At 47.6% G+C, this 69,403-nt stretch overlaps 7 protein-coding genes across 11 annotated transcripts; 4 read left to right on the top strand and 3 right to left on the bottom strand.

Annotated features, from left to right (window-relative positions):
• The first annotated feature begins 16,285 nt into the window (after window positions 1-16,285).
• Window positions 16,286-19,999, top strand: LOC136539953 (uncharacterized). 2 transcript variants are annotated; one of them, XM_066531938.1, is made up of 7 exons: window positions 16,286-16,467; window positions 17,510-17,658; window positions 17,755-18,002; window positions 18,105-18,363; window positions 18,775-18,954; window positions 19,175-19,330; window positions 19,464-19,999. In XM_066531938.1, exons 2-7 carry the CDS (start codon window positions 17,638-17,640, stop codon window positions 19,638-19,640), a joined length of 1,041 nt encoding a protein of 346 aa, XP_066388035.1. In that variant the 5' UTR covers window positions 16,286-16,467; window positions 17,510-17,637; the 3' UTR covers window positions 19,641-19,999. The 2 variants fall into 2 exon arrangements, with proteins under 2 accessions (XP_066388035.1, XP_066388036.1); XM_066531939.1 differs by having other exon boundaries at window positions 17,480-17,658.
• A 6,845-nt stretch (window positions 20,000-26,844) lies between these two features.
• On the bottom strand, window positions 26,845-32,232 carry LOC136539952 (serine/arginine-rich SC35-like splicing factor SCL28). Of its 2 annotated transcripts, none has more exons than XM_066531937.1 (7): window positions 31,958-32,232; window positions 30,819-30,896; window positions 29,877-30,041; window positions 29,694-29,761; window positions 29,568-29,607; window positions 27,309-27,470; window positions 26,845-27,219 (listed from the first exon to the last, which is right to left on the bottom strand). In XM_066531937.1, exons 1-7 carry the CDS (start codon window positions 32,161-32,163, stop codon window positions 27,210-27,212), a joined length of 729 nt encoding a protein of 242 aa, XP_066388034.1. In that variant the 5' UTR covers window positions 32,164-32,232; the 3' UTR covers window positions 26,845-27,209. The 2 variants fall into 2 exon arrangements, 1 of the variants encoding a protein (XP_066388034.1); XR_010779788.1 differs by lacking the exon at window positions 26,845-27,219 and adding an exon at window positions 27,679-27,948 and having other exon boundaries at window positions 27,335-27,470.
• A 139-nt stretch (window positions 32,233-32,371) lies between these two features.
• On the top strand, window positions 32,372-34,293 carry LOC136539951 (pentatricopeptide repeat-containing protein At5g18950-like). The gene has a single exon (XM_066531936.1). It carries the CDS (start codon window positions 32,412-32,414, stop codon window positions 34,083-34,085), a length of 1,674 nt encoding a protein of 557 aa, XP_066388033.1. The 5' UTR covers window positions 32,372-32,411; the 3' UTR covers window positions 34,086-34,293.
• A 7,867-nt stretch (window positions 34,294-42,160) lies between these two features.
• On the top strand, window positions 42,161-44,324 carry LOC136539950 (sugar transporter ERD6-like 16). Of its 2 annotated transcripts, XR_010779787.1 has the most exons (8): window positions 42,161-42,496; window positions 43,026-43,088; window positions 43,287-43,376; window positions 43,468-43,527; window positions 43,631-43,696; window positions 43,827-43,892; window positions 43,999-44,049; window positions 44,134-44,324. XR_010779787.1 is itself a non-coding variant. In XM_066531935.1 (6 exons), the coding sequence occupies exons 1-6, from the start codon at window positions 42,368-42,370 to the stop codon at window positions 43,890-43,892; spliced, it is 474 nt and encodes a 157-aa protein (XP_066388032.1). In that variant the 5' UTR covers window positions 42,161-42,367; the 3' UTR covers window positions 43,893-44,125. The 2 variants fall into 2 exon arrangements, 1 of the variants encoding a protein (XP_066388032.1); XM_066531935.1 differs by lacking the exon at window positions 44,134-44,324 and having other exon boundaries at window positions 43,827-44,125.
• Window positions 44,325-45,297: 973 nt separating this feature from the next.
• LOC136531763 (dolabradiene monooxygenase-like) lies at window positions 45,298-48,360 on the top strand. Its single transcript, XM_066524414.1, has 2 exons — window positions 45,298-47,331; window positions 47,423-48,360. The coding sequence occupies exons 1-2, from the start codon at window positions 46,399-46,401 to the stop codon at window positions 48,065-48,067; spliced, it is 1,578 nt and encodes a 525-aa protein (XP_066380511.1). The 5' UTR covers window positions 45,298-46,398; the 3' UTR covers window positions 48,068-48,360.
• A 3,214-nt stretch (window positions 48,361-51,574) lies between these two features.
• Window positions 51,575-55,226, bottom strand: LOC136531773 (uncharacterized). The gene is made up of 2 exons (XM_066524419.1): window positions 53,597-55,226; window positions 51,575-52,422 (listed from the first exon to the last, which is right to left on the bottom strand). Exons 1-2 carry the CDS (start codon window positions 54,179-54,181, stop codon window positions 51,817-51,819), a joined length of 1,191 nt encoding a protein of 396 aa, XP_066380516.1. The 5' UTR covers window positions 54,182-55,226; the 3' UTR covers window positions 51,575-51,816.
• Window positions 55,227-55,369: 143 nt separating this feature from the next.
• On the bottom strand, window positions 55,370-58,648 carry LOC136531743 (uncharacterized). 2 transcript variants are annotated; one of them, XM_066524398.1, is made up of 2 exons: window positions 57,037-58,648; window positions 55,370-56,961 (listed from the first exon to the last, which is right to left on the bottom strand). In XM_066524398.1, exons 1-2 carry the CDS (start codon window positions 58,379-58,381, stop codon window positions 55,745-55,747), a joined length of 2,562 nt encoding a protein of 853 aa, XP_066380495.1. In that variant the 5' UTR covers window positions 58,382-58,648; the 3' UTR covers window positions 55,370-55,744. The 2 variants fall into 2 exon arrangements, with proteins under 2 accessions (XP_066380495.1, XP_066380490.1); XM_066524393.1 differs by having other exon boundaries at window positions 55,370-58,648.
• Between the last annotated feature and the right edge of the window lie 10,755 nt (window positions 58,649-69,403).

Genomic DNA, 69,403 nt, shown 5'->3' with positions numbered 1-69,403 from the left:
GTCATTAACTAAAAACATACCGTATACAACGTTAGGGGCAGCCTGTGCTTCCTCGGCGTCCAGATGGTTGAGACATCCATGGGTAGCAGATCCCTTGAACTGAGACTTCTGAGCAGCTGAGTTCTATGGGCACTCAGCGACTTTGTGACCTGGTTGGCCACAAGCGAAGCAGGTGAAAGGCGTACCGCCTGTAGGGGTTGGCGCAGGTGCCTTCCAGTTTCTAGTGCTTGGTGCAGAGCAGTTCTGTGCTGGGCGTTCATTCACAGAGCGGGAATGGTTGAAACGGTCCTGAGTGTTGCGGTCCTGAGCATAACGGTCCTGGGTGTAACGATCCTGAGCAGGGTGGGAGTATTTGGTGGTGTAGCCTCCACTACCCCTACTCGATCCAGGGTTGTCATCCCTGTTGTGGTGAGAGCGTTCCCTGGATGGTGCATCTCTATAGAATCTCTTGCGATCACGTCCACGGAAGGACTCCTCAGGCTTACGCTTCCTCTCCCTATACTCCTCTCTAGCTTCAGCACGATCTTTCTTGATCTGGATGCAGTGATCCACCAGAGCACGCAATGTGTTACTCTCAATACCACCAAACTTTAGCTTGATGTGCGGGTTAAGTCCCTTGTGGTAATAGTACAGCTTCTCCTTCTCAGAGTTCACAACATAGGAAGGTGCATAGCGCAGAAGGTTGGTGAAATGAGTAGTGTACTCAGTCACCCTGTCCTTTCCCATCTTGATGTTGCATAACTCCTTAGCTTTGGCCTCCATGATACCCTTAGGAATGTGATACTCAGTGAATGCTTCGGCGAACTCATCCCACGAGATGTTGGCAGGGTCCTCATGGGAATCACTGAAACTGTCCCACCAGGTGCATGCTGCACCTGTGAGCTAGTGTGTGGCTGCTCCAACACACTCATCGTCAGTGAAAGTAGTGAGGTCAAGCTTCTTCTCCATCTCCTTGAGCCAGTCATCGGCTACAAGTGGGTCAGGGTTGGTGCCATCATAGGTAGGTGTCCTTAGCTTCAGAAATCCTTCTAGCTTCCTTTGGAAGTCATTCTGGTGACCTCCCTAGTGACGATTTGCTCCATTAACAAGAGCTGCAAGAAGTTGAGTCTGTTGTGCCATCACTTCTGCTAGGTTCGGTGGTGGTGGTGGCGGAAGGTTCTCCTCAGGTGGTGGGGTATTCTCTAGGTTGAAAGGTATCCCTCCACGTCCACGGCCACGGTTGTTGCTGCCACGCCCCCCATTTGGTTTGACAGGTTCGGGGGTGGGCGCACATCCACGGTTCATTAGGCGATTAGATCGGCGGTTCGGCATCTGCAACATGAATCATAGGAATTTTAGTGTTTGTGCCATAAGTGCTTATAATTTAGTATGATTACATGATTTTTGTCGATTTAAAGAAAAACATTTATACTATCCAACATTCATGACAAAGAAGCATTAAAATCCACAAGATGCAATAAGATCCAAAACATTCATTACATGGGTTTTATTACATGGCATCATCTCTAGTAGCTACACTTGAAGACTTGCGAGAATCGTACTACGCATAGTGTCTCATTTTACATCTCATCAAGGGTACATCAAGGGGTACAACCTATGGAAGCCACTGACATGACTCATGACCACGCAGGGTCATCTACTCTAACTCGTACACCGCAGCTGGGATACGACTGTTCTCGATCTCGATCTCCACGTCAGACTTGTGAAGTCGGGACACGTACTTCAAGGCCTCGGCGAGCTCCTCAGTAGGCTTGGCTCTAGGTAGGGTAGGATAGGTGTCTAGGTTGAGGTGAGTCGAGGCTAACTTAAACTCCTCTATCCTAGGCTTTGTCTTGCTATGAATCTCCTTGGGTAGCTGATCCCACATACCCTTCATCTCCCTGAGGTGCTTCTTGTCAGACTTCTGCCAAGCCTGCCAAGTCCTCTCACACTTGTCCTGTAGGTACTCGTTCTACCTGAGTGCCTTGATCAGGTGACCCTGGTTGCGAATGGACTTCTTCTAGAACTCTTCTAGATCCTGAGCCATGGTCTTGTTCTGAGATTGGATTTTCAGCATATCAATCCCCTTGGACCTCTCTCTGTCTCCTCTGTGATTGAACTCGGCCTTCTTGTCGTCCAACTCTCTCTACAACTCCAAGACATTGCTGTCGAGGTAGCAGTTCATGTTGCCTAGGTCGGTGGCTTTGTCATGTAAGTCGGCGACCTCGGCTCTGTGGACTTCTACACGACAGTTGAGCTCATCCTGTAGCTTGGTGACTGTCTCGAGTAGACTAGCTCGTTCCTGTGCTCCCTGTGAGTCTCGCTCCTGGTACTCCCATAGAAGGGCCTAGTCCTGACATCTCCTCTGCTCCAGCTGGGTCACGTACCTGTCCTGCTCTAGTAGGTGGATAGCCGAGACGTGAAGACATCTGTCCTCCTCGGCAAGGATAACTCTGCCGGCTACGAAACTCTACTCACTGGGGGTAAGGCTGAGGTCGAGGGCCTAGAGAAGTAGATGGAACTCTGTCATCTTCAGGTGCTCATAGTGGTCCCTCATCACTCTATGAAGTGCCTTGTGTGAGATAGCTCGCAGTCCCTCCTCGACTGTGTCCTCTATAGTCAACTCGATGAAAGCTAGGATAGAAGGTAAGGTAGTGCTAGCTGGGAACTCGACTGAGGTGACAACCGGTCCTTCAATTTCTCCTTCCTGAGCTGGCTTCCCGGTGCAGGTGACCTTGACAAGCTCATCGGGGACTCCTAACATGACGAGAACTCGGCAGAGGGTTTGTGCAAAACCCCCGAGCTCACGTAGGTCGAAGGTAAGCTTGGCATGGTCCAGAGGTAGCGGTCCTAGAGGCGGCCAGTCGACGTTCGTTGCCATCTGCATGTTTAAGGAAACAGGTGTTAGTAGGTCAATAATAGATAAGCCTTGCATAAAAATAAATGCAGGGTCAGTATATAACCGATGAAGGGTTGTTCACGTCCTATCCTATCGTCCATTTCTAAGGGTTTCGTCCTATGGTCAAGTATGGCTCTGATACCAACTGAAGCGACCTGATTTCTGTGAAGGGAAATCCACAGCGTCGAAGTGTAATAAGACCGTTGTAGATCATATTACCCAAATTTCTAGTTGAATACCACATCCATACAATGATAATATCAGAGTACAAATAGTGCAGAATTACATAATTTATTACATCGCCGCATTGGCGGAATCAAAAGTAGCATTCATTCAAAACAGCTTGAAGATAAGATCGCCAAACTTGAGCGTAGGAGCAAACCCCTCAACCGTCAAACTCCTCGGAGCTATACTCCTCAGCAGAACCTGTGTGCCAAAATTTATCAATACGATTTGTACTGGCCACTCCCACCCTATGAGCATTGCTTTATGGAAATTGGATGCAAGTTGGATATATTCAAAAGGAACCTATAAGGCTGGGGTTTCCTATGTTTTAACATATCAAGTATATAATAATAGTTGGTCAAGTTTTAACACCATTCCCACACACATTCCTCCCCATTCCCTTTCTAGAGCCAGGTTTCGATCCTAGGATCGATATACCACCATCTCCACACCATCACCATACCATCGCTCAGTCGATAGGCCGACTCCCTCTCAGCACTGTCTCATGGCCCGTAGCCCCTGGCTACGACCGACACTCTCTCACAGGGGAAGAAGAGAAGGACTCATCTCACTATCTAGTTTAAGCGAAACCTAGGAAAGGTCCATAGCCGACAAGTCAGCACATGTATCGATCGATCAACCATACACTCTGCAGAGGTTTTACATAACCACAAGATCCGCCTTCCTCGCTGACCGTCGTCAACTTGGCTGATTCCGGCCGCTTGCTAGCCTAGGATAATGCCACTCTACCATTCAGCCCTGGTTCACCCCAAGTGTAGTCTAGGGTGGCTGAAACTGTGAGTCATGAGCCGGGTCCACAAGATCTCCATGAAGTCTCGAAAGGGTGTGGGGGAAATCCTCCGCGCCCCGTACCTCCTTACACTGTCCGCTATCAACCTAGCAGTAGTGGCAATATCCTACCAAGTAGTCTGGCCGTCCCGCACCATATAGGGCGAGTGGTATGTAAGGCTTCCCGGTGAATCTGAGTACTAGTAAGTCCTTAGGGATGACCAAGCCAGAATGTCTTCATCAGGGTTTCCATTTACCGTGCCACCACAGCACCTTGATCCCGGACTCCTCCCATCATAGGTTCACACCTAGGACCACCTCAAATACCATTTACCCACCAAAGGTATTCATTCCAGGGGTGCTCAGGTAGCACCCCATGGCAAGACTTGCCCCAGGCTCGTCGTATACTCCAACTTGGTCGACACAACCCTCACCCTCCCCACACCCAAGTCACACACACAGCACTCTCCCCATAGTCTAGATAACACCAGTTTCCACCACGCATTAATGTAGTAGAAGTGTAAGCAATGAAATATAGCAGTAAGCGTGTGTCTAGCCTAATAGCAGGGTATGCAGGGGTAAGGTTGCGTCAAGGTAAAGGCCATCAAGTAAGCATACTACCATGCAAGTCCTATCATTGTATGATTGTAACAGTAAGTAAAGCAATAACAGTTCTATATTAGCCATGCGTACTAGGTGCTACGAGATTTGGGTGGGATGTGGCACCTTTAGTGTAGTCGTCTCTGTTCTCCTCACGGTACTCACGATCCTTGTCCATCTAGTTCTCCTCCGATTCTGCAACGATCGTATTATAGTCGCGTTAGCGACGTCTATAGAATAGCACAAAGAAGCAATGAAAATTCAAAAGAGCCAAATGCACTCAAACATGGGTTCATTGCGTAAAGCTCGATTTTAGATGAATTTTGGTCCTGGTTTCGTATTTTTTTAGGTCGTATGAATTAGTTATGAATTTCTGAAGTTTAAATCATTGCTAAAAATGGAAAAAGGCTGAATTAATCCTAGGCTGACACGTGTCACGCTGTGACTGGTCCACATGACATGCTGACGTCAGCGTGACATCAGCATGACGTCACCAACTCGGCTCTGAGTTGACAAGTGGGGGGGTCCTACTGATGTCATCTTGATGTCAGCATGACATCATCAACGTCATCGTTCCAACAGGTGGGGCTAGGGTCTCTTAGGTCGCTGACCTGTGGGTCCGGTCAGAGTCAACGTCAAGTCAACGGGTGAGTCAACGGTCAACGGGTCAGGGTCACTGACATGTGGGGCCAGGGCTACTGACGTCAGTAGCTGACGTCATCATGACGTCAGCATGACGTCACCTTGGCTGTGTTGTTACTGACAGGTGGGTCCCGCATGATGTTGTTATGACGTCAGCATGACGTCACTCACTGACGAGTGGGTCCAAAGTCCCTGTGACGCTGACATGTGGGGCTAGGTCAACTGTCAATGTTGAACGGTCAACTATCAACGTTGATCGGTCAACCAGGTTGGGCCTCGACTGGGCTTTGGTGGGCCTGGACTGGGCTAGATTTGGGCCAGGCTCAGCTCACCATGTGGCATGCTGTGGCGCTGCCATGTCGTAGCCAAGGGCCCCCACTGGGCTTTGGTTCACAGGCATGGTCCACGGTGGACGCATGCGCTGGTCTATGGTGGACCGCGTCTCCTTCCGGTGAACCGTGTCCACCCTTCCTCTCTTCTCTCTGTGGTCTACGTGTACCGGGTGTACAAGTGGGCGGTCCAGGGGAGAAATTTCCCCCCTTCCTCCACGCAGTGGGTTCCTGCCGGTGGCGTACCTCGCCGGCGAGCCTCGCCGGAGGCGTAGGGGTGTGGTAGTATGGTGCTACGGCTTCTCCAAGGTGTGGTGACTTCAACGGTGGCGCTATTGCGGCAGCCAAGGTTTCCCAGGGGTCTAGCCACGGCGTCGGCTGCTCGAGCATGACGGTGTATGGGGATGGCGCGGTGGCAGCGGCAAAAGCCGGTCATGTGGTGTGCGTGAGCATCACGGTGCTCCAGCGGGCTCGTCGGGTAGGTCGAGGGGACTTCTAGAGCCCCCGGTGGGCTTGGCCACGGTGGCGGCTTGATTCGGCCATGGCAGCGGTCCGGTGGTGAACGGTGCAAGCTAGGTGGCGTAGCAGCGGTCCCCTTTTCTCACAAATGACCGCGTGGCATGTTTGTTCCTTGGCCAGTGTGTGCGTGTGTACCCAGAGGCCAGAGACGGCCTTTGCCTACGCGCTCCCAGTGTGGAGCGCCATGGCCGAAAAAGCGAGGTCTGGCGGTGAGCAGGGAAAGACCGAGGCTCACCGTTGGTGTCATGGGAGATAGGATGGTGACGTAGTGGCGGGTCATGGCCGTGTCGAGATGAAGCCGAGCAGCGCCGAGCAGCGTCGACGTGGTGGATCGAGGCATCGTCCTTCGCTGCGGCGGCACCGGCGACGTCGAGCGGTTTCGGCGCTCCTTCTTCTTTCTTTGATTCCCTCTCTCTCTTGGCTCGGGTGTGCGGTGGATGGCCACAAGGTGGCGGCGGGGCATGGGGACGCATTTTGGGCAACCGGGGCCGGGGCTTTTATAGCCGGAGCTCCATGCCTCCAATGGCGATCGGCATCGTGCGGTGGGAAGGCGCGCGACGCATCCGACAGTGGCGTGAGGTTGCGTGAGCATGGCGCAAGGGGGAACAAGGGCCATGCCCCAAGCGTGACCCCCTGGCCCGCTCCTACCAACGCTGTCGGCCTCCGGTCGCGCGGGCGGTTGAGGCGTGGGCGCGAAGAAGATGAATAGGAAGGCCGACAGGTGGGGCCCGGCAGGCAGTGAGAGCAGCTCAGCGTCGCACGCGCGTGGTGCAAGGCTGGGCCGACATGCTGGGCCTGCGCGAGCTGGCGTGCTGGTGCGTTGGGCTGGCATGGTCAGGCCAGGCCTGCTTCTGGCTGTGCGTGGGCCAGCGAAGCCGGGTGAGCGAGTTGGGCTAGCTGGGGAAAGAAGCAGGCTGGGCCGACCGGTCACTTGGGCTGCGAGGCTGGCTCCACCCTTTTCTCTTCTTTTTGTTTTTCTTTTCTTCTCCTTTGTTTGAATTTAAATTTGGTTTTGGAATTTGAATTCAAAATTGGTGTACCCTATTCATGGGAGTTTTAGATATGAGGCCCACAACATTCTTTTATATATGTATTAGGAATTTATTTAGCTATTTTGTATAACAAAAATAAGTGTAGTTTTGTTATACAAAAAATGGAAATAGTTTTCTCTTTATACATTTATTCTTTGGTTTGAGTAATAATTACTTTATGGTTTGTTTCTTTAAAGGAGTTGTTAGGCATTACATAAAACAAATGAAAATCCAAATCACCATTTGAGTTAACAATGTATGCTATGTTTCATTTGTCAGTATTTAAATAAACATGATAACAAATGACATGCCATGCTCATGAAATTGTCTAGTTGGGTTACTTCTAATGCAACACCTAGGGTTGGCTCCTACAGATGTCACTCAACATTGCATGGGGTTACAACAAAAAATTTGTAGTTGTGATTTTTGGTGTGTGGATTTTTGGGTTGTTACACCATCTTCGCTAAACCCTAGCTCCGTCGTGTCGTCTTCCCCGGACCCATCTTCTCGCTGAACCCTAGCGCCGTCGCTATCCACTGCCGGCGTGTGCTCCCTCCTACACCGAGAATCTCCGCTAGTTCTGTCTTCCCCAGCTTCTCCCCCAACTCCATCTTCCCAGGCTCTATCTTCCCTGGTACACTGGCTATGATGTTCTTGTCCCCGTGCCTATGATCTATGATGCCTATGATGCGTTTTTTGTTTCAATTTGCTAGTTTTGATTAAATACTACATGTGAAGTGTTTTTTGTCACAATGCAAATGCCACTGCCTATGATGCCTAATGTATTGGTTAACTGAGTATTTGCCACTGCCTATGATGCCAATTTGATGAACTCTTGCCTGTGATGCAAAAAAATTACTATGGCAATGCCACTGCCTATGATGTCAATTTCATATTCAATTGAGCACTTGCTGCTGTCTGAATGATTTATTGAGAGATTTCCACTTTCAGATGAATTTGAGATGAATTTGACTAAATTGGGGTCAATTTGAGATGAATTGGGATAAATTTGTGATGAATTTGAGGCAAATTGGGATAAATTTGAGATGAATTTGACGAAATATATGCTACTTGTCTACTTAATTCTCTCTTCTACGCCTACTAGCTACTGCTCTTATATACTGCTGGTGCTGGCTGCTACTCTCTGCTACTCCTACAACTATATACTACTACTACTCATCTACTCCTACAACTATATACTACTACTACTCCTATATACTACTACTGGTGGTTCTCTACTCCTACTAGTTACTACTCCTATACTCCTGCTACTTACTACTTACTACTCTATATACTACTACTGTTTTCTGGCTGCCTATGATGCTCACTGTTGGCTTATTATCTGAGCGCGCACATGCCTATTTTGAATTGAGTGCATGCTGCCTATTCTTGAATTGAGCACATGTTTACTTGGCTGGCCTATTTTGAATTGAGCACATGCTGCCTATTTTTGAATGAGCACATGCTGCCTATTTTTGTTGCTTATTGTTGGCTTATTATCTGAAGGGCGGGCCTGGTGCAAGTGGTAGAGTCTTACCGCTTGTGACTGGAAGGTCCCAAGTTCGAGTCATGGTCTCCTCACATTGCATAGGTGAGGGTAAGGCTTGCCACTAACACCCTTCCCTAGACTCCGCACAGAGTGGGAGCTCTCTACACTGGGTACACTCTTTTTTACTGTTGGCTTATTATCTGGTTGTGATGTCCTCACTAATGCCTTCCCCAAATTTTGCTACCCTCCTCTGGTTGTGATGCCCTCACTGAATTTGGCTGTCCTCCTCTACTCCTACAACTACTACCACTCCAACAACAACTACTACTACTCCTCTATACTCCTACAACAACTACTAATACTCTATACTACTTACTACAACTACTACATACTACTTACTATAACTCTACTACTCTTACTACTCTTACTACTCTACTGGTGTGTTGGCTGCTGCTCCTATTTTTGACTACTGCTCTACTACTCTGTATTACTCTATACTACTCCTACTCCTACTACTCCTACTCCTACTCCTAATACTTCTACTACTCAACTCCTCTACTCTACTACTCTACTCTTGTACTCTTACTACTTCCATACTATTGTCATACTACTACTCTGTACTCTACTCTACTACTCTTAAATACTATCCTCTACTCTCTACTCCTACTACTCTTACTACTATCCTCTCTACTCTATACTCCTACTACTCTTACTACTATCCTCTACTACTCTCTACTTGTCCATATCCGGCTGCTTCCTTCGGGGACAATTTGAGCAGCCCTGCCTCGAATAATCAAGGTGGGCAACCAGGCCAACCGCCTCAAAGCCCACTTGTGAAACGTTGTGTAAAAGAATTTGTGTAGTAGTGCCTTCGGGGTCGATTTGAATTTGAGCTTCTCTATGGCATACGCAATGATGAACTGTTTAAACTTTGAAAAATGTGCTAAGGCAGTGGCATTTGCAATGATGTGAACCCTTTTATGCTGAGACAGCGGCTATGATGATCAAATGCCCCCCTACTGGTACTAAGCTCCTAAACTAGGATGGCTTGTATACAAGCAACCAGTTTAGAAGAGATGTGATGACAATGGGGCGAATATGAGCCAACTATGTACATGATTTTTCTCCATATTCTTAAATTTTGTACTTTTCTTGTATAATTTTGTACTTTTCTTGTACAATTTTGTACTTTTCTTCACTTTTTGTATCCCTACACCCAATGTATATGAAAAAATGATGTAATCTTGTTTTCAAATGAATATATATAATTAATGATTCCTTTATATATGTTTTGAGATGAATATAGCATTGTGTTTATATAATTATGAAATGTTCCTATAACTCTCTCTTCATCATAGCTATCAATGTCGACCAAGGAGGCTCTTAAAAATTGGAGCGAGGCTACTCCTGATGCGAGCGATGATGAAGGCTCATCATCAGATGGGAGCACCTCGTATGAGAGCGAGGAACTAACACCGAGGCCGGTGAAGAGACCTCATGGTGAGGAAGAAGATGATCCGAACTTTGATCCAAAGGGCAAGGCATGAGGTCCTTGCGTGGAGCCACGACAGCCTCCAAAAGATGATACCCAAGCAACGAGGCATGAGGTACGTAGACGAAGCAGTGCACGTTAATTGACACAACATTCGTGGGCCTTGTGCAAGTATATGACTAATGTGAGTTCTTGTCCTCAACAGATACCGATGGTGCCTCCTTGTTTGGAGTACCCCGACAGTGAAGAAGGGAAGGAGGAGGAAGCACCCGGTCCCTCCTCAGGCACTTCTTCAACCGCAACGACAAGTAGTAAGAAGAAGTCAGACTTGAAGAGGGACCAACACGAGAGGCATCAGATTAGCAAGAAGAAAGTGCATGTGTTACACAAGATAGGGATGAAAGGAGAGCCCTTGGAGCCAACTATCATCATCGGCACCTTTAGCAACCAGTGTTCCTGTATAGTCAAGGAGAGGGTGCCTATAACATATGATGATTGGAGGAAAGTCCCCAAGGACATCAAGGGAAATGTGTGGGGAGAGGTGAAGAGGTAGTTCATGTATCCAGCAGAGGGCTATGATGAAGACAAGTGCATGGGGCATGCACTGTTTGTTGCAGGCAAAGCACTTCGCAACTTCAGGTCTATGCTCAATAGGGAGTACGTGCAGAAAGGGAGGACACCATTTGAAGACTACAACTTCATCAAGCTTGACGTCTAGGAAGAGTTCATCGCAAAACAATCGACCAAAGAAGCAAAGGCAAAGGGCGAGAAGTTCTCTAAGCTCTCAAAGAGGAACAAGCTCCACCACCACCTAGGCATGATAGGGTACGCCGCAAAGATGGAGAAGTGGCGGTAGGAAGAAAGGGAGGAAACTGAGGCCGGGTAGCTGAATCCATTACAGGGCATCGATGAGAGGTCACGTAACTACCTCTATGCCCGCAAGCCAAAAAAGCTGAAGGAGGGCAAGACCAAGTACAATGAGCCAGAGGTTGAGGAGGTGGAGAAGAGGATCTTGGAGGTCTCTGCGGCCAAGAAGAGTAGGTCCTTCGAATCTCGCCGAGAGAGGGATGTACAAACCGAGGCACTGGGAAACCCCGAGCACCGTGGCCACGTTCGTGGGGTTTCCTCGAGGTGGAGCTAGAAGGACATGGAGGTCTGGCAATCTGACACCAACTCTTACCACACGAGGCAGAGGTACAAGGAAGGGCTCCTCCAGAAAGGCCATGATGAGGCAATCAAGGACATGATCATGGGGAAGATACAAGATGTTTTCACGAGCATCGACCCCAAGATGGTGGAGCTGAGGATGTAGATGTTTCACTAGGCTGGCGTGCTGCTGCCACAGGGTCAAGCCGACGTACAAGGGCAGATGGTGCCACGGATCGGATAACTCCCTAGGTACCCAATCGACAACATCATTGAACCAACGAGTTGCATGCACCAGGTGCCCTTCAACAGGGCACAGAGGAAGAAGGACGTGGCCACAGGAGTGGCACTGTCGCCTGAAAGCGGCGCCATGTACGACGCCAAGCCGATCTTGCCCGACTATGCCCGAGTCGACATGATGTGGACCAACAAAGATTTTGACAAGGATTAAATTGACATTCCCACTGAAGAGGAGTACAAGTTCATCGGTGCTACTATCGGCATGTGCGTGCTATGGAACAAGAGCGACATTGTCTTGGACATGCCGACGCCGGTGTCACAACCCTCACACCCGTTGTCGTCTCCCCTGGGTGACCTAGGTGACAATGACGATGACGATAATGACAGCGTCAATGACAATGGTGGTGATGACAACAACAATGCTGGCAGCCTAGGTAGCAGTCCTCCAGGCAGTCCGCCTCCCGGCAACAGCAATCCACGGGGAAGCACAGGGGTAGCATCAGGCGATATGACACCACCACCTACAAGTGGTTCGAAGTTGGGCTCAAACCAATGTCCTCCCCCACTGAGGAAGCCTGCAGATAAAGAGGAGGCCATACCCCCTAACCACACCAAGTCGAGTTGGGTGGCCTATCAAATAGCCGACGAGCACCCATACTCAACTACGTTTGAAAGGTATGCTACTAGCAAGCATAGTCAATCTATAATTCATTTCAAGATGCTATCTGCTTTTTCCACTCGCTAACATCTCAAGCCTCGGCGTTGCAGACCGAAAACACTACCGTCGTTTTGGCCCTGGTCGGATGATTGCCCTGAAAACTACGTGCATGGGAAGTTCATGTTGACCTTGGGCGACCTCCTTGAAGAGAAGTGGGAGGTAAGGAGGTTCCATCTGTGGTACATGGAAGCAGTGAAAGTGGGCCTAGAAAACTTTGTCATCAACATTCCAATGGAGTACTTCCACATGTCCATGGATGGTGAAGTCATTGTAGATTTCCACGACATGCATAGACTACTGCGACAAAAGGACCTCGACGTCGCCCAAGTTACCTTATTTTCCCTGTAAGTTACTTATGACTTTGACACTACTACATCGCTATAGGTACTTTAGGAACAAACAAATAATGCCATGATGACTTTTTCTTGTAGGACGCAGGCCTATGTAAGCAAGGAATTGGACAAGGATATTATCTATCTCTCTCCGATGCTTATTACAGAGAGAACCATTGTAGGTTACAATATACCAGACACTTATGAAAAGCTGGTGAATTTGAACCTGGAGGAGAGAAAGAAATACAGGGAAGATCTGGTAATCAAATATAAGTATCGGGCGGGAATGTACATCTATGAGGCTATGAACAAGGTCCGGGGAAATGGGTGCGTCATGGCCGCCCACCAGTTCAGGTAAGTCCAAAAGATACTTGGAACATATATATAGGTATTGGGATCATGACATCTCATATTTGAATATCTCTAATCTGTATTGTGTGAATGGTGCAGCCAGGGAATCATGGGCCACTGGATTGCATTTACAATCTATCCTCAGGATGGAAGGGCCTATATATTTGACTCTTTGCCGGGTACAAACAAAGCAGGGTATAAGTAATTTGAAAGTTGTTTGAGATAGTAAGTGATGGAACTTATTCATTTACAGTTAACGTACTTGTTGAAAATGTCGTTGACACTAGTGGTTTTTCGTATAGTGCTTATAAGTACGTGAAAGATCCCGACTGCTATGATCGGAGATCTGAGAAGAAGAAGATCAAGAATGGTACGAAACTGAAACTCAAGCGTGAGTTCCCGGTAAGTACCAATACTACTACTACTGCTCTTCTCCTAATACTACACCTACTACTCTGCTCTACTCTAGTACTCCTACTACTACTACTCCTACTAGTACTACTACTCTATTCTACTCTACTCACTACTACTAGTTCTACTACTCCTACGGATTGTTTATTATATATGCTCCAATAATTGTGTATTATACATCGTGCAGTGCGCTAAACAACCCTATGGCTCAGTTCTATGTGTATTCTATGTTTGCGAGTACCTGAGGACGTGCAGCAGCAGCTGACGGCGGCTCAAGGAAGCACAAGGATGGTGGCGAAGGGAGAAGGTCGACCAAGACTTTAGACAAACAATAGCAGACATATATAAGTTTGTCACAGAGAGCGCGCATGATGGGAATACGTTCTTCAACCGGGAAAGCGAGTTAGCGCGGGATCCGAAGTTCGATAGGATTAGAATCTGGAGCACCAAGTTACGAAATCTCGGATTACATTCTGCCGGACCTCTTTTCCAGTAAAAAATGATATGTATCAATGACCTTAGTTGTTGATGTACGGATGATTTGTGTTTGTGAAACAATGATAAAGACATCACTAATGTAACAACTTAATGTCGGTTCATCGAACGAGAATGAATGTAATATATGTTTGCCATCTATTTTCTACTTTATCTATGTTTTCATTAATGAAATTTTAAATTCAAATTTGAAAAGCATTTTTTTAAAATCTGAAAATCATTAACCGAGGCGGTCAATTAATAAAAACCGTCTCGGTTAAAATCTTAACTGAGGTGGGCGTTTTTATTCAACCGCCTCGGTTAAAATCTTAAGCGAGGCGGACACGTTACAACAACCGCCTCGCTAGGCGGTTAGCTTATGATGCCCACCACTGTTAATCTATTAACCGAGGTGGTTGACCAACCGCCTCGTTTAAAGTCACGATTAACCGTGACTTTTGTACCAAGGTGGTTGACTTGTCCGCCTCGGTTAAGCTAAAATGCCCGCCTCAGTTAAAATTCATGTAGCAGTGCCTGCTCTCAGGAGACTACATAAAATCAAGTCTTTTTTTTCCATGGACACGTTTGTATGTTTTTCATTAAGAGGGGTTACGTAAAGTCACCTCATCACGCTAACATTATTTTATCTCATTTTGTTTGTTTATATTATTGGCGTTTTCAGTTTAACCCATACGGGTCATAGATGCAGATGCCGTGCAGATGGATGGAGATGAAAAATAGAGCGGTATATGTAATCGAGCTTCATAGTCAAAAGGTAGACTGAAATTAAGCTCCAGGTAACGCTGATATCGTGAAGTTTTGTCAAAATAAGACACGCGCGGCATCTGTGACTTGGCACTGCCGTTTCGCCATCTCCGTTCCGTCCTAGCAGTAGATCTGTAGTGCCGGTTTTAATAAGGAAATGGTAGAGATTATTAGGACAAGCCGATGAGGCAAACGAAAGCAGGGACTTACAAGGATGTATACATACGTCTGAAAGCTTAACTACGGTGGTATTTAAATCTAAAAGCTAAAAAGCCTATTCGGTTGACTGGTTCGTATCGTTGCTGGTTTATTTATGTGAGAGAGAAGTACTGTTGACTGGTTTATGTGAATAGTGTCCATGTGAGCCAGCCCCAGCCGATCACGTGGAAAGTTTAGGGGTATATGAAGGTGTCATGTGGGAGTGTTCGGATAGTAATAATAAAATAAATTACAGAAGTCCTTAGGAATCTACGAGCCGAATTTATTAAGACTAATTAATCTATCATTAGCACATGTCTACTGTAGCACAACATTATCAAATCGTAGACTAATTAGGCTTAAAAAAATTCATCTTATAAAGTAATCACAATCTATATAATTAATTATTTTTTTATCTATATTTAATATTCTATGCATGTATTAAATATCTGATATGATAGGAACTTTTTTTTTTTTGAAACAATACGATAGGAACTAGACTTTAGCGTGAGCAACCAAACCAGGCCGAGTCTTTAGCTGTTAGAGTATACTAAGTAGTACTACCACCGTACCGTACCACGGTACAAGTGTGCCCATCTGGAATAAAGATGTCCCCGTACGTCAAACGTGCTGTTGCCTGCTGAGCGCATGGGACCCGCATGGTCGATCCTCTGCAATTCTAGAACAACGAAGTACACTGTACATAATAAAGTCCACGAGACAAGATATCGATTGTGGTGTTTTTAATGTGTGATGTGGCTTCATTTGGTTGTCAGGTTGTGTAACGTACGTCCAGCCAGGTAAAGCGAAAAGGAAAAACAGCCACAGCCAGGGAGGAAGGGCGTTTCTTTGACCGGAGTGTGCTCTATACACACACCCCCAAATTAAAGAAAAAAAAACGGCCATAAGTTGCTCGTGACCCAGCTTAACATGAAAAGCAAGCTAATCTTGTGGAATCGGAGCCTCCGATTCATACTTTGTCTGGCGGAGCTAGAGCGAATGTAAGGAGGGTGCGCTTGTCTTGTGGGTGTATATGATTTTATCGTATGGATATGAATATGGTGAAAATTTAATCATGATCATGGTTTTTTGATATTTTTGTGGATGTGTCCACAGCAGCACCCATAGATGGAATAATATGGTGGACGGCGCAGTTTGGTGCCTCACGCCATGGAGATGGAGCAGAGCAAGTATCTATATGCATCAATGCATGCGTATTTAAATTTTCTATTTCTATTTCTATTTCTATATGAAAAAGAAACATAGTACTACTGATCATCCGAGCTAACACGAAGACAAGTCCCAGACGTATCATGTACGTATGTATATGTATGTAATAAATAAATGACCAAGCCAGTGTATATGCTCGATGGATCGAGCTGGAATCCGTTACCAAACCACCCGACCCATCGTGAATCGTGATCGTACGTCGTTGTCACAGTCGTCGCAGACTTGCATCAGCAAGCATCGCTCGTTCGGCCTCCAATCTATATTCGTTCCCACGCAATTTCTGCTGCTGCTCCACTAAACCATGTGACCTCCTTTCGCTCGGCCTCTCGCTTTCATTTCCGCGTCCGCGCGCGCTTTCTTCTCTGTTCCTCTCTTCTTCCCGTTCCCGCGACGACGTCACACGCCGTACCTGCTACTACTCTCTTATTAATTTCTCCTCCCTCACTCTTCCTCTTCCTTCCTCTTTGTACCACCTCCGTTCCGCGCGCCGACCACCCACGCAGACGCAGACGTCGAGAGGTTGCTTCTCCTCCGTTATCCGATCGACCTGTTCGATCCACCACTGCAGTGCTTCAGCCTTCAGTCCTCGATTGCCGCGGCCGAACCAGGTACGTGGTGTTGCTTGCTGTGCTCATGGCCTTGGCCGCCGGCGCTGTGGTACAAGATTCATTCAGAATGTTCGTGTGTGCTGTGCCTCCATCATCTCCTTCCTGCGGTCTGCGGATTGCCTCTCCACCTTTCCTGTGTTCTTTCTCTTTGGGACTACAATCTTCATGGTTCTTGCTTTTGCATGGTTTTTTTTTCTTTTCTTTTTCCACACTTGAATCTCGATCTCCTAATAAGCTGCACGGAAATGGACCGATCGAGTGCCCGACTTCATTAATCCTCAGCCTGCTTCTTTGATCCAGCTGCATCCTGCAATGCAGGTATACATCTAGGGCCTGCCTTTCGACAGATTTCATTCAAACTTTTCCCCAACCCAAATTTTCGACTTCACTGAGCAATCCTTGAATCTGACTTGTGATACTGGTTCGTATGGTAGCTATTCCCTTTTCATTTTTTAATTAATTTCTTTATTTGTTGTGTGTGAAAGAGAGAGATAGAGCAAAACTACTGTTATTACTCATTCATTCATGTTGCTATCATTGTCCCAGCCTTAACTATTTGCTTGCGTAGATGCATGGAAAAAACTTTGCAAGAAGCAACCGTTGGTTGGTTGATGCCAGCAATGCTAGCTGCAGACGATCTTAGGTGGGGGTGGGGGCCTGGCAATCAGGGAAAGAAGCCACCCATTTCGCTGCGTTTTCTTCGTTGACAGTTTCGACGTGGTTTCCGCACTTTCTAGTACCTGATCCTGATGCAACGACTTCTGTTGCCGCACAACAAGGGGCCCGCTCTTCATTCACAAGCCTCTTTGCCATTAATCCTGTACGGTCATTGCTACATCTATTGCTGCACCACGATTGCTCTACTCTGCATCGCGTAGTCCAGAAACTGTTACGAATCTTTCTCGAGTTGAGCTGCTAAATATTGGTTCCATTCTATCGGGGTAAAAAAAATGGATCAATTTTCTTCCTGGCCCACACTTTCCAGGTCTAATAAAGCGTCCTTCTTGCACAGGGGTTAAATCTTAACTTTGAAATTCTGTAGATGCAATGCAGTACAACTAGTTCAGAAAAGCTGAGGTGAGTTGTGCAATCCCGCTCGCGAAAAAAAAAATCAGTTCCTCGCTCATATGCAACGCAGCAAGGACAATGAACACTCAGTTGATGTAGCAAATGCTACCACAAGAGAGAATGGTAACGATGTACTAGAAATTTTTGTTTCTTCATCTCACTTATTTATCATAAAAAATACGTACTCGTTATTACCTTTTTCTTCATATTTGTTTACAGAGTATTTATCCATTAAAAAGTCCAAAGGGCCCAGCTGTGTTGCCTCTACGATCTGTTCTTGTCTTCTTCATTGCTATGTTCAGCTTCTATGTCTGCTACTTCTCCTTCCATCAGATAACTTTGGAATATGAACAAAAAATGACCAGCGCAGACGGAGCTGAACAGACAGAAATCCGTTGCAGAAGACCTGCAGTTCCACATGAGCAGATGCGATATGTGCACTTTCCGAGGCCTGTCACTTACGACAGGTAACTTCAGTTCGTCAGAACCTTCTTGTGTTCTTGTTCTATATATATGATGACATGTGTTGTCTGATTCATGCTTCTCTGCACTCATTTCCCGGTTCACAGGGGTGAATGTGCATGTAACCCGGTCCGCTTCTTTGTTATCATATCTATGCAAAGATCAGGAAGCGGGTGGTTCGAGACTTTGCTCAACAGCCACCCCAATGTCAGCTCGAATGGCGAGATCTTCTCTGTGAGAGATAGAAGGGAAAACATTTCGTCTATTTTTGAAACTCTTGACAGATTGTATGATATGGACTGGATCACTAGTGCGGCGAAGAATGAGTGCACAACAGCATTTGGGTTGAAGTGGATGTTAAACCAGGTAACTAAGCTGCATCATTCCTTTACTAGGGTCTGTGTAAATGTTTACTATCAGTGAGCCTCTTTTCATGTACATATTGTTTGGTTGCTCTTGCTCCACAAGTGGTATAGCTAGGCCGTATCATGTAGCCTTTGACAATATATTTATGTTCTTGTGCTCCAAACCTAAAAAAGAGTGATTTTTTTGGTAACTTAAAAGGGCTAGTAATCATGTTATCAACCAAAAAAGAAGCTAGTAGTCATGCTATTGACTTTTGAAAGCTAGATGTGAGTTTATCAAGCAAAGTACTTTGGAACTCAAGAATAGGAATTTCACAGGAATCACTTTAGTTTTACAAGAAAAACGCAGGGACATGGAAAAAGTTCCCACGTTCCAAACAGGGCCTAAAATGGCTTGCTTCCTGTTCTGCAGGGACTGATGGAAAACCATCGAGACATCGTTAACTATTTAAACAGGAGGGGTGCAATGGTTATATTCCTCTTCAGGAGAAACACATTACGGAGGCTTATCTCTGTGTCGGCGAACAACTACGACAGGAAAACAAAGCAGCTGAATGGCATCCACAAATCACATGTTCACTCAAAAGAGGAGGTATCTCTCAACGTGTGCAATCAGTCAGTACATTTTCTGAATCAATTATTTAGATTATGAATCAGTTATTCAGTTATGGAGAGGCCTAGCTACTGCATAATTAGAGACATGACTAAACCAAAGCTGTCTGACAGTTACTCAGTTTTGAATGGATAAAAGTCAAACAGGCAATGGTATATATCCTCTTGGCAAATCATGTCGGTGCCTTTTATCTGGGCAGGCTGAGATCCTGGCAAGGTTCAAGCCAGAGCTGGACGTATCGACTCTGATTCCAAGCATCAGAAATGCCCAACGCGCCATGAGAACCTGCCTGGGTCGCTTCAGCAACACCCGCCACATGGTCCTCTACTACGAGGACGTGATCCGCGACAGAAATGTAGGCATCACAACACAAACAAACAAACAAACGTTCCCAGCAGCCTCTGATGGCTTTAGAGTTCCAAACAAGGTTACCCAATGATAGCAATAATAACAGGGATATGCTCTTTTTCTGATGATGCCTTCTGCAGGCATTGTCCCGGGTGCAGGAATTCCTGGGGGTTCCAGTGAGGAAGCTGTCCAGCAAGCACGTGAAGATCCACACCAGGCCCCTCCCGGACCTCGTCGACAACTGGGAGCAGGTGAGCCAGGTGCTGAATGGGACACAGTATGGTCGATTCCTTGATGATGCAGACTATGTCAAGTGATGATCAGGGCCAAATGAGAAAGGTCGTAGTCCCAATTTTTCAGAGGGATGAGAGATTTTTTTTTCTCGAACGTGCATGAGCACGGTATTCATTAAGCAGGAGTAGGAAATACAATGAAAGTATATTTTGTTGGATAATCTACCGCTACCTTATGTGAACACAGCAAGGGAAGACGGCGCCGAAAGGTCCCCTGTTGTGATACTGTAGCCGCTGCAGGTGCAGCCGCCGCACGGCTCACCTGCAGCACTGTAGGCATATGCAGAGGCCGGCGCAGAGTCAGCCCTGTATGTTATCTAGTCACTGTTGTAACAGGGCAGCTGTACTGGGACTAAATGGATAGAGTTGTATAAATAGACTACCACGGCAACTCAGTAAAGAGAGTTCAGATTTATCATCTCCCATACACGGCTTCGGCCAACGCCGGTGTCTTGTACTGTGTGTATGTTCTGTTCTCCCTTCTTCTTCTAGCTCTAGCCATAGTGTGTGGGGACGGACAACGCTTGTTCGTGATCGGCACGGCTAGTGGGTGCTCGACAACACTAGCGAGTGCTCGACAAGACTGGTGAATGGTTCACTCATTTGAGTCGGTGATCCTGTGGGCCAACAAGTGGTATCAGAGCAGTACAAGCGTCATCGTCAGACTAACCACTCGCGATGACGGGCAGTTCGGAGATGGGTGACAGCAGTGGCACTGCTGTGGTTGCCCAGCCACGACCGGATGTCGTTGTTCGCACGGTGCGGAAGGTCAGCGGCACCAGTTGGCCGACGCTGACTCGCACCAACTATGGAGAGTGGTCGGTGACCATGAAGGTCAAGCTCAAGCCCGACGGCTCTGTAATGCTGTTGACAAGGGCACCGACAATGAAGAAAATGACATGTCAGCATTGTAGGCTATCATCGCTGCTGTACCGGCAAAGTATAGGGAGCTGTTGGGGGCAAAGAGCTCTGCTAAGGAGGCGTTGGAGGCTATTGCGGCGATGCGCGTCGGTTCCGACCACGCAAAGAAGGCGACGGCCCAGCTTCTGAAGCAGGAGTACGTCAACCTCAAGTTCAAGGATGGTGAAACGGTGGAGGACTTCTCCATTCGCCTGCAGACGCTCATCAGCAAGCTGAAGAGCCATGGCGTCACTGTCGACGAAGAGGAGGCGGTCTCTAAGTACCTCCACTCCGTGCTGGCAAAGAACATCCAGATCGCTCTCTTCATAGAGACAATGCTGGACTTGTCCATCCTCACCATTGAGGATGTGACAGGCTGTCTGCGGGCTGTGGACGAGCGTCTGGAGCAGGCGACAGCAACGAAGGACAACGAAAAACTCTTACTGACGAAAGAGGAGTGGGCTGCTTAGAGGAACTCTAGGAAGGCAGCCTCCTCCAGCCGCGGTGGCGATGGCAAGCGTCGCGGCAAGGCTTCTTCGGAGAAGAAGCAGGTCGACCCCAACGACTGCCGATGTTGCGAAAAGATGGGCCATTAGGCACGGGAGTGCCCAAATCGCAAGCAGGAGAAGAAGGCTTAGGCTCATCTGGCGCAAGCTGATGATGAGGATGAGGCCACTATCCTGATGACGACGTTCTGTGCATTGCATGACATCGAGACCGAGGAGAGGGAAGAGACGACGACGGTGGAAGGACCTAGGAAGGCCCTGAAGACCGTCAACCTCGACGAACCACGCACCCAAGACCACCTCGGACGTGTGGGCGCCGACCAGGAGCAGCGGTGGTATCTAGACTCTGGTGCCAGCAACCACATGACGGGCTCCAATGCATCCTTCTCCGAGCTCGACGACGATATTACTGGTACGGTGAAGTTTGGTGACGGCTCAAGGGTGGCTATCCAAGGGCGTGGCACCATCATCTTCAGTGCTAGAACGGGGAGCACCGCGCGCTAACGGATGTATATTACATTCCACAGCTGCGTTCTAGCATCATCAGCATTGATCAGCTAGATGAGCGCGGTAGCGAGGTACTGATCAAGGACAGAGTCCTTAGGATCAGGGACCGGGAGCAGCGACTTCTCGCCAAGGTGAAGAGGTCCATGAACCGGTTGTACCTGCTCGACCTGAAGGTAGAGCAGCCGGTGTGCCTGGCGGCAAGGCACTCCAAGGAACCGTGGATGTGTCATGCCCAGTTCAGACATCTCAGCTTCAACGCGCTTGGTCGGCTGGAGAAGATGGTCCGAGGGCTACCCCACATCAAGCACGGAGGCGAGCTGTGTGATAGCTGCCTGGCCGGGAAGTAGAGGACACTACCATTCTCAAAGGCGGCCAAGTATCGCACGAAGGACACTCTCGAGCTCGTCCACGGTGACCTCTGCGGGCCGATCACGTCAGCTACAAACGGTGATCGACGGTACTTCCTTCTGCTCATGGATGATTGCAGTCGCTACATGTGGCTGCAACTCCTAATGAGCAAGGACGAAGCAGCGGCGGCGATCAAGAAGTTCAAGATGCGCGCGAAGGCCGAGAGCGGTAAGAAGCTCCGCGTGCTGAGGACCGATCGCGGTGGCGAATTCACTTCGGTGGAGTTTGTTGCATACTGTGCGGATTAGGGTGTGGGGCAGCACCACACCGCGCCGTACTCGCCACAATAGAATGGCGTGGTGGAGCGATGGAACCAGACGGTGGTCGGCATGGCCTAATCCATGATGAAGGCCAAAGGCATGACGACAAGGTTCTGGGGGGAGGCGGTGACCACGACGGTGTTCATCCTCAACCGCGCTTCGACCAAGGCCCTGACGGACAAGACGCCATTCAAAGCTTGGTATGGGCGCAAGCCGAGCGTGTCCTTCCTCTGGACATTCGGCTGCATCGGCCACGTCAGAAAGACGAAGCCGAACCTCACCAAGCTAGAGGACAGGAGCACACCCATGGTGTTCCTAGGCTACGTGGAGGGTACCAAGGCGTACCGGCTCTATGACCCATGCGGAGACAAGGTGCTTGTCTTGCGCGACGTCGTGTTCGACAAGGAGACGGCTTGGGACTGGAGCAGTCCGAGCACGGGGGAAGCTAGTGGCTTCACCAGCACCTTCGTCGTTGAGCACTTGGTCATCCACGATGGTGGAGACGCTGGGGAAGAGGTGTTGAGCACTCTAGGAGGAGTGCCGAGCACTTCGGTGGTAGAGCCGAGCACTCCTGGGGCAGTACCAAGCACTTCGAGAGGGATGCCGAGCACTCCGAGAGGACTGCCGAGCACTCCTGGAGAGATGCCGAGCACGCCAGGAGTGGTGCCGGGAGGTTCTACAGTGGTGGCGACCACTCCAGGATGGGTGCCGAGCACTTCCGTGGCGGAGCCGAGACGTCTTGTAGTGGTGCCGACCACTCCAAGACTGAGGTTGGGCACTCCTCCAGTGTGTCTGAACACTGCAGGAGTTATGACGAGTTGTCCAGAAGTAGTGCCGAGCACTACAACCAGGGTGCCGAGCACTCCAGGTGCGGTGCCGAGCACTCCGGCGGAATAGGGAACTCCATCGATATCGATCGAGTTCACCTCACCTCCAAGTGACATCACTGAGTTTGTGGATGCCTTCCACAAAGGTGAGGATGTGCGGTTCCGCAGGCTGGACGACATCGTCGGCAGCATAGGACCCTTAGGACTGGCTGGTTGGCTGCTCAATGACATAGAGCTGCTGCTCGTCAGTGCAGAGGAACCACCCGCGTTCGTGCTAGCCAAGCGCGATGAAAACTAGCGACGGGCGATGTTGGAGGAGATGAAGGCGATCGAGGAAAACGAGACTTGGCAGCTCGTCGATCCACCTCTAGGATGCCGTCCGATTAGCCTGAAGTGGCTGTACAAGGTCAAGCAGGATGAGCTCGGTGCCATTGTCAAGCACAAGGTGCGTCTCATCGCCCGAGGCTTTGTTCAGCGCGAGGGCATAGACTTCAAGAAGATCTTTACGCCAGTAGCGCACATGGAGTTGGTCCGTTTGCTACTAGCTTTGGCAGCAGCAAAGGACTAGCGTGTCCATCACTTGGACATTAAATTGGCCTTCCTCAACGGTGAGCTGGCGGAGACGGTCTTCGTCAGGTAGCCTCCAAGTTTCGTCGTCAAGGGAGAGGAGCATAGGGTGCTCTGACTGCGCAAGGCGCTCTATGGGCTGCGGTAGGCCCCACGAGCATGGAACGCCAAGCTTGACGTCACGCTGGGTGAGCTTGGGTTTCAGCGGTGCGCAACTGAGCACGTGCTCTACACGTGGCGATGGAGGAAGAAGGAGCTCATCGTCGACGTGTATGTGGATAACTTAATCGTCACCGGCGCGCGCACGGAGGACATCAATAGCTTCAAGCGCGAGATGGCGGCTCGTTTTCGAATGAGCGATCTCGGCGCACTCTCCTACTACCTCGGCATCGAGGTGAGACTGGGGAAGGAGGAACTCATGCTTGGTCAGAGCGCGTATGCCTCCAAGCTGTTGGAGAGGAGTGGCATGACTGAGTGCAAGCCATGAGTGACTCCGATGGAGGAACAGCTGAAGCTGATGAAGGCCAGCACCGCGGCAAAGGTGGATGCAATACTCTACCAGAGCATCGTTGACGGTCTGCGCTACCTAGTCCACACGAGGCCGGACATGGCGTTCGTCGTGGGCTACGTTAGTCGCTTCATGGAGGATCCCAGAGAGGATCACTAGGATGTGGTGAAGCGGCTACTACGCTACATCAAGGGGACGGTGGATCATGGGATCATCTTCCCAAAGACCGACAGGAGTAGGCTGCAGCTCACTGTGTTCAGCGATGCAGACATGGCGAGGGACATCGACGGACGACGGAGCACCTCTAGCGTGCTCGTCTTCCTCGGGTCGGCTCTAATTTCATGGCTGTCGCTAAAACAGAAGGTGGTGGCACTATCTACGTGTGAGGCAGAGTACGTAACAGCGGCTACAGCGACGTGCCAAGTTGTGTGGCTGCGCCGGCTACTGGACGAGCTGACCGGTGTGGAAGCTCATCCACTAGCACTGATGGTGGACAACCAGCCCATCATCGCCCTCGCGAAGAATCTAGTTTTGCACGATCGGAGTAAACATATCGACATGAAGTTCTACTTCCTCAAGGACTGTGTCGATGGAGGACAGATCGTCATCAAGTTTGTCGAAACTGGTCGGCAACTCGCGGAAGTCCTCACCAAGCCACTCGGACGTCTTCGACTCACGGAGCTGAAGGAGATGATCGGCATGGAGGGGGTAAAGGGTTAGCGGTAGGATTAGGGGAAGATTGTTAGATAATCTACTACTACCTTATGTGAACACAGTAAGGAAATGCGTCACCAAAAGGCCCTCTGCTGTGATACTGTAGCCGCTGCAGGTGCAGGCGCCGCACGGCTCACCTACAGCACTGTAGGCACATGCAGAGGCCGGCGCAGAGTCATCCATATATGTTATCTAGTCACTGTTGCAGCAGGGCAGCTGTACTGGAACTAGATAGATAGAGTTGTATAAATAGACTACTATGGCAACTCAGTAAAGATAGTTCAGATTTGTCATCTCCCATACAGGGCTTCGGTCAACGCTAGTGTCTTGTACTGTGTGTGTATGATGTGTTCTCCCTTCTTCTTCTAGCTCTAGCCATAGTGTTATACAACAATCTTGGATATTAAAATTTAAAATTTAAAATTATCAAATAATCTTGGATATTGATATGGTCTATATGAAAGTTATAGGATCTTGAAATTTAAAATTTAAAATTATCAAATAATCTTGGATATTGATATGGTCTATATAAAAGTTATATAGTTGAAAAGTTTTTGTTTGAAGTTATTTAGTGTCCCAAAATTTAATTTCAAATTTCAAATTTTAAAATCTATAAACATACAATAATATTTTGGGACTCTAAACAGTTTTAATTCAAAAAAATTTCAACTACAAAGTCGTAGATCGCGTCGAGGGCTTCAATTTTGATATAAAGTTTGTCTTCATTCAAGTTCATATGAAAAAGTTATGAATTATTTTTTGATATAAAGTTTTTAGATCACCCTGTTTTGACCCAGATAGGGCTCAAAACCAAGTTTACGGACCGGGATGACACAACTGAATAAGTTTGAGGACCTAAACAGTTGATTTGTAAGTTTAGGGACCGGGATGACACAGCCGAACAAGTTTAGGGACCGAGATGACACAGATGAACAAGTTTGAAGACCTAAACGGTCGATTTACGAGCTTAGGGACCAGGATGACATTGCGGTACAAGTTTAGGGATCGCTGGTGCACTTTACTCTTTATTATATGAATTTGGTGAAATAACATATTTCTCATGCCTATACTAATTATTAACTTCTGAGAAATAAGATGATAAAGTATCTCTATGGAGTTTTATGAGCATTAAGGTGTTTCGTAGAGTTTCATAGACATTGGCCCCTTTTGGTAGAGCTCTTACCGGCTCTAGTTCATGCACTGTTTATAGGAGTTATTTCTCTCTTCTCTCACATAGCCATGGTAGCTCTACCAAACGGGGCCTAAATATGCTGACATGGCATCATATTTACGAAGAAAAAGATGATAAAAGTTTCATGAAAGTAGAGAGTTTTATGGAGATGAAACTCTTCCACATGGATTAATATATTCCACACTACAAATTTATTGATGAATACTCTCTCCGTCCCTAAATGTCTGTCGTTTTCGCTTCTCGAGAAACAACTTTAACTAAATATATATTAAAAAAATATTAATATTTATGATACATAATTAGTACTATTGGATAGATATTTGAATCTAGTTTTTTAATAAATTTATTTTGAGATAGAAATATTACACGTATTTTTTATAAATCGAGTCAAAGTTGTTAGCACGCAAATCGTGACGGCAAATATTTAGGGACGGAGGGGTATCTCTGTTAATCCATATCTATGTACCAATAATATAATAATAATATTAAGAGTGAAAGGTTCTGTTGTCATAATCATGCACATTCATGCTCCCAATGGTAGAATTTAGAACATACGCCCATCAATAATACAGTCTAATTCTAAGATGTATTAAAACATTCCTCGTATAAATTTCGATCCACGGGTCAATGAGATAACAACGGTGTTGCAATGTATGTTCCATTACACCATACGAACATGTTTATACTAGTATATATATAGTAAAATTATTAAAGGACACATGAAGGTCAAGCGTTCACAAAACCGAGTTCCGCCAGCGCATCTCACCTAGCACACATTTTCAATAAAATTTTCTAACTGTAACGTAAGTAACACTAAAATGTTAATACGTCCACTCAAATTCTTCTCAGCCAAAGATGTCATCAAGATTACTTCATAACACCGCAATGACATTATCTGGAACTCAATGATAGGACATTTTACGTTAACAAGGGTTAACATGTGCTTGCCGAAAAGATGATATATAGGTAATATTAAGCCAAAAACAAACACGCAAAATTCCACAATGGTATCATCGGTTGGTAAAGCATTACAGCAGCATCACAAAAGCAACAGCGTGCCTCAAAACCGAAACCATCACCTGTAATACAATTACAAGCATCTGTTTACTACAACCCTACTCATCTCTTAGAGAAGATTGACGAAACGATAGTCTGCAGTCTCCAGCCTCCGAACTCCATTCAGGTCATCCATAATGGCATCATATCATCTGGGACTGAGAAACATCATCTCGTAAATATGGAATCATTGCATAGAATGTACACAGCAAATAAAAAGGGAAACCTTTAGGGCTGGGATATAGACCTGGATACAGCTGCTGGACCATGTCCATTATTCACTGCTCTCGCCTGAGGTTTGAGGTCATCTAGGCTTGGAGAGCGACTATCTGACCTGTAGCGCCTGTTGTCCCGAGGGCGTGAAGAGTGTGAGTACTCAGGGGAATAATCATCCCGGCGTCCCCTGCCCCTGCAAAAAGTTGGTTTAAATTCCTGAGTATGCAAAAGACAAGGAGCAACACAATATAGCTGGCAAGTATAGGAAAAAAAGTAAGAGTAGTAGACCATTAACAAACTGCATTTTGTATAACTGAACACTTATTTACAGTACCTAGCAGTAAAGTACCACTCTTATCCCAAAGACAACTTGAAATATAAAGCAAGATATCATTTTTTACCTGCCCCATATCAATAAAAGCTACCCACTTTGATCCAAACATGGAATTGTGCAATGCATTAAGGTGCTGGCTCAACTTCAAAATACTCTTTCCCTCAGGTTTCTTAGCCAAGATTATCATTAAACTCTGGCTGACAGTACCACTTTATCTTTAACAGAAATGCCTTTCACATGCTCCAACCCTGGAGGTCATGGTACTTTCACTTTGGCCTTTATTCTTCAACATCATGGTTGCCTTTTGATCTTTTAGACACTCTATATTCTTTGTTGACTGGATAATAGACATAACCAAAGCAACACAATTCAGAGCAAAATTCAAAGCCTTATTTAAAGAACACATATCAACATTTACCAACAAATCTAACAAAACCATATTGCTGTCATGCACATCCAATTATAGATATAAGAAAGCTCCTTTAGTCATTGACTTGTTAATTAGAGCTATTTATTACTCCCTCCATTCCAAATTATAAGACGTTTTGGCATTTCTAGATACATAATTTCTGCTATATGCACTTAGATATACACAGTCTAAAAAAGCCAAAAAGTCTTATAATTTGGATTGGAGGGAGCAGTTGCTATAATGGAATTCCCAATCTGGATGAGCAACACAATCATTCTCAGTCTTGAAAGTCACTTCTTTGTAAGTACGTCTAAGGATATAATATTGAAAAAAAAACCACACAACAAGAAAGGAGATTAAGATTTTAGTAATCAAACAATGATATATATTTGGAGGACTCGACAAAACTTAACGAGGAACTGAAGTACCAATTTATTTGATGAGAATAGAAGCTTAATCCTCATTTATATTGATGACAGGAATGGGACAAACAAATCCATTTGACAGTTAGTTACCTAGTACCTCTGTCCCCAAATAAACCAACTTCTAGAGCTGTCCTAAGTCATTTTTTTGTAAATTTGACCGAATTTTATAGAACAACAACAAAGCCTTTAAGTCCCAAACAAGTTGGGGTAGGCTAGAGTTGAAACCCAGCAGAAGCAATCAAGGTTCAGGCACGTGAATAACTGTTTTTCAAGCACTCCTATCTAAGGCTAAGTTTTTGGGTATATTCTATCCTTTCAAGTCTCCTTTTATTGCATCTACCCAAGTCAACTTCGGTCTTCCTCTGCCTCTCTTCACGTTACTATCCTGGCTTAGGATTCCACTACGCACCGGTGCCTCTGGAGGTCTCCGTTAGACATGTCCAAACCATCTCAACCGGTGTTGGACAAGCTTTTCTTCAATTGGTGCTACCCCTAATCTATCACATATATCATCGTTCAACCGAATTTTATAGAAAAAATACCAATATTAATGACACAAAATTAGTATCATTTTTTAGATATACCACATAATATACTTTTATAGTCTACTTATTTGGTGTCTTACATGTTGATATTATTTCCTATTAAGCTGGTCAAGCTTACAAAAGTTTGATTTAAGACAACTCTAGAGGTTGATTTATTTAGGGATAGAGGGATCATTATATTTAAATCATAAAAGGGGTACAAACAAGTAATAAATATACTGTGAATATATTATAATATTCACCCTTGGTTCCAACATATGTAATATTTTGAACATTGACACAATCACCAGTATGCAACTTTGATTGCTAATTTAAATAACAGCAATGTGTTCTAAAATTACCATGTTATGAAAATATTGTTCGTGACAAATTAAAACAGAATACTTGGAACAATGTAACCACTTTGGCACATCCTAATGGTTAGATCATGATAAAATGTGTATCCATACAAACTGGGAAAGAAATGCAACTTGCTCCTAAAAAGCCAAAATAGCAGAGGCTTTCAAAGGACCTATAGGATTGAAGAACAATCAACAATTCAAGATACCAGTCGATTTGAAATAAATTGAGTTCAAACCTGAAGTCACGCCTAACTGGAGAAGGCGAAGGCGAATAAGCTGTTGCCAAGAAAGTGATTGTGTTTACTATTTTACAATGAAACGAAAGACTAAAACATTTAATTTTTATAAATCGCTTCACTTACAGTGGGAACGAGACCTTGGAGATCTTGATAGTGATCGTCTTGTGTATCTTCCCTCCATGTACCTACCACTACATCAACGAAAGCACGGATTTATTTCTTTTCATTACTTCAAGTTATAAGTTTACTATGGTGTTGCTAAGGGCAACCGAGAGCACATAGCAAAGGAAGGAACAAATAATGAACCTCGTCCTTGTTCTCATGCGCATTTCTTGTGGCGTTTTTCGATTCTCCTCAGCATAAACTATTGAAATTTCTCGACCACCGATGACTTGATGATTCATCTCTTGCTTGGCAACTGCAGCATCCTCAGGGTAGCGGAATTTGACAAATCCAAAACCACGAAGTTCCCTGTAAAATTGACAAATTCAACCAAGGATTAAGAAGGAAAAAAGTCATTGTCATTCGACAAATATGCTCTGTTGTTCCAACAGTTGGCTGTTCATTCCAATCCCTATTTAATAAAGAAACAGTAAATACACTTAAGAACTATTTATCAAAAACAGGGAACATATACAACAAAAACTTGCCATGATATTAAACAGGATTTTCTTTCGTTGCCAAAAGAACCAGAATTTTTTAATGAGAGAATTTCAGTCCATTTGACATTTCTATTACATTATCACATACGTCCAAATGGGTTAAACTAATATAATGTCTTGGAATGAACACCGGAGATGACCACTCAAACAACAGTGTATCAGTCTCCTAATTATTGGTGTGCAAGTTAATTCATCTAAATACTTTTTCATTGTTGAAAAAACTTTGCCTGCTATGCACATACTCCCTCCGGTCAGCGGTCACAAATAAGTGTCGTTTTGGACAACAACATAATTCCCAAAACACATTTCAATGCTTGTAAATTATAACAAGTACACTGTTATGGAACTACTTTTCAAGACAAATCTACCCATATAATTTTTAAATATTCAAACCCAAGAAATATAAAGCAATTCATAAAGTAATATCTAATCGAAGTTGAAATTGTTGATTTGCACATAATCCAAAGGCCACTTACTTTTGACTGGAGGGAGTATATGCCTTAAGCCCTTAATGAACAGGCTGGCATGAGGTTGAACTCAAGTTTGACATAAGAAAGGCAAAGAAACTTTAAAAAGCAATTATTACCTGGTGTGGAAATTCCTCGGTAGGTAAATGTCCTTTATAGGGCCGAATTGCTCAAATGGAACACGAATATCTTCTGGCCTGCAGAAGATGAAAATCCAATAACAGAACAAAATCAGTTAACGACATTGTAAAGCCATGCAAGGGCGCAAAAGGCAGACTGCATCACAAATTCACAATAGTACAGAACATAGGTATATCATACTGATTACTTTGCAGCAGCTTATGTCGTACTATAACATTTTATTGGCAGTTGCAAAAGGATGGAACCATTTGCAAGGTTAAAAAAAGTTCATCAAGCTGTAAGTAAGATGCACAAACACCCAAAATTTTATCTGACATGAGAGGATTGGATTGGATTATGTGATGTGAAAGAGCCAGTGCTCCTTGAGTACAAATAACCATGACCACAACTTCCTAGACAAACAATTCATATATTTTCATCTAAAGTGATTGGCAAACTCTCCAACCAAGACATTGAATAGAAACCCAAACTGACTCTAGGCTTGTCAAAGACTAGACAATGGCTTAAACATGATTGATCCAGTCTATAAAGGAGTGTCATGATATACAAAGCTGCTTTGAGAAGACTAAGGATGCACACCATCAGCCCATTTAGTGAATGGCTTCCAAAACCCAATGAGTTTGTGACGACAGATGGATTTATCTTTTTCCTAGGAAATTCTGATAAACAGTTCCATCAGTTATTCATGCACATATCTTCCGGTAAACATCAATCGTTAAACAGCCCATTGCGGCGCATTTTATATTCAAACATTTGTTAGCATGCAAACCACCAAACAATTCATCACCATGCGAAAAATTGAAACACAGCTACACTTGCAAATATCAAATGTTGAAAACAAACTGCTATATTTGCTTTTGTTTCGTGCATAGCCTTTAACAACCATCAAATAACACATTAGAGGCCGATGGGCAAAGTCAATAATTAATTAATCCTAAAACTAGGATTGATAATACAATCGAGTCGACAAGATGAATTTGCATGTAGCAGCCAGAAAATTTCACAGAATTAACCGGCTTCAGACATTGACCAAACCAGATGGCGCCACGTCCGCCAACCGTAGGTCATACGAGCCAGAACTACAGGCACATATATGGGGTATACAACGATAATTCACCTGGCTGTGAGGGAGATGTTGCGGATGAGGAGACCGGACTGCGCCGACGGCCGACCGTAACCACGTCGGTCCCCGCGTCCGCCGGCCCCGGCCCAGCGGTAGAGGTCGCGGGGGTCGTCGTAGCGCTTGCGCCTAGGAGGGCTCCGGCTGTACCGCCGCCGCGGGCTGTAGCTCCGGCTCGGACTCCGGCTGCGATATCCGGCCATCGTTCGTCGGGGATGCCGCACGGCGCCGCGCCTGAGAGGTACAGCCGGTCTTGCTAGGGTTTTCCGGGGTTTGGCTCGGGTGTTTTGTGACGCAAGTCGTCCTCGTAAAAGGCTCTATTAACTAAGATGGGCCATTTTGCATACGGCCCACGAGGCCACAACCAAATCTGTGCGCGCACCGCTGCTCACTGAGAATTTCTCACTGACCCGCCTCTTGTGTAGCCGCCGCCGCCGCCGCCGGCACCGCCATGCCCCCGCCTCGGCTCCTTTTCGCCAGGCGCCTCTGCTCCGCCACCGCATCTGATCCCGCCAGCGCTCTGACTCCATCCACGATCTCCAACGCGGCTGACCTCGCCGCGGCCGCCGCCCTCCGCACGCCGCGCCCGCGGTTTCAATCCTGCCTCCTCTCCTTGGTCCCTCGCGCCGTCCTCCTCCACCCAGACTTTGCTCGCCTCACGCTCTCCCGCCTTCTTCCGGCCGTGGCTCCATCGCTCCGCTTCCTACGCTCTCTGTCTCCACACCTCCCCGGCCCCGCCCCTGCCCCTGACACCGCCCCGGCGAACGTCTACCCTCCGCTGCCCGGGGTCGGCAAGTTCCTCCTCCGCCTCCCACCGCACCTCGCCGCAGACGTTGCCGAGCTCCTCACCTCCCACCTCGGCATCCACCTTTCCCTCCACGCCTTCAATGTCGCGTCCCGTTCCGCACTCGGCGCCGGCCGCCCGGACCTCGTCTTCCGCCTCTTCTCCGCCTTCTCCTCCTCGCCAGAATTCCCCGGCAATGCCACTACCGTCGGCCTCCTCACACGGGCCTACGCCGCCGAGGGCCGCCCCCTCGACGGCCTCGGCCTCCTCCGCGACGCCGCGCGCCGTGGGTCCCCTCCGTCGGCCAAGGCCGCTGCTGACCTCATCGGTGCCTTCGCAGCCGACGGCAACTTCGGCAAGGTCTCCGACACGCTGCACCTCATGATTTCCACCGGGTGCACCCCGGACGAGGTGATCTACCAGCGGGTCATACACGGGCTCTTCAGGCGGAGAATGGGTGGAGAGGCTCTGCGTGTGTTCAGAGAGATCAAGCAGCGGGGCTATCAAATTGACCGAATTACATATTGCACGGTGATCCATGGATTATGCGAAATGCGGCTCATTGGAGACGCACAGCAGATGTGGGATGAGATGGTGGACAGGGGCATCAAGCCCAATGAGTATGCTTACTGCTCCCTAGTCACTTACTATTGCAGAGTTGGTGATCTTGAGAAGGCCCGCAAGGTATATGATGAAATGCTTGCGAAGGGGTTCAAGCAGACTACTGTTAGCTGTAACATTCTGATCAAAGGATTTTGTGTTCATGGAAGGGTGTATGACGCACTCGAGGTGTTTGAGGAAATGTCAGTTAAGGGAATTAAGCATGATGTGATCACTTATGACACATTGATCCGGGGCTTATGCAAGGTTGGGAAGTTGGACTCGGCGATACAGATGTATGAGTGGTTGCTATCATCTGGTTTGGAGCCAACGGTGTCAACTTTCAGTCCTCTGATAGGTGCCATGTGTGAGAACGGACGGGTGCATGCTGCAGTAGACCTGATCAACTTGATGCGGGCTAAGGGCTTGGAGCCACTGGTGTTGAGCAATGATTGCATCATTAATGGCTTTTGTAAGATCAATCGATCTGATGAGGGCATGGCATGGTTGGCAGGTATGTTGAAGGACAACATAAAACCTCGAAAACAGACATTTGATTGTTTGGTGGAGTCATTGAGCACCTCTGGGCGATTGGACGATGCGTTGCTGGTCCTGAATATAATGTTCAAGGTTGGATTTGAACTAGGCAGATTTGCTTGCACCATACTTGTCGATAAGCTATGTACAGGCAATGTATCTTACTCCCACCAACTGGATAACATTTTGGTTAGCAACCAGTAGAAACACTAGTAGCAATGATATAATGTTTCCTTGTGCCTCCCAAGACATGCGATCAGCAAAGACGTTGTTGTTTTTCTGGTGCTGTCTTGGAGCACCCAAATGCCTTCGGCAGAAGATTCTGGGGATCGGAACTTTTTTTTTTTTGAAAGTGAGATCAGAAAATTTTAATGTCATTGCTGGTTTGTAATCTACTCTTTGCTCTAGCAGTTTGCACTTGTTGTAGAGCTTGTCAATGTGCTGTGGCTCCTGTAGGTCGGTGTAGAATTTTCGTGAAGAATCAAAATAGTTGTCAACTTGTACTATCATTCAGAACGAGAATAATGCGCAAGGCTCAGAGTTTCATTTTACTGTAATATATGATATACAAAGTTTTGAAAATCGACGATTACGTCTCGCCTAGGCGCGCCTAGTCGCTAGGCTATGGCCTGACGTCTGGAGTAGGGGGGTAATCGCCCCTCTAGGCGGGCGGAGCGACTAGGCGGAGCTCGGCGGCGCCCAGGAGCCCTAGGCGGCGTGGAATCGAGCTAGGCGGGTGACGCGGGCCATTGCGCGCGAAAGAATGGCTCCGCGGGCGAGCGCGCGCGCGCAGAGCTCCAGGCACGGGAAAAAGCCGCGCGCTGCTGCGCTGGAGAAGGATAAGGGGGAGAAGGGGAGAGAAAGTCGTACTCGCCTCGACCTTGACCTCCGTCGGGAAGCAGGTCCCGCCGGCTGCGCTGCTCGCCTGGAAGCAGATCCCGCCGGCGAGCCTCCTCCCCACCTGGCAAGACCCGCCGGCGACGCTGCTCCCCGTCGGTCTCCTTCCTCCTCGACGAGCTCATCCCCGCGGGTCGTGCTCCTCCCCATCGAGAAGCAGGTCCCGCCGGCTGCGCTGCTCGCCTGGAAGCAGATCCCGCCGGCGAGCCTCCTCCCCGCCTGGCAAGACCTGTCGGCGACGCTGCTCCCCGCCGGTCTCCTTCCTCCTCGACGAGCTCGTCCCCACGGGTCGTGCTCCTCCTCGCCGGTCTCTTCGTCTTCGTCGCCAGAAGCTCCTCCCCGCCGGTCTCCTCCCAAGGTCTGTATGTCCTCCCCTGCTCCTCTGTTTCCTTCCCCTGCTTTGTCTGTTTGCAAACATATACAGCCGGTCTCCTCTATTTTCTTTCCCTGCAGTTGTTCCTTTTTCCTGCTCTCCTCTCCTCTGTTTCTGAAATCTGAAATTGTTGAATGATTCCATGTATCTACTATGATGAATCTGTGAAATTGTTGACTGCATCTGCACACATATGAATTTGTTGACTGATTGGCGATTGTATGTATATGTTTGTAATTTGTTGATTGATGGCTTGAACTCAGATGACGGGAACAGAGGGTCAATCTGAAACTGCAAGTGGAACAGAGGGAGCAACTGTCTTGAGAATGAATTCAGATGATGTGGGATGGGAGTATGGGGTTCTTGTTGATCCCTACTGAAGAAGTGTGAGACAGCTTCATGTCATGTTTTAGATTTTATTATGCATCCATGTATCTTTAACTTATGAACTTAGAACTCCTGCTGTGTGCTTGTGCTTTGTGTTGTGAGAACTGAGAATCATCAATCATGTGATGTAATGTACTGCTAGTCTACTATCCATTTTATATTCTGTGTTGCTGCCTGCTGTCCCTTCATGTTTGTGATTTCAAAAGGCTATCCTATGCTGCTGAAATGCTGATAATGGATGGGAGAAGGCTCAGACCTCAGATAAGTACCTAACTTGCTATTTCCTATTTTTTGTATCACTTGTATTGATGCTCAATTGCATCTAAAAGTGTTGTCCACTTCTATTGCAGCAGTGCTGCAGGAAATTCAGTGATCAGTAGTGTATCGACTGCAACTAAGGACAAAGGACCTAAGGTATGTCTACGGGTCCTTCCCTATTTTTTATCTAAATTATTCATGATTTATGCTATAAATGTATTTATTATATATTGATATATAAATATAAATTGGCAAAACGTTTAGAAAAACGCATAGCATCACCTAGGCTAGCCTAGGCTGGACTAGTCGTTAGGCTAAGGGTCATCGCCTAGCGCCTAGCAAAACTTTGATGATATATGATGTATGAGTAATACTTTGAGGGACATTTCATATTGTCAGAACTCAGAACTCGTGCAAGGGACGCTTGCCTCGCCAGTTTCTACTGGTTTCCACTTTAATAGGGTGATCTCAGTTTTTGATACTCAAAACATTTCATCATGAAGAAGATTTGGCTTCATATTTACCATTAACTGACAACTGTTATGGGTGATCTCATGTCAGGATCTGTTCCAGTCTGACGCCCAACAAAGTGGTACGCAGCTTATACATCGTTCGTTATCACAAATAAAACACAGGATGTCACATTGGGAAAATGGTTGACACGTAGTACAATACCACATCGTTCGTATACATGTTATTGAACTTGGTTCATTGTGCGACAAAGTTAAACATGACGTTCAGTAGCACATATAGTTAACACAAATGAAATTTAGTTCACCACAACCACCAGGTGCTGCTACACTAAGCAAGTCACTTATAGCAACTACTATTGCTACACATTGTTCACCTGCAACCACTGACGATGCAACACGATTATCTCGTTTCGGCTTATTCACTCATATCTGGCTTATAATCCACGGCTTAAATAGTATTTTTTTTTCACATCAAACCAGTCAGCAGTACTTTCAGTCATGGCTTATAAGCCAATTTAGCCGAAACGAACAGGTTGTATATTGCAGGACGACAACATGCATTGATGATAGCTTGACTATTGCAACCATATGCGGCAGAACAACAACGCGTCAACGCGGTAATGCGGTATAGCAAAGTGCCACACACAATGTGCAATGAGCAAGAATCTCTCCAAATCTCCAACGTCGGACCGCTCTGTTCACTTGAGCTTATCGGCTAGAATCAGCCCTATTTTTCAGCCATAGAAACAGTGTTTTTCTCTTACAACAAAACAGCCATACAAATCAGCCGTAGCGGCGAGGGCAATGGCAGCGCGTGGCGCAAAGCACTCATTTGTGCATCCTTCTCCAACCTCCGGACCTCCACCTTTGGTTCAGCCATCTTTCTTCTGTCATCCCTGCGTGAGAATGGGATGTCGGCAGCTGGAACAGCAGCTCGTGGTCACAGCGACGTGGAACTGTGGATGGTGAATTCGGTCGATCCTAGTAACTGGGGACACACACACAAACGCAGCATCGCTCGAGGCATGCCCGTCGGCGGCGGCAGAATCAGGAGGCCGGGTCCGGTTGCGATGTTTCTTCTGCACGAAAAAAAAGAAGTAATTGAAGATTTCGAATGGTAGTGCGATGTTTGCTCGGTTGAGTCTATCAATTGACTTCGGCTATAAATACGATGCTGTAAATACAGGAGCTGCATGTGTCGGGTGGATCTGGTGCCCCCGGTCAGGTCGCGACGTGCATGTTGGGTCTGGCTACAATATAATTTATTTTGTAGCTAGTTCTATATATATATATATATATATATGGAAATTATTTTCTACTCTCAGGGAGCAGTTATTTCCATGTGTATATCTCTAAGCTCAGGGCACATATGGTCCGATGAAGTGTATGTAGATGGAGTATATCATCATACTAAACCATCTAGTGTATTATGTATGACAAGTATGTATGTATACTTAGAGTATATGGTTATACTTATTTTATATGCTACTATCATAGTATTATATAATATATTAAAAAATATGTGCTCTTTTGAATTTTTTTCACATAGTAAAGATCTGGAGTATCTTAATATTAGTACGTCAACATAATCAAACTGATAAATGAGTAGTATGTACATATACACAACGTGATTTATTAATTATGGGAGTAACTCCTCTCGTGAGTATATAAAATACACCCTCTATATACTTCCTACTCTAAACTAGAATATACTAGAGAGCGAGCAGGAACATGGATCATTAGACTCGGTGGCCGTGCAGGCTCTCTCTTAGCTTGTGGAGGACTTGGTCGCTGCAGTGTTTTTTGGCGGCCAATTTGCCATGTGATGATCATGCGTCGATCCGTATGTGCTGTCATCTATCGGTGTGCGGCCTGTTCGCTGGTTGGTTTCTGGGCTGGTTTGGACTGGCTGATGCTGGTTTGTTGTGAGAGAAAAATACTGTTGGCTAGCTGGTTTGGGCTGGCTGAAACCAACAAGCGAACAGGCCGGTGAGGCGCTGTCACAAGGCGGTATCACTCGCCACGGTCACGGCTCCAAAGAGAGAATTTTGCATTTATTCTCTCCACGTAGCTGACCAGTGGCGGATGCACGATGCGGGATAAGGGGGCTAAAACAATGGAGATGTTGATTTACATGAAGATTTAATGGTGAAATCAAGCTTTTGCTACAGTGATTAGGCTTGAAATCAAGACATTAGACCCCCAGCCCCCCTTTGGATCCGCCACTGCAGCTGACTGACTGATGGGAGCTCCTCTGACTGATCGAGGCTGACACTAGTAGAGATGCTTCCGGTGACAGGGATATCAATCAAGTACAGTAGCTATTCTTCGGGCGTCTGTATTTTTCTTTTTTTTTTCAGGCGGTGAATAAAAGCTACATACAGTACTGGATGAATCAATCTAATAAGTATCTAACTAGTGGCGCCAGATCAGGTTGCACTGTTCTTCAACCTCTGTCTCTTGTTCGTTCCAGCGATCGAGCGACCCCATGCAGCAGTAGCAGCCGACTGTGATTAATTTGGTCAGATGAGATTGAAAGTAAAGCTTGAATCTGGAAAAATTACGTGTATTTTCGTAGCTGGGGGAAGAACGCGGTAGCTGGCAGATTATATTCGATACAGATGAGATGAGAATATGCGATTTTATCGTCATGGGTTGTTCACAAAATTTAACCTGCCTTTTAATCATCTGGTGGTGGCGTCGGGCTAGCTGTCACCAACCATGCAGATTAAGGGGGTGTTCGGATCCGGTGACTAAAATTTAGGTGTCACGTGAGGTTGTCACATGGAGTGTTCGAATACTAATAAAAAAAAATAAATTACAGAATCTGTCACTACTCCAACGAGACGAATTCATTAAGCCTAATTAATCCACCGTTAGCACATGTTTACTGTAGTAATACGTTGTCAAATCATGTATTAATTAGGCTTAAAATATTTGTCTCGTAAATTAGTTGCAAGCTATGCAATTAGTTTCGCAATTAGTTTATATTTAATACTCAATGCATGTGTCAAACATCCGATGGGACAACGACTAAAGCTTAGGAGGAGAAACCAACCACCCCTAATTAGTTACATGTGTACATACATTATATAAACAGGCAGGATCGTCCTTGCCGTTCCTAACCTTTGATCTCCCAAATTGTTAAACTTATCGCGTGATCAGACGACAGACGAGACAAAACGCCGTTCTTGATCTTTTCTGATCCGATTACTCGATTTTTTTTACTTTTTAGCTTTTTTTTGAAAGTTTTTTATAAATAGACTTCTGCAGGAAAGATTTTAGAATCTGAATTCTTAGCTCGGCGCCATCGATGCTGACGCCGAGCTAACACGTCTCGATGTCAGCGTTGCTAACGTCATGCTCCTAGGCTCGACGCTGACGTGGCGCTAATTTGACAGACAGCTTGGCGTCGTAGACGGTGGCACCGAGCTCGCGACTCACCCTATAGGCAACGATATGGTCGTGGCGCCCTACACGAGAGGCGGACAACGCACATACCGCTACGCTGCTGCTGCTCCGGTTAGCCCTAAGCCCTTGCGGCCTAGCCCTAGCCCTAGCCCTACGTACATGCATTGATCGTCAGGTGTCACATCACATGGTGTGCAATGAGTACATGCATACAACAGCTGCTCCGATTAGATTTAATGCGAAAATTTTTAACTTTTAGCTACTGTAGCACTTTTGTTTGTACGTGACAAAAATTGTTTAATTATGAACTATTTAGGCTTAAAAGATTCGTCTTGTCAATTACGGGCAAACTGTGCAATTAGTTATTCTTTTTACCTACATTTAATGCTCCATGCATGTACCGTAAGATTTGATGTGACGGAGAATCTTGAAAAATTTTGAATTTTAGGTGGGATCTAAACAGGGCCTAAGTATTGTTGGTCGCTGTCACATCTAGACTAATTATAAAACTAAATATTGAGACGGTTTTGCCAGACGAATTTTTTAAGCCTAATCAGCACATGATTTGATAACATGGTGCTACAATATATATGTACTAATGACGGATTAATTAGGCTTAATAAATTCGTCTCGTGGATTACTGACGGATTTTATAATTTTTTATTAGTATTCAAACACTCCATACGACACCCCCATTTGACACATCCTAAACTTTAGTCATTAGATCCAAACATTCCCTTACTATGAAAGATACGGAGTACTCCTTCCGTCTCTTTATATCTGTCGCCGTTGGTGTACGTGCCACAAATTTGACTCGATTTATAGAAAATACGTGCAACATTTGTATCTCCAAATAAATTTATTAAAAACTAGTTTCAAAGATCTTTCCAATAATACTAATTATGTACTATAGATCTTTCAAATATATATTTTTAATATATATTTAGTCAAAATTATTTCTCAAAAAGCGTAAACAATAGATATTTAGGGACGAAGGAAGTACTGTACTATTATTATATATTAATTCTGCATATGCATATTAAAATCCAATAGAACCTAGCCATCTAGGAGGAGTAGCTGTTTCAATGAGATTTTAAAATTATGAGAATTTTTTAGATTCATAAAATCCCCCCTAACCAAACGGAGCAGTAGTATCTCTTAATATATTTATCATAAATATATTTTATTATTAATTTAATAATATTTAATTATTCTTTTTTGCGACACGCACACTCACCTGCCTTAATATTAGCAATTGCAAACGCAGGCGCAGCATTAGTAAAATTTACTGTACGTATTACTGTGCGTTGCATGAGCTGCAGCTCACGCCTACTCCTATATACGTACATGTATGGTCAGGAATGTTGGACGTGATTTGACACATGACGCTGCCCGACGAGCCCTAGCCCATGCAGTTGCCCATGCACACATGAAGGTAGGTCATGTCTTCGGTTGACTGATTCGTATCGTTGCTAGTTTGTGAATAAGTACTGCTGGTTGGTTTGTATGAGAGAAAAATATTGTTTCGACTAAAAATTTACGATCGTTTACGATAAGCCACGGCGAACAGGCTGGGTGCTGTTGCTGATCCGATTAGCCCTAGCCCCTAGACACCTAGTATTAGGCTTCACTTCCATCTAGGGTGATGATCATGCGCGCCTTTCGCTCGGGATGATCAGTGATCGGCGTGCCGCGCAGCAGGGAGCTGTGGCCCTACCGTAGTGGCTGTAGGACTGTAGGAGTACGACGGTGGCCGCATAGGGCTGTACCATCGTCTCGTCGTGCCGAGGCGGAGGTGGGTGGGGCCTGCACCGCTTGGGGCGAGCACACGAGCGCCGGAACGAGGTCGGTCAAAGATTCGATCTCGTGGGCGCGACGAGCTGGCGGCCCCATCCAATTTTATTTCCATGGCACGCAGCATGGGCGTATGGCACGCAGCAGGTGCAGACTGGGGTGCATTGCCATTTCCCCTGTCAGCTCATGTCCTCCCCTACGCATGCAGTGGCAGTGAGTGGTCCAGGTACAAGTTCTAGTGCAGAGATAGCGCAGAGGGTAGAGCAGCAGCATAGCGGTATGTGCGATGTACCATCAGGGCCTCTCGTATAGGGTGCGGCCCTAGCGTCGAGCTCGGCACGCCGAGCTGCCTGTCAAATTGCGTCGAGTCTAGAAGGTCGGCGCTATCATGGATGATGCCGAGCTAAGGGTCTAGATTCGAAAATTTTTTCTCTAGGAGTTTATTAGTGAGAAATTAAAAAAAACTAAAAATAAAAAATTAAAAAATTCGGTCTGATGACCGGAGACGAAAAGGGCCGGAGATATTTTCTCCTCTGTCCCACACTGGGCCACCCCTCCCCCTCCCTGCTGTTCCCCCGCCCCCGCGCCGGACGCCGGTGTGCTGTATAAATACCGCATCGCGCTGCCTCGCAGGCCACTCATCAGCAGCCCAGGCCGGAGCGGAGGCCACTGCGTCTGTCCCGGAGTGTCCCCATCTCCATCTTGGCCAGGCAGCCTCCTCATCTCACGTTGGTAGGAACAACGATGGGTATAGTGCGGGCCGCGGACGATGTGGACGCCGGGGTGGTCGGGTCTGACGGCGGGGCCGCCACGACGACGGAGCCGCTTCTCCGCCACTGCAAGGAGGACGACCAGGAGTCTAAGATCCGGGGCAGCAACAGCCGTCGCTGCGGATGGTCACTGAGGCGGCGGCGTCCGACTGCGGCAGCGAGGGGCGGCCGGACCCGGACGCAGGCTCGCTGCGGATGGTCCTTCTCTCCACTGCCGTCGCCGTCTGCGGCTCCTTCGAGTTCGGCACCTGCGTAAGAACCCGCCGCCGCGCGCCACCTCCGATCCTTAACTGAGTTCCTTCCTCATTTGCGTTCCATGTTCTGAGTTTCTGATGCACATTTGCGTTCCATGTGACGCTGTGGAATATTAACTATACATGCTGGACGTGATTATTACTGATGACATACAGTAATTACGGTCTTTTCTTAGTTATCACTGTATGTACCTTCTTTTTGCTAGTTGTTACCATTTGTTTTACTACTGTAAATCTGTAATGCACGCATATGTCTCAAAAAAAATAAACATATCAAACCTGCGCCCAAGGCCCCAATCATTTGTTTTACCAAAAGAGCCATCTAGTGCTGTTTTTTAATAGCTAGAAGACAAGATTTCATTTTCCTATCATGTCCTTGGCACATGATGCGCATATAAAGTACTACATCTGCGTTCCAGTGGAACGTGTGTGCTGATGTTGCAACATGATTCATATTTTATTGCTCGGCTATTTTTATTTTTTTTATGTCCCACATGATTCATTTGCTCGGCCAATTTTGTTTGCAGGTCGGCTATTCTGCACCCACGCAGTCAGGGATTGTAGATGAAGTCGGGTTATCTATCTCCGAGGTTCGTGACACCATCATAATCTTTGGAAAATAAATAAATTGTTCTTTCAGTGCACACTTTAGTATAATAATATTATGAAACTACTGTTGGATCTACTTCTAATCTTCTATCATGCTGAAATGTTCAATTTCATTGTATGGGAAAATATATTGACGGCCAAAGTTTACATCGTCTTACTGTACATATTTTAACCTGCAGTTTGCCATGTTTGGATCTATATTGACAATCGGAGCAATGGTTGGTGCTGTTACTAGTGGGCGCTTGGCTGATTTTCTTGGACGAAAAATGGTAAAATTACTACACTGTCAATTGAGGCGAATCTTCTTAGTTTTACTAAAGATCATCCTCACACTATATCCTCTGTTTTGATTTGTGTTAGACCATGCGGATATCAGCTACTATTTGTATCTTTGGTTGGCTTTCTATACATCTGGCCAAGGTTTGTTCATTGTTGATAATTATCGTTCTTACGTTCTTAATCATTAATTATCTGTTCCAGCTCACTTCCTGTTTTCATAACATGATTTATACTGAATGTACAGAGCGCTATCATGCTCTACTTTGGGAGAATCCTACTGGGTTTCAGTACTGGAGTTCTTTCTTATGTGGTAAACATCTCCTAAATACTAATTCTTATGTACTACATTGCTTACTCTATGTCGCTCTCTGTCTAAATTATCATGTTGTGACCTGAAAACTATCATGTTTTAGTGTTCTGACCATGTGTTTGATCCGCAGGTGCCTGTATTCATAGCTGAAATAGCACCAAAGAATCTCCGTGGGGGTCTCGCAACGTCAAACTAGGTTTGAAAACTAGAGCTCAAGAGTCTTGTAACGCGCATGATAGTTTTACCAGCTAATATGGTCCACTGGCTGCATGTGCGGCTCTTGATCTGTTCTGGAAGCTCAGCAACCTACATCATAGGAGCCCTGGTTGCATGGCGCAATTTGGTACTTGTTGGTATGCTGTGTTCACATCAACGCTAGATACATGATTATTCTTCGAATTCAAACTGGATGGAAATGAGTGAAAGTTTTGGTCCAGGTTTATTGCCTTGTGTTCTCCTGCTAGCCGGGCTTTTCTTCATTCCAGAGTCGCCGAGATGGCTGGTAAGGCACTTCTGCGTTAGCTGAATGTTCTATTAAATGTGACTTTTTGGATGTGTTTGTGGTGGGAAAAGAACCCAGCTTTTTCACTGCTTCAAACAATGGTAGTGTCAGTAGGACATACGAAGTAAATTCATCAATCACCCAATGATTCTTGTCAACTAAACTAAAAATGTGAGGATGCTATCAGACAGGGCTCGCAGTATCCCAATTCAGCCCAAGACAAACATTGTAGGCCCAAATGTGAGGATGCTATCAGAGGCCCGTAATAGAATGGCTAGCAACTGAAATTTTGTTTGCAAATATACCAAGATTATTACTTCATTTTATCCCAAGTCAAACCTTTTTATAATGACAACTAAGAGCATATCCAGGAGTTTGGTAAAATAACTCCCTATCTTAATTTTTTAGCAAAACAAGAAAAAAATCTCCTCTAGTAGTTTGGTAAAAGAACTCCTTAAAAATAAAACGTTATCAAATATCCTGGTCAGCTCGTAGATTTCCAAAATTGAGAGAACTCCCTATCTCTCTCTGTTTTCATAGTACTTCTCAGGCGAGAGCTTGTTTTTGCCTCGAGATATATTGTTGGCGTGATGTGTTTCTCCACCGCCCTTTGGTCCGGCCTTCGCTGTCAACGCCGCCGCTGAGTGCTTGCCTCCACCGGTGTTTATCGATCTCCGGTTGGAAGGCATGACCTGCTACCTTCATGTGTGCAGTGTGCTCACCGCTTGGCCGGAAGGCATGGAGCTGGGCACGCCTTGCCGACCGTACGTAGCTGGCCGAGCCAAACCTTGGGATCGGATCGGGTGCCGCGTCAATGCGGTGCTGAGAGTAGATGTAATTTTCTTTTCAATTTTTTATGAACAACACAGTAAACCAAAAAATAATTAAATTTGGGCCCTACTATAATTTTTAGAAAGTTATTATAGGAGACTGTTAGAGAATGACAAAAATTAAGGTTGCTATTTCTTTTGCTAACTTGCTAAATTGATTAGTTTAGCAAGCAAATTATACCAAACTCCTGGAGATGCTCTAAGTTAACTACACATAATTCATGATGGATTTTGATGACACTAGTTTGATCTTATAAAATGTTGTTGGATTGAGTTAAAGTTACAATAGTAGGAGAGTAGTAGTATAAACTAGAAGATATCTCCCGCCTTGCTGCGGAAATCTCTTAAAAATAAAACCGTTGCATATATGAGTTAAATCATCTATATATCTATCTATATCTCTTATAGTCCTAAACCGCATTAGCTATATATCTCAACATACAAACTATCCACCCTAGCAATGCACTATCATATGCAATTAAGACCCACTAGCACATGCAGCCCCGTTCGACTTACCCAAAAGACGGCTTGTTCGGCTTCTTTTTTCAGCCGGAACAATGTTTTTCTCTCACAACAATTTAGCCAGAACAGTGTTTTCAGCCAGTTTCAGTCAAAATTCAGCAAGCCGAACGGGGATGTCCATGTCATCAAGACATGTAAGCATTTGTTGTCTAGGTCAGCATATCACGTAATCCAATAATCCGTAATCCCCGCAGTAACACGTGTGGTATGCTTCTAGTTCTTACATCATTCTTATCAAAATTAGTTGCGTTAAGATGTTGGAAGTTAGTGGGATGATGTGGCTATTGGTAGGAGATGATGTGATAGTTAATGGACAACGATGTGGGATGGCTTACATGCTAAGATAAAACTTGTAGTGGGGTTTAGCTGTATAAGAGACATCCTTCTTATCACAATTGGTTGCATTAAGAGGTTGAAAGTTAGCGGGATGATGTGGCTATTAGTAGGAGATGATGTGGATAGTTAGTGGATAATGAATGTGGATGTTACATCATTCTTATCAAAATTGGTTGCATTAAGGGGTTGGAAGTTAGTGGAATGATGTGGCTATAGGAGATGATGTGGATAGTTAGTGGACAACGATGTGGATGGTTTATATGTTGAGATAGAACTTGTAGTGGGGATTAGTTATATAAGAGATATTATTCTTATCAAAATTGGTTGCATTAAGAGGTTGAAAATTTGTAGGATGACGTGACTATTAGTAGGACATGACGTGGATAGTTAATGGACAACGATGATATAGCCACGGCTGCCGCACCACGTGCATGTCGATCGAACTTACACACAGACATACACGCAAAGACGGGTCGAGGAAATCATATATAACAAACAAAATTAAGTAGCTGATGGACTATCCACAAACAATGGAGGACAGCAATGTTATGGTCTTCGCGGTGGGCGTGGCCATGCTGCTCCTTGTCGTCTCCAAGCTCGGGTCTCTGCTCGTCACCAAGAACAAGAAGTCGAAGCTCAACCTCCCCCCGGGGCCATGGACGCTACCGTTGATCGGCAGCGTCCACCACCTGGTGAGCAACCCAGTGATCCACCGGGGGCTTCGCGACCTCTCACGCAAGCACGGGCCGCTGATGATGCTCCGGCTGGGCGAGGTGCCCACACTGGTGGTGTCGTCGGCAGAGGCGGCGGAGACGGTGATGAAGATGCACGACATCGCGTTCGCCGACCGCTACGTGAACGCCACCCTGGCGGAGCTCACCTTCAACGGCACGGACTTCGCGTTCGGGGCATACGGCGAGCGGTGGCGCCAGCTCCGCAAGATCTGCGTGCTGGAGCTGCTGAGCGCCGCGCGCGTGCGGTCGTTCCAGCGCGTCCGCGAGGAGGAGGTGGTACGGTTCGTGGGGAGCCTCGCTGCGTCCGCGTCCGCCGGCGCCGCAGTGGACCTGACCAAGATGATCTCCAGGCTCATCAACGACACCTTCGTGATGGAGTGCATCGGCAGCCGGTACGAGCACCGGGACGAGTACCTGGACGCCCTGGCCACCGGGGTCCAGCAGACGTCAGTGCTCACCGTGGCCGACCTCTTCCCGTCGTCGAGGTTGATGCAGATGCTCGGCACGGCTCCGCGCAAGGCGCTCGCCTGCCGCAACAGGATCACGCGCATCCTGGACGAGATCATCCGCGAAAAGAGGGAGGCCATGGCCATGGACCGCGGCGACAAGGCGGAGGCGCACGATGGCTTGCTCAGCGTCCTGCTCAGGCTCCAGAAAGAGGACACCTTGCCCATCCCGCTCACCAACGACACCATCGTCGCGCTCATGTTTGTGAGTCTATCATATGTCTAGCTAGCTATATAGCTTATCCGTCACAGTCGCATGCAATGCAAGCTGCTCAACTTTCTTTCTCTCCTACTAGGATTTGTTTGGCGCGGGCAGCGACACCTCGTCCACGACGCTCAACTGGTGCATGACGCAGCTGGTCCGGCACCCGGCGGCGATGAGCAGAGCCCAAGCCGAGGTCCGGGAGGCCTTCAAGGGGAAGGGCGCACTCACCGAGGACGACCTCGCCGCGGCGGAGCTGGACTACCTCAAGCTCGTGGTCAAGGAGACTCTGAGGCTGCACTGCCCGGTGCCGCTCCTGATCCCGCGCCGGTGCCGCGAGACGGTCCAGGTGATGGGCTACGACGTCCCCAAGGGCACGGCCGTGTTCGTCAACGTGTGGGCGGTCTGCAGGGACCCCAAGTACTGGGACGCAACCGCCGAGGAGTTCAGGCCCGAGCGGTTCGAGGAGAAGACGAAGAGCAGTGGCGTCGACTTCAAAGGGACAAACTACGAGTTCCTTCCGTTCGGGTCCGGCCGCCGTATGTGCCCAGGCGTCAACCTCGGGCTCGCCAACATCGAGCTCGCGCTGGCCAGCCTTCTCTACCACTTCGACTGGAAACTGCCCCGCGGAATGGAGCCCAAGGACGTCGATGATGGGGAGGCTGCAGGACTGATCCTAAAGAAGAAAACGGGACTCGTCTTGCACCCGATCATCCGCTTTGCACCAGCTAGCGCGTAAAAATTAAAATGCTGCCCCAAGCATTACAGGAACAATATGTGCAGGTGCGCTGTGGACAATATGGAAGACTAGGAACGATGTGATGTTCAACAAGAAGGTGCTGTCTTCACCGATGGTGATCATCTACAACTACAAGACCTTGATGCTGATTAATACCTGGCTTCCCCTTCTGAAGCCGAAGCTGAGGCCCTGATCAACCTGCTCTCAACGAGTGCTTTTTAAGTAGCTGTGATGTCTTTGGAGTGATGTTTGTTCTAGTAGTTGGTTAGTTGAGTTGTTAGATAGTGAGTTGGTTGCTGAATGTTAGTTGATGTCTCTGTTCGTTAAACTGTAAAACTGGTAACCCCAGTGTCGGATCTTTGGGCTTCGTTAAGATTTCTAATAAATCCGTGTGAATGCCTTTGATCTAAAAATATTATAGAGTTATGATGCATATGCCACTACACGAATGAAAAGAACTATAAAATGTTATATGCCACATAATTTTGGACGATAAATGGACTAAAATAATGCTATATATGTCAGCGTTAATCACTTGCTCCAGAAAATATTACTGGGTGGCCATGCATTTACATCCCAAAGTCTGGCACATATGTATATCCAACCATTTTTACCAGGCCGCCCACTCTCTTGTTAAATATGTAATATGTAATATATGGACTCCATCAAGCAGTAAATTCTCTTTTGGTTTTCTAGTGTTCTATATTGATGTAAATTGTACCACCGTAGCAGAAGTGAAAGGAGAGTTACAATGTACACCTATGAACTCTACTTAATTGAAAGGGCGAGTTTTTTCATTGCTTTTTTTCCCTAAAAAATAGAGTTGCAATCTGTGGCATGTTACTATATTGATAACATAAGTTGTACCACTATACAGGCACGAAGCCAGCGGTGGGGCTAGGGGGGCTCTAGCCCCCCTACCCATCCTGCGCACGTGGAGTCCCCTTAAGCTCTCTCTTAAAATTTTATGTATATATGTATTATGTAGGAGGGGCTAAGGTTAAGAGAAGATAAAAAAACCTCTATTCTTTTGTTTCAGCCCCTCCTAAAATTTTTTCTGGCTTCGTCACTGCCACTATAGCAATAGTGAAAGGAGAGTTACAATGTACACCTATTTACTTATATATGCTTACTTGAAAAACCAAGCTTTGCATTGCTTTTTTTCCTAAAATTTTTTGCAACATGCGGCATGTTACTATATTGATAACAATGATAGTGTAACACGCCACCAATACGGAGGTAATATATAGAAGAATGACCATATATAAATTGTTGGCCTCAACCGAAGTCTTAGATAATTAGGTTTGCTATTTGCAACATAAATGTCTACTTTATTCTTGAGGAGCGCTATTTATATTGCCAAGCTTACAACATGCGAACAGAAATGCTCCTATTATGTAGCTATATCCTAAGTGTATTCCTAGCACATAGAGGTATTTTGGTCCTCAATTTCAGCATGATATCCGTACACAAGAATCCAAATCGGATCTGACTTCCTAGGCCTTACGGGATGAGATGTCGCCTAATTCTTTGCACGTACGTTGCCGGGCCTCAGCCCTGCTCTATGTATTCAGACCAACTGAGATGTCTCTGCTAGGCCCTCTGGCTTCCTGAGACATGACCGCGCCCCGGGTTCCAAATGCCCATTCACAGCAGCGTGTTCGGCTGATACATATTCAGCTTATTTCAGCTTATTCTCTCTCACATAACACTATTGAGTTAGCCGAAATCAGCCACAACTATATTCAGCTTGTGAATTTGAGTTTTGTCAGGCTAGTCCTAACGCGACATCGTGTCTGGTGGTCTCAGGCTCCATGTCCATTCTTGACATCCACACTCAGCGTCCACGTCAAGCTGAACAGAGACTTCAAAGATTATCAGGTTAGGGCAAAGCCAACAGAGGCTAACGTTTTGTAGTAGGTTTGATCAAAAAGAGACACCACATCCAACAAGGAGCATCTGAGGCATCTAATCTCATGCACGAGCTATCCAAGAGATGCTTTGTGGGGGCCATTTGTTGCATACCTTTTCAATTGTACTTGGGACTACAAGTCCGTCCACATCTCTACTTTAGCCTTTGCTCAAACATATAGACCTCACGACAGACTCACTCTCTTACCCTAACCCGTGCTTTAGGGTTAACCGTTGTTTTTTTTTGTCAGATCATACACCGTTACTTTTGTAGGCACCTTTGTCAACCTGCAAGACGTGACATAGATACTCAGCGCTGATGTGGAGGTTGGGTACCACGCCACTAGGGTACGTTGGGCCACGCCATAGGGCTTCACCGATGCAGGCTAACAAGTTTGTTGGCCTTAGCCAAAAGTAGCGGTACTGGTAGATAACAAAAAGTAGAGCTCTCAAAACTCACAATGGAGGCAGCTCATTTGGTCTGATGCAAGCGGAGAACTTTATCTCCTTCCTTGCTGCATGTATTCAACTTTATTCCCTGGGGACCAACGGAGGCAGCTCCCTTCTCTTGCTGCAACGCGCGCTCCAAAGGATGCTTTATCTTTTTTGTCAGATGGAGCTATGGACTCCTCTAAGCCACAGCCTGTTCGTTTGGCTATGGCTTGTCGTAAACGATCGTAAATTTTCAGTCGGAACAGTATTTTTCTCTTACATAAACCAGCCAACAGTACTTCTTCACGAACCAGTCAACCGAACATGCCGTAAACTTGAGGTTGGGGCAGTAGTCCACGGTGGTGCGTTGGGGAAGCCCTTAGCCACCAGAGAAGCCCCGACTGCTTCATTTGACAAAAAAGTTAGAACACGTAGGGCACGTGTTGGAGGCTCATGGCAAGGAAGAAGTGCTTGCTGGTACATGTTTTTTGAGACCACCACCACCCAAGGATTTGAGCGCCAGGCTAATGATAGCGACGTCTCTGCAAATGCACAACCTGGATGACAACTTATGTTGGAAAAGAAGTAGCATCCTATTGTACTTTATATGTTGTCTTTTTTTTTATCTATGTGGTCTTTGACTATTATTCGAGGCTAACACCTCTATCAACCTGTGTTGGTGAAGCCATAACAAGTACATTTGCATTGCATTATATTATTATATCTTATTTGTGTTGAATATTTTACCTTACTAGACCAGTTTAATATGCTACCCACTCGTAAAATCATAGGATGTTTTGGCTTTTTAAGATAATTTTTTGTACTATGTATTTAGACACAGTGTAGTATATGTTTTTTTCTATGTATCTAGTCATAGTGTAGTATCTATGTACATAGTAAAAGCTATGTATCTAGAAAAGTCAAAACGTCTTATGATTTGAAATTGAAGGAGCAGTTGATATGATTGAAATCTATGCACATTTTTTTTTTGTGCGGCAGAGACAGCAACATATAGAAAAACCTAAAGTTCATCTAAATACATTTTGTTTAGAATTTTATGTGTGCAAAGATAGGTGGAGTTCCACTAATGATAAATTTAGTTCAAAACATCTCAGAGAAATTTGAAGGAAAGAGAGTTGCACCAAAAAGTTATAAGCAAATTTGCCTGATGCGGAGTCAGACCGAAAGAACTGGACAGAAAGTTCCATGAACCAAATAAAGTTTGCAGAATAAGCGATACTCAGATAGGTCCATGCTTCTCCATGGCGAACAAACATGATAAAAAAGGCTCAGCACTGCCTATCTGCTAAGCAAATGGAAATGGAACACTAGCCTCGTCAAATATTCAAATATGCCTTCTAGCCTGCTACATAGCACAGATACTAGTACAACAACAGTGCAATTAATCACTCGACTGTCTCTCCCTCTATACATGCCTCCTTCACTGCAAGTGGTTCATACCAGGCAGGCTCAAAGCCAGCAGCTTTCCTCGCCTCCGTGTTGAAGGGAGGCTTCAGGGGTCCCCGGAAATATTCTCTTACAACCCCGTGGAAAATCCTAATGACTGCCTCTTCGTCTTTGTCAATACTGTCATCAAGTTTGCACTTGGCCAATCCATCCTTGACATGTTCGATCGCCTTAACTTGACCATTAGCATCTTCTGCAATCCTGGATGGCAGTTTATCTTCCACCTGCTGGACCATCTTGTCATCATTGCTAACGTCTTTTGCCAGTATGGCTGTCGGTTCACCTTCAGCCTCCCGAGCTGTCTTACCATCAGCAGTACCATCCCCAGACAGCAAAAAGAAACGGGGTTCCAGTTCAGGAACTGGATATGAGGTTGAGTGATTACCGTCGGACCTAAGGCACAGGTATCTGAACCATCTAACACCAGCCGCGCAATGTGTTACCTCTTCAGGATAAATAATATCTTCTAGTAGTCTCGCTGTTTGTTCATCCCCACCTGCTCGGAATCTTGATATGGTTGTTGGAAGGACATCTAATCCCCTAGCCTGAAATTCCAAATGAACATTTATTAGTTGTTTAGTTGTCTGAAAAAACTGCTGATTTCTGATGCTAAATGGAAGTGGGGAAAACCCAGTTCGAAAAAAACTTATTAGTTATTCATGCGTACATGTGATTCATAAGAGTTTATCATCTCATGGGCAGTGCAGCTAAATGATATCCTTCATGTAACTCAGATAACTGCAGCCTTATAAATCTGCAGACCACTTAAGTGATCACAGTTAGCCTCGCATGCAGCATCTGATGGGCAATAAGCTTAAGAAAACATTTCTAAGTGCAGGAAAAACAGTTAAAGATCTGGAAAGATGTCTTTGTAAGTTTAGAGAAGAAACTGCATTAAAGGGTTACTTATTCCCCTGCAGGATATCTGTTTTCATATCATACCCTATGTCCAATTACCATATCAATTCTCAAATTGCATCCTCGTGCGTAATTAATTGGCTGACAGTACAAATAAAGAAGTTGCATTTATGCTATCAAAACCTCAAACATGGTACAGTGTTTTTCTCTCACAACAAATCAGCCGCAGAAATCATCAGCCGAACAGACCTTTGATCTCACTTGTTCAATAGCGCCGTGGCCTGTGACCACCCCAAACCTTTGATCTTTAAATTTTTTTACTACAACGCTGAGTTGATGACCAAGAGAATTTACTGATAACTCCATCCCCAATTGCTCTTGCTAACTTCAGGAAACATTGGAATGGATAGAAAAATGAAGTAATCGAGTAAGTTTTTTCCTGCCTGTTCTTCAAGCTTTCTGGTTTGAGAGAACATCCACCTTCCAAATCTCTTTTTTTATCAGTTTACTCATAAACTCATGGTGGCCAATTTTTAAGGAGATCTTCATGGTGGCAGCATGGACAATCTGGACACACTGAAATGGTGTCAGTTTTGGCAGCGACAAGGTGGAAGAAATCCTTCAATGATGAATTGGAGTTGATTGTTCTTATGGCCAAGACTTGTAAGAATATCTTCTTAGAAGTTGGCTAGATTCCTCTTCTTAGTTTTGTTCTTTTGTGTTTTTCCTTTCTAAGAACATCGACCTCACTCTTACCAGGACTAATCGGACTTGGCAAAGAAATGCAGATTAATGTGTTGGGACCAATAGTGCCTGAATTGAATAAATGTATGTATGTATTGCAAAGGCATTGCTCCTCACCTCGTGGACACAGTGCTCGACGGCGAGGCGCGCGAGGAGGCTATGCGAGGTGCGCATCGCCGAGTCCCATAGCCCGTCGTGCGCCGGGAGGGCGCCGTAGTGCGACCCGAGGTCCCTGAGCCGCGCCGAGAGCACCGTGTAGTGCCTCCCCTCGTCCTGCGCGACGCGCGCGAAGTCGTCGAAGAACTCGCGGGGCATCCGCATCGCGGCGCCGAACCGGGCGACGATGTCCCAGGAGAGGTCGACGGCCCAGCTCTCGGTGTGCGCCAGCGAGTGGAGCATGGCGAGCCGGCTCTGCGCGCTGCCGCCCTTGCCCAGCTTGGGCATCCGCGACGGCGGGAGCAGCCGCACCCCGGCGCTCCGGGAGGGGCGGTCGGGCGGCGGGCGCGCGGGGCGGGACGGGTCGTAGGGGAGCGGGATGTCCCCGCGCAGCCACCGCGACGCGGCGAGGTCCCCGAGGCGGGCCTTCTCGTCCGGGTCGGCCGTGGAGAGGATCTCCAGCGCCCAGTCCACCAGCGTCTTGGGAGGTTCGTGGGACTCCGTGCCGCCGCTGGCGGTGACGGGTTCGCCGGCTGTAGCCTCCATCTGCAGTAGCACGCGCGGCACGGAACGAGTCCCGGAGTTCTAGCCGCCGCCGCCGTCGCAGCGTGTCTAGAGTGGTCGTCAGCCTCGGACAGGAATGTCTCTTCCTTCCGGAATGGGCCGTCTTTCCCTTTCTGGCCTTCTGGGCCGTTTGATGCGGGCCGAATTTTCTTCTCTTTTATATATCTTCCATGAGTTGCTAAAAAAATATATCTTCCATGTATAAACTTCGATGTTGCTAAAAAAAATGTATAAACTTCGATTCTGAACATAGAAAAATTGCATGAATGTAGAACAAGACATTGCTTGCATTGCTTCCATGTATAAACTTCAGTCTGGATTCAAGGGTGACCTCAGACAGCAGTCTGGATCTGTAATGCTACCGCCCTTCCTGAAACGTTTACGAGAAAGAAATCAAGGCTGGATGGCTTTTCCCTTGCACAAGCTTCCATCCGGCAACGAATCGAAGATGCCGGCAGGTTGAACAGCAAACTAACTAAAATAGAGGCAATTCCAGTTCAAAATATTCAAGAATAATAAAAAAGTATATAATTCACTCTTCCACCTTGAAAGAGTAAATAATCCTAAATTTTCACCTAAATTGCCCGTATATGCCATTATTAAATAAACTATAATATATTTTAAACATATTGACATACATGACGTGTGCCACCGTACATATTAAGTATACTTGCATGCATGATCCGCAAGTATATAATTTTTTATAGTCACACAGCAATGACATTGACATTGAAACTTGAATTATATTAGTACTCTATGTAATAAATTATATAAGTTGCTATTTTATATATTTATATGTTTTGATTTGAAGGAAACATCATAACAAATTAGCATTGATAGTTTAGTTATAAGCACTCTTTATAAAGCCAGAGTACACTATTACTCAAGAAAGTATATTTGTTAAAGGAGATTCAACATCTTAAGCATTGTGGTGCAAGCTGAAATGTATGCTTATGTTGTTGTAGTAACTGAGAGTATAGATATTTTAATAAAACAGAAAAGGAAGTTTTGAATCAAAGGTAGAATAAGTACTAGAGTTCTAACTTAACACGTAGAAAACAGGAGTGCTGGAACTAATAAGATCATGAGCCACAAAAGAGTTGACGTAACTGAAGTTAAGTACTAAATACATATCGAAATGCAAGCAAAGCGGGAAAATATGAATATGGATGGAAAATCATACAGATTAATTGGTAATGAAGTTTATTACAATCAGATGAATATTGTGAAGTACTTATACGGGTATTGTGTTAAATATGAACAAATAAAGAAAATTAATTTAGATAAGCTATGGTTGTTGAATTTATCCATGAACTTCTAGTTGTATACTCTTGTCTTCTAAGATTCTTGGTTGTGCAAGAGCAAGGATTGATTGAATACCTAGCGTGAATAATGGGCCATAATAAATCCTAAAAATTCCCCAAATATAAGTTTAAGAAAATAAGATGAAGGTCTATTGCAATTTGTTTATTCAATTTATTTGACATGTACCAAGAAATTTAATTTTGATAAGCTATGGTTGTTGAATACACTTGATGAATCCTTTCACTCTTCAGCTGTAGCTCCGCCACCGCCGCCTTTGATCAGCTCAAGCGCGGAGTCCACAATGCCTGGGAAGCTCTTACGGTGCTTGCCAATACCGACACTGCCGGAGAAGACATGGTAGCTCTCCAGCTCCGATGTGGTATCGGCGATGGACTCGAGCAGGCCCTCCATCCCCACTCCCCTCAGGAGCTCCATGTATCCGCCACCGCCCGAGCACATCATCAACCAGATGACCTGCTGCACCACGAACCGCCGCATCCGGGGGATCTTGACCTTCGGGTCCTTGTTCTCCCGCAGGATTGCCGCCAGCCGTTGCACATACGCCCGCTCCTCCACGCCGGCGCCGCGCAACTCGGCAGCGAATCGCTCGCCGTCGATGAACCTGCAGATCTGTGTCGTCAGGCCGACGCACACCTCCAGGACCTGGTCCGTGTTCGTCATGGTGACACCCAGTACCACCGGCAGCGCCTTGGTCACCACGCGCAGCCGCTCCCTGTATTCCGGGCCCGAGTAGGCGCACAGGCTCCGCAGCACCCTCGCCGCGTTCAGGCGGCGGGCGTCGTCACCGTCCTGCAACGCCGAGACGAGCTGGAGCACGTCGGCTCGCTTGAGTATCGCCGCGCAACCCGTCTCGCTCTCCAGTGCTAGCATCGCCAGCGCCTTGCCGGCCCCATGGCCGAGCTCTCTCTCCTCGGCACTGACGAATATCGACAGCAGAAGCTTGACCAACCCTCCAGTGCCCATGATCGCTTCCTTTCCGCTGTCGTCCATGGCCAGCCCGGTGAGGACGTCGATGGCCAGCTTCTGCAGCTCCCTGTGCAGCTGCCCGTGCCGCAGTATCCCACGCAGGTTGCTCACCACGAACACGTTCTCCGCGACGCCCTGCCGGAGCGCCTTGCCTATGTTGCCCGTCGTGGACACCAGCATCTTCACCACCTGAAGCGCGCGCTTCACGGCGCGCACCTGAGAGTCGGTTACGTGCTGGTTTCGGAGGAGATCCTTGGAATCCTGCGTGAAATCGATGATCTTGGCGAGCAGGCCGCGCGCGTTGCTGATCTTCCCGCAGTTGTCCTGGTCTCTGGCGAGCTTCTTGAGGATGCGTAGGCCCAGCAGGTTGAACGGCAGGTGGTCGTAGTCGCGGAGCCCTGGCAAGGGCCCACCCTCACCGGCAGCACCGTTCGGTTGCGGGTGCATGCCGGACACGGCCGCGCTCCGGCCTGTGTAGAGCAGGGACATGACGGACTCGATGGCACCGGGGATGGCGGACACGCGGAGCGCGTTCTGGCGCTTACCGGCGAGCTTGCAGACGACCCCCGCCGCTGACCGGCGCACGTCCTCCTCGTCAGGCCGCTTCCAGTTGAGCATCTCGACGAGCCGCTCGACGGACCGGGGGCTAGTACCGACCTTGCGCAGCGTATCGCCCGCCGAGTCCACCTTCTCGGCGAACTGCTCTAGGATGCGCACGCCGATGAGCTGCTCCTCCAGGAAATCGGACAGGATGAGCTCCTCCGCGAAGGTGACGAGGTCCATGTTGATGCCGTCGAAGATGCTGCCAGTGACGCACCGGGAGTAGGCGTCGTAGAAGAACCGCGTGAGGGACACGTGACCGTACGCGCCCAGCTGGCAGTCCTTGCTCACCTGACAGAGCAGCTCGCAGGAGAACTTCCATGCCCAGTAGGCCTTCTCCAGAAGGAAGAGCACCGCCTCCAGCAACGCCAGGGTGTAGAAGAGGAGAAGCGCAGGCCTCATGTTGCCGCTGCCGCCGAAGTCGTGCTTCCAGAGGCGCATCAGCGAGAGCGCGACGCAGGCCAACGCCGAGAGCACCTGCAGCCAGTTGAGCAACCGGCCGATGTTCCTAGAGGTGAACACCTGGCCGGTGTAGGGGAGCAGCGACACACCATTTGGCGCGTGCCCAGTGCGCTTCTTCATGACGGCCGCGATCTGGTTCTGGAACCTCGCCGACGTCGTCGCGTCGCCGCTGACATCTGCACCGTCCGCTGCCGGCTGGGCCAGGGAGTGCACGACGCGTCGGAAGAACCGGGAGCTAGAGCGCAGCGCGCCGCCCGAGTCGGTGGTTTGCGTGGCGTGCTGATGCGGCTCCTGTTCGTCGCGGCCGCCGCCGCCGGTATGGTCGACGAGGGCGTGCAGGACGCGGCGAAAGAATCGGGAGCTGGAGCGGAGCGCGCCGCCAGCGGTGGAGGTTTCCGTGGCGTGGTGCTGCCACTCCAGCTCGTGGCTGCGGCTGAAGACGCGCGCGCCCTCGCCGATGAGGATCACGGTGATGCACCAGAAGTCGGTGACGTTGAGGCTGCCCACGAAGCCGCCGAGAAGCACGACGGTGGCCCACACGAAGTCGAGCTTCCCGAGCCCGCTCGCCGCCTTCTCGAGGATGGCCACACGGAGCGCCAACAGCGTGAGCTGCTTCTCCGGCGGGTCGCTCCTACCATAACCAGCGCTGCTGCCACTGCGGACACTTCCGCTTCCAGGCGTCGGCGTCGGCGTCCACGACTCGGAGAAGGGCGCCGACCCGCCGCCGCCGGGGTGAACCGTGATGTCAAGCTTGATGCTCGGTGGCAGATCGCCGCCGCCTTTCTGTGACTTGTCGCCGTTGGAGTCGCGGCCCTTCCTGTACTTCATGGCGCCCGACGTGTATGCAGGCTCACCGGTTATTCCAAGGAATGGAGCAGCTGCCGCGTCAAATAGAGCGCATGAATTCGAAAGGAATGGAGACGCGGCTCTATATGACGATTGTTTGTAGGTTGGGACATGGAAAGTTCCGCGAGGAGTCGACAGTTCTTGGAGCGAATTCAACAAGGATTTAGCGTGAACAGTCAAATCGCGCAGGAGGAGGGAACTGACGAGAAGGAGCTCATAAACGGTGACGTCTTGTGTCTTGGCGTGTGAAAATGGACGTGAATGGAAATTTGGAAGAATTCAAGATTGCATGGCTCGAACCATTCAGGATTGAACCCAGTTGTAAGAACAAGTGGACAATAACAATCTGGCAGTTTAGAAAAAAAAAAGAATGAAAGAAAACTGTGGAAAGGAAGGTTCTTCTGAATATCTGATGAAAGATCTTTCCAGTGATGGACATCGCCTAATTGTACGGTGATGATTACGTCTGCCAATTTTTTTTAACGGCCAGCAGTCTTTTCACTCTCAAGATAAGTGCAATCTCTAGCTCATTGGAACCGCTCTTCCACCCTATCGTTGGCAGCACTCATAGAGAGGATAGTGAAGCCTTTGAAGAGACATTGAGGACAAAAAAAAAAAAAAAAAGAGAATTAGGAGCTAGCCTTGAGTGCTACCGTGTTAGGTTGGAGGATTTCTTTGAGCCGGAGTTGAAGACCTGTTACTCCTGAGGATTCCCCGTACCTAGATGTTATTAAGGAGGACTTGGAGACCTTCCTCAATGTAGTTCATGTTGACGGGGCTCCAATGTTAGGAATTTAGGCATTTTCATGTTTAATTTAAGAGTAAAATGCATCACTGGTCCATTGACTTTTGAAGGAATGTCATCTGGATCCATCAACTCTTAAAGTGCATTTTTGGATCCATAAACTTTTCATACAGTGCACTGCAAGTCCATACCGGTTCAAGAGCTTGGTAAATTTTCATTTAACCTCCTCCCATCGATACCCCTGTCTCAAAACAGCCGCCACAGTAGCCCGGTCAATGGGCTGGCAGCCGCGTCAGGCCACCCACGCCACCGCCACGTGAGCGAGCGGTCGGCTGCCTGTGCCGGTGCAGCCACGCTGCCACGCGAGCATGCAGCGGCTGCGCCGGGCAGCCATGTTACCGTTGGTCGAGCGGACGGGCTGTCGCGCGAGGTCAGGCATGCCACGCCACCGTGCGAGCTAGCAAGCGTGCGGGTGGCCAGCTACGTCATCGCCCAGCGAGTCGGAGGGCCAGTGCGGCAGGGCTAGCTGTGGAGCAGGCAAGCGCAACTGAGCCCGGAGCTGGCGGGTGAGCGCATGCTCGCCGCGCGGCTGGTAGGCCAACACGAAGGTCGATGTGCGGCTCTGAAGACGAAGTCGACGCCTGCGTCGTCTGATTGGAACGAGCCTGCAGCATGCGCCCACGCGTCCAGCGTCCTCCCGGTCAAGCTCGGTCCCAAATTGCATGTGCGCCGACGCCAATGCTGACTCTAGAAGAGCAATCACAACTCACATTAGCATGTGGATGAACTATCGATAAGGTCGCGGGATGCGAATCCAATGCCATGTGGAGGCTGCTGACCTGCTGTCAATCTATAATATTGCTTCTCCCATTTCTCGCTCATGGGCAACCGCTGTGCGATAGGCCAACGGAGAAGAAGAACAGTGGCTGCCCGCCCACACTCAAGCGACGACAGCATGGCTGGCCTCACGTGGCAGCAAGCCCACTCAACCAACGCCAATGTGCATGCCTGGCGCAGCTGCTGCGTGCTCGCGTGGCGACGTGGCTGCACTAGCACGGGCGGCCGACTGCTCACTCGTGCGGCGGTGGCGTGGGTGGCCTGACGCGGCTGCCAACCCACTGATCGGGCTACTGTGGGGGCTATTTTGAGATAGAGGTATCGATGGGAGGGGGTTAAATGAAAATTTACCAAGCTCTTGAACTGGTATGAACCTGCAACGGACTGCATGAAAAGTTTTTTGACCCAAAAATGCACTTTGAGAGTTGGTGGACCCAGATGACATCCCTCCAAAAGTTAATGGACCTATGGTGCATTATACTCTTAATTTAATCTAGAAAAAGTAGTAAATTCGTGATAATAAATATGTGCACGTGTGAACTATTAGTGGCAAATATGATGAACATATTGATCATGTTTAAGAGCACAAAAACCTTACTGAACATAGAGACAGTAAGTGTCGGGTTCATAAACCCGGGGTCCCTCGGGGACCGGCTTTCACGCCATGGCTCGGCCCAAGCAGACAGCACGCCAAGCCTTTATTTGGACTGAGGAAGCCCAGCAGGCTCTGGAAAGCCTCAAAGCGTCCCTGACGTCGGCCCCAATCCTCGTCGCTCCTGAACGGGGAGAACCCCTTCTCCTTTACGTCGCGGCAAGCAACCATGTGGTGAGTGTCGCCCTGGTCGTCGAAAGGGAGGAGCCGGGACACCAACTCAAGGTACAGCGACCCGTATACTTCGTCGGGGAGGTACTTACCGACCCTAAGGTCCGGTACCCCTATGTGCAGAAACTCCTATACGCCGTGCTAATGGCGACCAGGAAGCTCCTGCACTACTTCACCGACCACGAAGTTGCGGTCATCACTTCATACCCGCTCGGAGACATCATCCGCAACCGCGACGCCGTGGGGCGAATCTCCAAGTGGGCACTCGAACTCATGGGCCATGACATCAGGTATACCCCTCGCACTACTATTAAGTCTCAGGCTCTCACGGATTTTGTCGCCAAATGGACAGAGGTCCAGCTATCGACCCCAGACGTCACCCACAAGTACTGGACAATATACTTCGACGGGTCCGTAATGGCGCCCGGCTCGGGGGCTGGAGTGGTTCTGATCTCCCTAGACAGGAGTAGACTCTGCTACGCCATCCGCCTCTATTTTTTGGCCTCAAACAATGCTGCGGAATACGAGGCCCTCATCAACGGACTACGCATTGCCATCGAGCTCGGTGCTACGCGACTCTACGTTCGCGGCAACTCGGAGTTGGTCGTTGATCAAGTCATGAAGGAATCCTCCTGCAAAAGCCCCCTCATGGTAGCGTACTGCCAGGAGATGCGCAAGCTCGAGGACAAATTCTAGGGGATCGAGCTGCACCATGTCCCCCAAAATGACAACGATGCCGCCGATTTTCTCGCAAAATTGGCCGCCAGAAGAGACCCGTCCCCGAGTGGGATCTTCATCAATGACCTCCACGAGCCATCCGCCCGCGTCCTAGAAGGTCCGACCTAGACACACCCCGATGCTAGGCCAGTGCCTAGGGGCTCTGACCTTGGCGCCAAGCCAGCACTCGGGGGCTCCGATCCCAGTACCTCCATGATGGCGTCACCCGCCGACATCGCTGTATTGGCACTCGATCAAACCAACTGGCGAGCGCCGTTACTCGCCTACCTCCTCGAGGAGGTTCTCCCACCCGAAAGGACTGAAGCTCAATAGATCGCTCGATGTGCTAAAACCTTCGTCGCGCTCGGTGACGTACTCTACAAACGGAGTCCATCAGGAGTGCTCATGAAGTGCATCCCCACCGACTAGGGGAAGCAGCTCCTCCTCAAGGTCCATGCCGGGATTTGTGGACATCACGCGGCCCCAAGGTCGCTGGTCGGAAAAGCCTTTCGCCAAGGTTTTTACTGGCCCACCGTGCTATGAAATGTAGAGGAGGTCGTCCTTCAGATGTGAAGGATGCTAGTTCTACGCTCGGCAAACACATTTGCTGGCACAGGAGCTCCAAACCATCCACATCACCTGGCCATTCGCGGTCTGGGGCCTCGACATGGTGGGACCCCTCAAAAAGGGCCCAGGTGGTTTCACTCACCTACTTGTAGCAGTCGACAAGTTCACCAAGTGGATAGAGGCCAAGCCCATCACCAACATCCGCTCAGAAGAGGTGGTCAAATTCTTCCTCAACATTATCTACCGGCTCGGCATTCCTAACTATATCATCACTGACCATGGAACTAACTTCACCGAAAAGAAGTTCCTACACTTCAGTGATGGATACGGCATTAGGATCAATTGGGCCTCCATCGGACATCCACGAACCAACGGTCAGGTCGAGCGTGCCAATGGCATGGTCCTCCAAGGACTCAAGTCACGCATCTTTGACCGACTCAACAAATACGCCGGAAGATGGGTGGTAGAGGTCCCAGCAATCCTCTGGAGCCTGAGAACGACCCCAAACCGATCCACAGGGTTCACACCCTTCTTCCTGGCTTACGGAGCTGAGACAGTGCTGCCCTCCGACCTCGATCATGGCGCCCCAAAAGTGAAGGCTTTCGACCGCGACTGAGCCATGGAGGCTCAGCAAGACGCAGTCGACCTGCTCGAGGAAGCCCATGAGACGGCCGTCATCCGCTCCGCTCGCTATCAGCAAACTCTCCGCAGGTACCACGAAAGAAAGATCAGGGGGAGAATCCTCAAAGTCAGCGACCTCGTACTCCGGAGGACCCAATTGACAAAGGAAAAACACAAACTCTCTCCACCATAGGAAGGGCCCTATACGGCGACCAAAGTAATCTGACCGGGCACCTACCGATTGGAGGACGACAACGACAACGTTCTCACCAACACTTGGAACATTGAACAGCTACGTCGTTTTCCCCCTAAAATTTGGTCTTACCGCTTTTTTAGTCAACACTTGCTCCTATAAAGCACCCCGGCCCAAGCAGTTTCAGCCCAGGTCGCTCAGGGGCTACATGATGGTATAATACCGAATATTACCTCTCTTTTTTATTGTCACATGGTAAACAACTTGGTCCCCAAATGGAAGCGCATTCCTTTTCCTTTGACTGTCTTACATAACTTTGTTCCTACTCCTAACTGAACGCACCCCGCCACGACCTGCGGTTTCGAGCAGCCAAGCCCCGCGGGCCATGCCTAGGTTCTTAAAAAAGCTGCAGCCTATGGAACTAACGGGTAGGTGCGAAAGAGAAAGGACAAAAACAATAGCTATGCCAGGATAAAAATAAGGAACAGATAGTGATTCTATCACAAAGAACAGGACTAATGTATTCATTGATACAAAAACTGTTCACACAGGGGCTCACCCACAAACTCAACTATTACATTTTTTTGCTAAAAAACTACTTCCATTCCAAATACTACTATGACCACTCGACGACATCGCATGATGCCAAAGGAAAACGACACTCGCCACCGGACATAACCACCGCTACAGGGGCCCCTACATGGTTCCGCTCTTGACTTCGGCGAGCACAACGGGTACCTCAAGGGACCCGCCCGGTTTCGTTCCCTCGACTTCGGCGAGCGCAATGGGTACCTCAGGGACGCCGCACCCATAGATGCTCAGCAGAAGAGGATGAGGCTTCGGACCTTCTCATGCAGTCAAGGCAGCTCCTGGGCAAGGACGCCGCCACCACAGTATGGACACCATGGCTGAAAGAGATCTCATCAAACTTTATGAACTGGCCAACCTGAGCAGCTACAGGCATGGAACCCTCCACCAGCATGATCCTAGGCAACTTCCCCTCCGCATATGGCTCCATCCTGAAGAAGGCCTCACAGATGAATCTAGCACGCCACCCCCTTCGGCGGAAGCCGCCTCTTCTTAGGCAAAGACGGCCAGCACTGCCCCGGGCAGCCTCCAGCTCAACATCGCGCTCTAGATTCACGAAAGGATCTATAAGTCCTCCCCCTCACTTACCATCTCTCTCACTTAGGAACCGCCGTGGCATACAGACACTCTCGGTGAGGAGGAAGAAGGAGGAGAGACAATAGTTGGAGAACATGCAAAGGACTACGACGGTGAGCCCTCTCCCTCCCCCTATTTAAGGAAGAAACACGGCAGCCAAAGAGGGGTAAAGGATCAGAGCGAAAAACTCTCTCCCTTCCCCCATTCAATGCGGATGGGAAATGATGAGACACACCCTGACCGATGGGACGCATGCTGGCCGATGGAACGGTGCCGGGTCAGACAGAATGCCGCCTGGTGAGACAAAACATGGCCTAGGTATGGCCCACCACTATCGCATGACCGGGCGTGAAAACCAAAACATCACCACACGTAGGCAGCTCTCCGCACCCCCAGGCGAGACCTGGAAAACCCCAAAATGAGATCTCCACCGGGAGAGACCATTGGGCCCCCTGAGTCGATCGAATCGCTCAGAATAAACACCGAGAGACAGGTAAGGAGCAAAGGGATGCCCCATATAGGCCATGCTGACTCCATCATGAACGACGAGCACGGGTCCTGGTCGGACATTTCCGACTAGAGCTCTCCAAACCCTGTCACTCGAGTCATCAAGGTAAAAACTACCAACCCCCTCTATTTCTTTATAATCATTTCATACATCCATACGCGCATTCATTCCATACGCCCGTGCCTCCCAGACGAATCGGGCCCTGAACCGCCCGGGGGCTCAGGAACTAGGCATAGCACGTGCTGTGAAATGCATCATAATGCTCCGTGTTGCGTCACGAAGCGGCGGTTGCCTCATTCGACATGAGCAACCAACAGAGCCAGGGGAGAAAAATGCAAATGAGCCCTATGCAACCCTCGCCCAGTCTAGCAGACAGGGTCATCTCAACCTTCTTATTCAATCCTGAACCTCTTGCCAAGCCCACAGAATCTCCATCGAAGGGAGGCCATTAGGCCACCCGGGTCGGTCTCCAGAATGACCCAGGCATCTGCCGGGTTATAGGTAAAGGAGTAGTGGAATGTCACAAGAGGGCTATGCCGACCTCGTCATGAACGATGGACCTAGATTCCACTCGATCATACCCGTTAGCGAACACACCGAGCGTGTCACTCGAGCCCGAGTGATCGGGACAAGCGACAAAACTCAGCCCCTCCGGTTGTGAGGAACCGAGGATGGGGAAACGCACACAACTCACACCGACCCCTACTAAGGCCCAACGGGGCTTGGGGGCTCAAGACACAAAAAGCCTAGGTCTGTGACCCTGAACTTGCCCCTTTCGACTATGCTCCAAACACCTGGCTCTGCGACCCTGATCTCGTCCCATACAGCTACGCACCGACTACGCTCCAAACACCTAGGTCTGTGACCCCGATCTCACCCCATTAGGATCCACGAGCACCGCCTTGTCGCCTCGTCTGATCCCTAAACTAACAAACTAATTGCCTTGGCTACATGGGTTGCACCGAGGCCAGGATCCACGAGCACCGCCCTATCGCCTCGCCTGATCCCTAAACTAACAAACTAACTGCCTCAGCTGCGCAGGCTACACCAAGGCTAGGATCCACGAGCACCGCCTTGTCGCCTCGCCTGATCCCTAAAACTAATGAACCAACTGCCTCGCCTGATTCCACGGTGCGTACCAACCCCACGCCTAATCGCCTCAGCTACACAACGATGCCTTGGTCGACAAAACTCCATCTCAACTAAAAACATGCACACACGCCCACTAAACAAACATCACCAGATGATTCTACCTGAACTGCCCAGGGGCTACACCCGCGGGTGCGCTCGCGTGCACCTGTCGACGAAAACCTCCCCAACTGACAACACAGAAACCCCCTAGATGGTTCGCCCTGAACCGCCCGGGGGCTCAGGGGCTACACCCGTGGGTACACTCACGTGCACCCACCGTCAAGACAAAAATCCCCTGGATGATTCTACCCGAATCACCTCGGGGCTCGGGGGCTCCTGTCGGGTTCATAAACCTGAGGTCCCTTGGGGACCGGCTTCCACGCCAAGGCTCGGCCCAAGCAGATAGCACGCAACTCATGAGCCAGCCGAAGAGTCTAAAACAATAGGCCATAAGGGTGGTCTAGTCACCAACTGGAAGGTCTGGCCGAGGAGGAACAACGCCCGCTTGTCGACTCCTTCGGCCCATCTCTCCGACCGAAGCGCTAACTTCGGACTCTAGTCGCCTCTAATAGCCTCTCCGATCGGAAGGCCAGGCCCAAGGACTACTTCTGACTCTGACCCCACGTCTTTGACTAGGGTTCGCAGAAGCCCTACTCACCGCTCTTCTACGACTGGCGCAACCACAGCCAACTAGGACCAACCGATCGGGGACGCCTGCTTGGAAAGGACTAGGGAACAAACAGAGAAAGCCAGGCAGGGCGCACAAATCAAACCATGATACCAAGGACCATACCCTGAATGCCTACAGGAACAATACTCTGCAACCTCCCTAACACACACAATGTTGTAGGCGCCGACATTTTCCCTATAGTATTGTGGGCGCCATTGACTCCCATACGGTAAGGCTCCCCCACATACCTCTGGGCATCGATAGTATTGTGGGTGCCGGGATTTACCATACCGAGTGCACATGGTGAAACTCCTCACATGCCTCTAGGCATCAATAGTATATGTAGGTACTGACATCTGCCATACCCAAACAAGACGACGGACCTCCCATGTGCATCTGACATCCAACAGTATTGTGGGCGCCTACCATCATCCTGTACCCATCGGCGTGGGCAACAAGACTAGAAGCATTCGTACTCTCTCCCTCTCACTTGTAAGGTTATCCCCTTCATCTATAAAAGGGGATGCGCTCTCTCCCAATAGAGCCAGTGAACCTAAGTTAATTCAAGCTCAGTCCCTTCAGATTCATTAGATCGATCAAGTTCACTAGCTCACAACCATAGAACCGCCAGGTTCGGACCTCAAGCACATGCTTGAACACTTAGCTCATAGCGTAGCTCCTGTCGCTCTCGGCCCTTTCGACCAGAGCCAACTGGACCTCTTGTACACCCCATCTTTCTCCTTCTCGTTTGTAACCCCACTGCAGGCTTCGAGCACCTGGGCTTAGGAAAAAAGTCATCGACCGACTCAAACTAGACATAGGGCACATTGCCTGAACCAGTATAAACCATATGTCATTGAGTGCTAGGCCACCTCCGATCACAACATACAATAAAACTACAAATATTCACTAGTTGGTCACTTTCTGTACCGACAGTAAGATTAGAAGTATACCTAGCGGAGGGACCCATGCTCAAGGCACTAGTGGCTCCATGCGCACTAGTCGACATAGTGCGTTACTCGATGTCATGGACTATAGTTGATGCAGGACGATGTTCGTAGTGCAGTCCCTCGAACGTCCACCCGGAAGTAGACGATCCGAGGAAGAAGAAGAAGAAGAAGACGTCGGCAATCACCAGGAAGAAGCGAGCAGACGCGGAGACGCTTCCCAAAAACCAGATCGGTCGCACACCCGAGTAGGTGTCGCTATGCGGATGGTGGTTTCGGAGGCCTGCTCTCCCAACACTTCGTGCGCGTAGAGGATTGGTACGGGGAAACTCGGGAGCAACTCAATAGAAGAATAGTGGTGCTGGGGGTGTTGTGTCTCGTTCACGCAGCTAAAGGCAAGCGCTCATTTTTATAAGCATGGAAAGTAGAAGATGAAGTGTAGAGGATGAACCTAGACGTCATGAAGCGTCCATCAATCACTGGTAACCTCTGCCATAAACATTGGGTTACTAGTAACTACAACCATAATCATGGGAGTTACTAGTAACCGCAACCATAACTATGATCGTTACAAATTCAGCCATCAACTACATTTAGTCCAATATTTTATTGCACCAAGCATCTAATATGGCCTTAGAATTTATTTGATTTAATTATTAAATAAAATATGGGTCATACCCACATTAAATCTAACAATCCCCACCAAATTCTAAGGCGCATATGAAATGCTCTCAATTCTCTGTTATTTAATATACCAGTGTTCTGATGGAGACTGTTAAGTTAAACATCCATCTAGAATAGAGGTTACACTTCTTCATAACTAAACAATAGACTATGCCTTAAATTGACAGTTTTGTGCGAAATAAGTTTCACCTAAGTCCTTTACTGATACTAGGTTGCTTAAAGCATCTCCTTTGGTTGGAGCATATAAGTCATACTCCTGGGCTTTTCATGAGTATCTAGAGATCACCCAAATCTCATAGACTGTGACTAGCAGTTGAACTCATATAGGTGTATTCCTCCAAAGATGTTCTGTAGGACAACATCTTTACTTAAGCAAGCCACTTAGAATACATTAAGTTAAAAACCAACCTGCCTTACAACAAAGGAAAGACATGCATCTGACATGAGCCTAGTTAAGGGTCTTTCATCACAGTCTACCCCTGGCTTGTTTCACCATCCTACTTTACGGGATCTCCAATCACATAGGACAGGTTACCACCATGGTAGACTTCATGTGGGTCTTAGGCCCATCTCACTCGATGCACTATCTATTATATTACGTGATAGTCCCTTACTAAATTGATCTGCTAGATTTTTAGACATATGGACATAGTCCAATGCTATCACTCCGGAGTTTCTTAATTTTCTGACAGATTTTAGCTGCCTCTTAACATGCCTTGTGGACTTCATGTTATCCTTAGAACTATTTACCTTGATTATTACAGTCTGGTTATCACAGTTCATAAAAATAGTCTATATATGTTTTTCTACTACCGGTAAATCCATAAGGAGTTCACGAAGCCACTCAGCCTCAACGTCGGCGGTGTCTAATGCTGTGAGTTCTGCTTCCATGGTTGACCTCATTAAGATGGTTGGCTTGCAAGACTTCCATGAAACAGCACCACCTCAAACAGAAACACATATCCGCTTGTGGTGTGAACCTCATCAGCATCAGATACCCAATTCACATCACAATAACTCTCTTGTACCTTTGGATACCTGGTATAGTGAATGCCATAGCTCATAGTACCGTTCAGGTAGCGCATTACTCTCTCAAGAGCACGCCAATGATTATCTCTCGAATTAGACACAAACAGGCTTAGTTTGCTCACAGCAAACAAGATATCAGGCCTTGTAGCGCTAGCCAGATACATAAGCGAACCAATAATTTGGGAGTATCTCAATTGATCCCTTGGTATTCTTTGATTTTTCCTCAATAGCACACTAGGGTCATAAGGCGTATGAGTAGGCTAACAATCACTAAACCCAAAGCGACTTAAAACCTTTTCCACATAGTGGGATTGTAGAAGTGTAACCCCATCATTGCCTTCTCTTAATAGCTTGATATTAAGAATAAC

The sequence above is a fragment of the Miscanthus floridulus genome, chromosome 2 (genome assembly GCF_019320115.1).
Source record: "Miscanthus floridulus cultivar M001 chromosome 2, ASM1932011v1, whole genome shotgun sequence".
Classification (NCBI taxonomy): Eukaryota; Viridiplantae; Streptophyta; class Magnoliopsida; order Poales; family Poaceae; genus Miscanthus; species Miscanthus floridulus.
This window is presented reverse-complemented; position numbering and strand designations above follow the sequence as displayed.

Excerpts from the sequence above, each read along its gene's own strand:
- LOC136539953 (XM_066531938.1), top strand. The coding sequence starts at position 17,638 with ATGCTACCACAAGAGAGAATG. Across the intron at positions 18,003-18,104 it reads AGGCCTGTCACTTACGACAG|GGGTGAATGTGCATGTAACC; the intron begins GTAACTTCAGTT and ends CCCGGTTCACAG. Across the intron at positions 18,955-19,174 it reads ATGTTCACTCAAAAGAGGAG|GCTGAGATCCTGGCAAGGTT; the intron begins GTATCTCTCAAC and ends TTATCTGGGCAG.
- LOC136539952 (XM_066531937.1), bottom strand. The coding sequence starts at position 32,163 with ATGGCCGGATATCGCAGCCGGAGTCCGAGCCGGAGCTACAGCCCGCGG. Across the intron at positions 30,897-31,957 it reads AACATCTCCCTCACAGCCAG|GCCAGAAGATATTCGTGTTC; the intron begins GTGAATTATCGT and ends CATCTTCTGCAG. Across the intron at positions 29,608-29,693 it reads TCCAAGGTCTCGTTCCCACT|CTTATTCGCCTTCGCCTTCT; the intron begins GTAAGTGAAGCG and ends TCTTGGCAACAG.
- LOC136539951 (XM_066531936.1), top strand. The coding sequence starts at position 32,412 with ATGCCCCCGCCTCGGCTCCTTTTCGCCAGGCGCCTCTGCTCCGCCACC.
- LOC136539950 (XM_066531935.1), top strand. The coding sequence starts at position 42,368 with ATGGTCACTGAGGCGGCGGCGTCCGACTGCGGCAGCGAGGGGCGGCCG. Across the intron at positions 43,089-43,286 it reads TCGGGTTATCTATCTCCGAG|TTTGCCATGTTTGGATCTAT; the intron begins GTTCGTGACACC and ends TTTAACCTGCAG. Across the intron at positions 43,528-43,630 it reads TTTCTATACATCTGGCCAAG|AGCGCTATCATGCTCTACTT; the intron begins GTTTGTTCATTG and ends CTGAATGTACAG.
- LOC136531763 (XM_066524414.1), top strand. The coding sequence starts at position 46,399 with ATGGACTATCCACAAACAATGGAGGACAGCAATGTTATGGTCTTCGCG. Across the intron at positions 47,332-47,422 it reads CCATCGTCGCGCTCATGTTT|GATTTGTTTGGCGCGGGCAG; the intron begins GTGAGTCTATCA and ends CTCTCCTACTAG.
- LOC136531773 (XM_066524419.1), bottom strand. The coding sequence starts at position 54,181 with ATGGAGGCTACAGCCGGCGAACCCGTCACCGCCAGCGGCGGCACGGAG. Across the intron at positions 52,423-53,596 it reads TCGAGCACTGTGTCCACGAG|GCTAGGGGATTAGATGTCCT; the intron begins GTGAGGAGCAAT and ends TTGGAATTTCAG.
- LOC136531743 (XM_066524393.1), bottom strand. The coding sequence starts at position 58,381 with ATGAAGTACAGGAAGGGCCGCGACTCCAACGGCGACAAGTCACAGAAA.